General features: G+C 44.8%; 2 protein-coding genes across 2 annotated transcripts in view; both read right to left on the bottom strand.

Annotated features, from left to right (window-relative positions):
- The window catches only part of GRTP1 (growth hormone regulated TBC protein 1), a 31,247-nt gene extending 9,540 nt beyond the window's left edge, over positions 1–21,707 (bottom strand). Inside the window, exons 1-5 of the mRNA XM_032204641.1 lie at positions 21,670–21,707; positions 21,041–21,192; positions 15,336–15,494; positions 8,442–8,566; positions 5,366–5,462 (exon numbers count right to left, since the gene is read on the bottom strand). Of these exons, the coding sequence (XP_032060532.1) occupies positions 5,366–5,462; positions 8,442–8,566; positions 15,336–15,494; positions 21,041–21,192; positions 21,670–21,707 (571 nt within the window). The remainder of the gene's footprint in view (positions 1–5,365; positions 5,463–8,441; positions 8,567–15,335; positions 15,495–21,040; positions 21,193–21,669) is intronic.
- Positions 21,708–49,470: 27,763 nt separating this feature from the next.
- ADPRHL1 (ADP-ribosylhydrolase like 1) lies at positions 49,471–71,027 on the bottom strand. The gene is made up of 7 exons (XM_032207761.1): positions 70,814–71,027; positions 67,681–67,845; positions 60,949–61,074; positions 59,025–59,165; positions 54,564–54,691; positions 51,270–51,402; positions 49,471–49,628 (listed from the first exon to the last, which is right to left on the bottom strand). Exons 1-7 carry the CDS (start codon positions 71,025–71,027, stop codon positions 49,471–49,473), a joined length of 1,065 nt encoding a protein of 354 aa, XP_032063652.1.
- Between the last annotated feature and the right edge of the window lie 418 nt (positions 71,028–71,445).

The following is a 71,445-nucleotide window of genomic DNA, read 5'->3' as shown; positions in this document are numbered from 1 at the left end:
CCTGAGGCCATTCCCTCTGGTCCTGTCACTGCTTACCTGTGAGAAGAGGCCGACCCCAGCTCCCCACAGCTTCCCCTCAGGCAGCTGCAGGGAGCAATGAGGTCTCCCCTGAGCCGCCTCTTCTCCAGACTGAACAACCACAGCAACCTCATTGGCTCAATTCAGGAAGGAAACAAATATACGCTCACTTGCAACTACAAGCAAGCAGCCTGAATAGCAATACTTCATAGGCAGTAGAGCATTCTGTATTTCTCAAGTGACTCTTCCCTTGAAACCTGAAGTCTGTGTGATGGGACTTGAAAGAATGTCCTAACACTGAGCAAGGGGAAGACAAGGATGCACAAGAGTTGGGCGAGCAATTATGTTATTATTCAGTTCAAATATTCGTGTCTCTTCCTGTGCCTCGTCTCTTCTGCAAAAATACCTGCGAGTCTACGGCTGACACAACTGAGAACCACAGCCAGCTCAAAACAGGGATGTGTTAGATATTATTTATCTGAAGACGCAGACATGTGCCTGAACCAGCAGTTGCTAAGCTACACAGTGAAGCAATATCTTGCACTGCACCTTTTGTTCTTGCAGATAATGCCCACTGCAGTCTACCAGTTGTGTGACTCTTTCGTTATTCAAAAATCCTTATTTTAGTAACTGATACACAACCAGGCACTACGCCGAAAGTTTAAAGAAAAAAAACTCCCCAAAAAGTCACCTAAAACAATTCCAGGCTGAAGGAACATTGCTGGGCCTCCTTGAGGAAGACTTGTAGGCTAAATCTGATTTAAGATTTATGTTAACAACACTGGAGAAGAAGAGCAAGCTGGTATTTGTTACCAATACTAACCTGGAAGGTGTTGTCCCACGTCAACACACAGGGCACAATGGAGTAATGTAGTGAAAGGGTTGGATTACTTGGGGATGGAGGCAGAGAGATGTGATGATATTTAACAAAAACACCCAGAGAAGAGTGTGCAAACAGTTCGCCAAAAGGTGCTATAAATGCCTGTAAGCTGCAGGAAAACAGCTGTCAGCAACAAGAGGACAGTAGTACATACATGTACATCATTCCCAAAATCACAGCTCAAAACGACCCAGAAAAAAAGGCAGAGGAGATCCTACAGTTTTCTTCTCTCAAATAAAAAACTTCCAGCTGTGAAAAGAGAGAAATAATGCCACCGCACAAGGCACTAGCAATACTCCCACTAGAGGGGGGGGGGGAATATCATTTTGAGCATGTTACAAAAAAAATCTAACTGGAACAAGTGCATATTTTTAGGCTATGAAGGGAACAGAGACCAAACTGCAAGAGAAGAGTTTGACTGAAGCAGCTTAGTAATACAAACCCAGTGAAACAAGTGAAAATAATAAAAAAAAAATGTTCCGAGATATATATATACTGATATATATAATGCCTGCCATGCTAAAGTGAGTTCAAACCATCAAGTTTTTCCTCTCTTAAACTCACCATTTAATCATAAATGTAAAAAAAAAAAAAAAAAAAAAAGGCAAATATGCTCCTTAAATTACATACCAAAGTACCACAGTCATACGTTACCTCCTACCTGCTACTTTCTAAAGCAACCCCCCAGTATTTCCTCATATATTTCCTCACAAGAACAAAAAATGTTCTCAGCAAGAAGTAAAGCTATGAGCAGAACAGCAACAGCAGAGATACACCACGCAGAAATTGCAAAGCCACAATTCCTCTGAGCTTGAACTGAAGCCACACTGGTTCTTCTGGGCAACGCTGTCTGCTCCGGCTTGGCCTGTTTTGACTGACCCAGGAATAAAAGGATCTTGGTAGCACCCAAAACTTCAGTTAAACAAACAGCTGCATTCCCCCACAGTGTGTTTAAAGGAGATATGCCCCTAATCCCTCCAAACCCCCAGCTGAGCAGCTGACAGCCACACCAGGCATGGGGCTGGCCTTCAGCAGAAGCACAAATCCTTCTGGCTCCGCTCAGCTGCGCTGCCCAGCGCTGAGCTCAGCCAGATGCGGGGCGTACACACAGCCCTACACACCAGCAAACCCCTTTAACTTCTGCTGGCTCCTTCTTAGAGCTGCACCAACCCCATCTGGGTGTAGTGGGATGATTCAGACAGAAAAACTTCTACTTATGTGGTCCCATCACCAGCTGTCCCCTTCTGGCAGGGGGTGGAGGAGTCGCACCTCCATCGTACCCTGTGGCACATCCCGCTCCCTGGGATAAAGACCAGTAAGACTGGGGAGGAGAGCTGTGGATTGGGGGAGCCCTCTGTCACTTCCCCCAAAAGCTGCTCTAATCCTTTACCTGTCACACACTACGTTTTTCAATAGGTGGCACAATCTCTGGCTTATTTGGTTCACCTGCTGACCAAAAACCCTGCCAGTGTTGAGTGGAATTACACGTGTGCAGGCAGGGGCAAGGACGTTTTCACAGCAGCACCACAGAGAGCAGAGGGATTTCCACACTGTCCTAAATCGCCCCCAATTTAACTGCAGTGACACAGGAATACTTGGAAAATGAGGACGTGACCTGGAGGCATATCTATCGCAGCAAAAGAAGAAAAGGTGTAGATCATAATGCAAACAGATCAAGAAGAGAGCCACAGGAATAAAACTGACGGAAAAGGATTGGCTTAAACTGTTGGCACCCAGCGAAACTGACTGCTACTTTTCCCTCTGAAGACCTGGAGAGGATACAGCACTTCTCTGCTTTCCCAAGAAGTAATTGAAGGGCTTTAAACTGAAATGTGCTGTACCCTGCACTATTAACACCAGGGTGGTACTTATCTGAGACAGTTTCTTTATGCATATAGTCTGTCTCCTCTCTCTCACATATACATAATGGCTTTGAAACTATGCTGATTATTTTATCCATCATGCTCTGAATTTCATAAACGTACAATTCAAGCACGAGCTGAGAGGGCAGTGGGGATAAAAAGAAATATGTATGTAGAGAAATCATCACCGTTATGACAGAGAACTGTCATGTGATTTTTTTGGCAGAATAAAGAGAAAACTTGCTGCTGCTTTGAGACAACGAAGCCTTGCATTCCCCAGTGCAAATATTTTCCCTAGATAGAAGACTCACCCTACTAACTCAGGCTCTTGCTGAGGTAACCTGAGCTGGAAGGGGTACCTCAAACTCTCTTAAAGCTGATTTTGGAGGAGAAAGGGGCACAGGCAGGTTAGCAATTCTGATCCCCTTCACCACTGACAGCAGCAGAACTGCCAGTGGGCGTGTTTCTAACGTCAGTACCTCAGCTGGATGCCTCTGGACTGGACGTGCTGAACCCAGGCCAAAGTCTGTAGTAAGACTCTCATTACAGGGTAGTAAATGCCTATTTATAAACAGGGTAGTAAAAAATATTGCCATGGATATAAGTGAACGTACATCTCCTTTGTACACGGTGATTGCCTTTCACATTATCCATTTCTTCTCAACACCAACGCTACCAGCATAATATCAATGCAATGACTAAGAGGGCAAAATAAGAGCAACTTCTGTCATTTAGATATCAGCAATGCGTAGAAGGATATGAAGGGCTTCACAACAAAGTCATTGAAGTGAATTCCTTGCCAAAAGCAATGATAAATTTATGAATTTATCCTGAGCTGGAAGGGACCCACACGATGAACAAAAAAAAATCTGAATCTACTCCTTTGTCCCAAATAAAAACATGTAGGACTACCAAAAAGATTAGCAGCAGAAGGTGCCACACACCAGTTTGCAATCAAGTGTGCCTTTTACTGAGGGCCTTATCCCCCCAAAAGTGATGCCAATGGGAAGACATCCTCTGCTTTCAGCCAGTGACAGGTCCCATGGCAGCCTGCTGTCTCCTACCTGTTTGCACAGCTTATCGTTCTCAAGGCTGAACAAACCAGCAGACAGTTGGTTTCTTCAGGCTATTCTTGTAGCTTGAGAGTAAGCTTCAAGGCTGCAACTTCTCAAATATTTGCAGATTGACTCAACACGTCACAGTTGCCAGTTCCCACTCTTGCAAGCTGCAAACTCTGTCCAACCATGCTGCTTAACGTGCAAGGGAAAAACTCAGCTCCTACATGGTGTAATTCAATGCAAAAGGTAATTCTTACAGCTGGTCAAAAGCATGAAAAAACTCCCTCAGCTCTTTATCTTTCTTAGAGTCTTTCCCTTCTCTTCAAAAGGGAAGAAAAATGTTTTGTTTTTTTTTTTTTTTTAAATCTTAAACCAGACCAGGAAGAAACAGAAATACAAATATCAACCTTGATGCCTCCGACCAGCACTTAGCTGACGCTGTAACATTGGATTCAGCCTCCAGCCACTTGGGATAAGCATCTGCTCAAAAGCAGAACTGGGCCAACAGCGAATTTCACAGCCTCCTTATAGAAAAAGGAGTCTCTCCTGTTCTGAACGCGATACACACTGAGCCTGTAGCTGTAAGTCAGTCCCATGCACAACACTCTTGGGAATTCACGATGAAGCCATTCTTCCTCTAGAATTAAATCCCAAGAAAGAACGTTCCCAAATGTATTTCACAGGATTATAAATCACAGCTGTGCCTGATGCTTGCTTCTGGTTTTGATCTACTCCACATGTGGTGAGATTCAGTTGAACATGAGGCAAAATTCAGCGTGGAAGCTCCTGCTGCAAACCCAGGCAAGAAAAGTTAGGGAGCTACTGAGCTGACCAGATGTAAATGCTGTCTGCATTGTAGGGTGCACTGAATTTCCCTCGAGACTACCGACCAACCTGGCTAGATCACAATCACAAGAGCTTTGAAGGGAACTTCGCATACAGCCACAGGCAGGAATTTTGACATTTGCCTGCCCTGCTGCAACATCAGTACGTGGAAATGCCCAAGGTGTGCCTGCTCAGAGGATCCCCCCTAGCAGAAGCCCACTCCACCTTGCCAGCTGTCTCTGAAGAAAGCTCGTGCTGCCTCCTGCCAAGCCACTGGGAAGTGCTGCTGCAGGCTGAGTGCTCAGTCTGTGTGCATCTCCCACCTTTGCTCTGGGATTACTGCTTCATCTGTGCCTCAAATCACATTCCTGCAAACAGAAACACCAAATCCCAGACACCTTCTGAGCTCTGTTCCCCAGCTCCACACTGGCGTGGGAAGACACCTACCTAACAGGTACAAGTAGGGATAAGGAGTGAGAAATGAGACGGCAGATTAACATAAAAGCAAACCACTCCATCAGGACTGAGCTGTGACTACAGAACAGACAACTTTTGCCTGTGTGTGGTGTCTTTGTCCTGTGTTTCCAGGACCCTAAAAATTCTTCAGTCCATGCAAGCCCATTTTAACACCTGAAAACACTCTAAAAATGAACAAAAACACAAAGACAGAACAAAAGCCAAGCTCCAGCATACAAAACCAACTGTTTAAATTTTTACCATACCCGGCAATATTCTTCCAATAAGAGCATCTAGCAGCCAAAAGGACTCCTCTTCATTCTTTGTAATAAGAATCAGGTATCCAGCTATGAAATTCATGCCCTGAAAAAGGAAGAAGAATTTTAAGATGCGTACACTTACCTTAAGAGTTTCTAGTTCATTTATTTTGATTAAGAGCTAAATTACCACGGTATACAAAGTGAGCACATCAAGTACAGTCTAGTAATAAAGGCCACTGTTTGAGTAAGCTGTTAAACCTGCAAGAGGACAGCTGGTGAGAATTATTATCACAGCTCAAGGAGAGAAAATTAAAATAAAAAGCTTAGCAGTGTATAATTTACATTCAATTTTCCCTTTTTAAAGAATCCCAAAGCCCTGTCCCAGTGTTAACTGTTGACTGTTCTGACCAGAACCAAAACACAGCTGATCTGGACGTGCAATGCAAACGTAACACACCTGCAGGTGGACCATGCAGCTGCAGAAGGAGAGAGCCTGATCCAAACACTCCTTTGTAAAAAGCTGCAGCTTTTATGAGCTGTTGGTGCTTAGCCCATCAAATGACTGCAAATCATTTGTTTCCTCTAGTACCTCCGGTACTGCTCATGGTGGGCAATGACTCTGGCCACTGCAGCTCCTGCCTTTCAGCGTAAAAAGGAAGGGAAACAGCAGGAAGGAGGGAGGGGGAGCTACCAAAAAATTATGAAAGCTTAGTCAACCCATAACTGGCCTGTTCTGACTGCATTGAGAACACACAGGTTGTGAACTGGTATTCCCCATTTTATTGCCTCAGCCTGAGGCACTTTTTTTTTTTTTTTGTACCTGCCATAATATCACTAAGTTACAGCAGTATTACTGATTTACTGGCATAGTAGTTCACTTTCTTTGGATTCCTCATCTTGAAAACAAACAAAAAAACCATTTAAGTGTATCTTTTCTATTGTAAACAAGATGACAACTGCGATATCACAGCAAGCACACCAGCATGACAATTTACCAAAGGTGTCTCTGAAAGTTTTCCTAAGCTAACAGGAAATTATCTTTAAATATTTACAGGCTATGAAAGCTGGTGTTGGTTACACTGCCTTCTTCAGTTCCATCCCTTTATTTGGCCTTCTCCCTGTTCTCTCCCCTTCCACGCTTGACTTCTCCAGCATTGTCTCTTGGTCTCCTGAGTGCTGCCAGTTGTGGCTCTGAAGAGATGACGGCCACCAAGGAGGCCCTTCACAGCCTCTGGAAGCTACAAGATCCTATCTCGGCTGAAATCTCATTTCTTGCATTCAGCGGATTTCACTTGCCCATCCCACCATACAAGGCCTTGCAACACTCCCACAACAGGGAAATATTAGGACGTGGCACCTTCCCCAGGGCTTCATTTTCCAGCTTTGAGTCACGCAGCACTTGTTACTCAGACGGCTCGGACAGACCTTGCGTGGCCTTACACGGTGCTCGGCCTTCTAGCTAGGGAGGCAACGATTTGTTTTAAGGCCGACAGCTCAGGAACTGCATCTATCTATGGTGACAAGAGCCTGCTTGGCATTGAACACGGCACGCACAGGAAAATAGTCTTAAGCATAAATTCACAGGGCTCTCGATTTTAGGCAGTGCCATGGCCTTGTCACAGCATGACCATGCGAAGCCCAACACACTCCCAAATGGGGAGCTAACTGGCAGCAAATACTACAAATGTGGTAAATTGTGAAAATGCCCCCTGAAGAGCCTTCAGATGCCAAAAAGAACTCTGCAAAATACTAAAGTTCTCATTTTTTACTCGATTTTCTAGTGTTTACAGGGTCTCCGCTACAGTGCAGCACGCATCACAATATCTACCTGGACAAAATCTGCTGCTTCGCTAGTAGAAAACATCCTTTCCTGAAACATTCCCTGATTTACAACGTGCCTTGGAAAGCAGACGCTGCTGGCCTTTGGTTTATGGTCTAATTATTTTTAGCCAGAAAAAGTAACATTCATCCTGTGAGGACACCAGAGGCGAGGAGAAAGGAGAAAAACTAAACAAATCACTTTTTTTTTTTCTTAAGTTACCTGTCATCTCCAATGTTCATAATGCCATGTGCAAAGATTAGCACACTGATTAAACAATATACCAAAACTTTTCAACAACTGGACATCTATTTTGTTTAGAAGCCAGCATGGTTCAGAAGTGGTACGTTTCTACCTTGATAAAAGGGCCTGACCCTTGCAAAACAGACTATTCACAGTTCTATTCCTTCTCTTGTTCTCAAAACTTTAAACATCTTAATAAATATATAATACTGAGAACAACAAAATGGAAAAAACAGGCATCTTTTACTCCTGGTTCAAATAATCTCCATACTACAGCTAATTAGTATACACAAGAATAATTTGTTTTCATGACTTTGGTCTAGCTTTAAGCCTCTCTAAGTCTCCTCCTTAGTCTCCTACTCTCCAAACTTCAGTAAATATAATTCATAATCTTCAAAACTTTGGAAAAATTGTTTGTACTGTACCAACTTCCTCAACTAGCATGAGATACAGCTTAGCACTTGCATCTTTGGTGAAGAAAGGGAAGACTTTCTAAGTGAAATTCAAACAATTTTTCTTCCTACCTGCCTGTCTATACTTGGGGACAGCATCAAATAAATGCCACCATTTCCCTCTACCCATTTATCCCAAATCCTAGGTGATATATCACATGAGCACTGGTTTTCCTGTGTTTTGAAAAACATTCCAGTGAAAACAAAGACAACTGAGATCTCATCACGACTCCTACACACCAAGGACTATTCCAGGAAAGACGGCAGGAGGGAGGAAGAGGGAAAGACAAGCTCTCTTTCTCCTCTCCAAAGCATGAATCAAACCAAATGCAGTGAAGTAGCTACAAAAAGACCCTGGGGAAACTCACAAGGATACCTGAACATGCTTGAAGTGATTATTTTTTTTCTCTCCCAGGGCCATTTTAAGAACAGAAATTGTTTGTGGATCTGCTTCTGAAAGTGCACATTCAAATGGGCAAAACCAATTACCACTGGTGAAATGCAGCATTTAGAAACAGGGAAAAAAAAAAGAAAAAAAAAAAAAAAACACAACACAGTGACTACATACCTGACAATATCCTACTGCTTTATTGTGGTGCCCATACGCTACCAATACATTGTAGAGCGTGTGCTGCAGGCAGGGATCGGCCGTTTGGCGGAATTTTATGTTATCTGGAAATGTTCTATTCATGTCTAGACAAAAGGGAAAAAAAAGATCAAAATTAAGAGCTGTTCCCTCCTTGGTCTTCAAAGCAGACTTTTACAGCTTTCCTGAAGCACAACCGAAACCTTATTAGACTGTAGTTTTGGTGGATGAATTTCACCAAGAACCAGCTTTACCTCTATTTTGGCTAAAAGAGCATCTACACTTGAGGATAATCCATTCCTAGAAAGACTAATCCTATTAGGGTACAGAAAACGATTTCAAGCAGGACTAAAGAAATTCTCCTGCAGAATGGACTCAAGGCCTGACTGCAAAAGCTTAAACGAAAGCAAACCACTCATTTAGACAAAAAAAAAGAACTCATACCAAATTTATCTAGCAGAGTGGCATGAAATGACCTACACCTCTAGGAAAACATTCTCATAACAAATCCAATGGTCTTTCAGTTGACTTATCATTCAGGGGGCTTCAACCAAGCATTCCCAAACAACTAAAAAGAAATAGTCTCGTTCCTGTAACTGAGCACGTCTATGTGGATTCACAGTGTTTTTTTTTCCCTATGATGTGAATAGCAGGACTCACCTCTCTTTACAAAGGCCTAAACCATGCAGGTTTGAGCTAGTCACCCAAACACCCTTTGGTTGTTGGAAAAACAGGCAGAGTTAATTTTTAGCTTGCTTCACTCTATGAAGAGCGAAGCCAAGGTTACTAATCCACTTCCATGTCTGATTTTTAGAAGTCCAAGTCGGGGGAAAAAAAAATGATTTGAAAGTAACATTACTTTGAAGATTTTTGAACCTTGAGACATTAATAAAACAAGTTATTTTGGTTAGCTTTCTTTTAGTTCTTCCATACTGGAAGAAGCCTACTACAGTTCTGACACAAACTTGAGCTGTAAGCAACTCAAGGAAGAAAGTCGCACAAAATCGTGATTAGTTTCATGAAAATCACAAGCATTAAAAAGACTTTAATCACTCTTTCTTCCTTTTGAAGTCAATAAATCATTTACAGAAATGGGAGGGTTGGAAAATATTTCACCTCACCGCTCATGTGACTTAGAAGAAAAGCTGAAGGAAAAAGCTAATTTTTAAAAGGACTTGAGCAACAGCCAGGCAGTCACAGGATAACCAAGTGCTGTCTTTCCTCTTGGTAGGAAGAGCAACACTGTGTTTGCATAATCGGAATAATTTCTTGTTTATTGAAGCTTAGGCTGGGCTTTTCAAAAAAAAAAAAAAAAAAAAAAGATGAATGGTGACATTTCAGCTGTGGCTCTTCCCCCTAACCTGTGCAGAATCCACACCTCAGAGCTGACCTGCTCTCCGCTCACCTACTTCCCTCTGGACAGATGTTAGCAGCCAAAGGAACACAACCTTGAGCTACTCCAGTCTTGGGGAAAGAAAATCACCAGAATAAACTGAGCAAGGAAATCAAAGTTAATGCTTTTTACTGATAGATAAACCCCAAACCATGACAGTCTTGTTGTATGAAGACCTGCTGACGAGATTCAAGCTATGCACAGGAACATGGGTCCAGGAAAAAAGTCACAGAGAAATGACTAGCTACTTCTTTGCAGTACACTCCGATTAAATCCCAAAATGATATTATTTTTCTTTTCAGATGATCCTTCAATACTGGGAGGTGGCGGTGTTAAGCTGCTGTGAAACACTAAACCAACAGATTTCCTCTCCTGTTGATTCATCTCTGTGCAGCAAGCATGAGAAGAGCATTGGCTTGCTTCTTTCCTTCCCCAGGACTGCAGCATTTTCACCTCGCATTCAGCAAGACAAACATAGGCAGGAATCCACATTAGCCTCAGTTGAAGAGATATTTATTTTAACACACACAATTAGAACTGTAGATGCTATTTCTGGAGCAAAAAGATGTTTAGTGTTTTTGCATCACTCTAGAGCTTTTCACATTTAGGGTACTTCCAAAGCCAGGCATGCCTACAAGCCAGACTTCTTCAGCTTGCTACCCCACCCTTTCTGTACATATCTTTTTATCAATGTGCTTCCCACTCCCAGACACAATGCCCGGTAGATTACACAAGTATTTATTTATTTATTAACATGCTATACTCCAATTTGACCACACTTCTTCACTACTGCTAGTCTGTAACTTGCTTCTGTTCTGAATAGATTCCAGGCATTTTTATTTATTTATTTATTTATTTATTTTTAATTTTTTTGTCAAGTACAAGCATTCAAAAATTCCAGTGAAAACCTAATCTCATTATTCTGGAGGTCATCGATAACGATTTGGAAAAGTAAAATATGTAAAAGGTATTTTAAATTTGATATAATTGGTATTCAGGACTCAGCTTCAAGCTTTACTTTGTAGTAAATGTTTACTTTGTAACAATGCGAACTAGAAATTGTTCTAGTTCTCAGTAAAAAAATAATTTTTTTATTTTTAAAAGTTAAGTTGAAGTTTGCTATCAACTAAGACTAGAGAAATCAAGCCTGAATCACCCAGCTTCAAGTAACAGTTCAATAGCTTACAGCAATGAAGAAAGCAAACTGGGATAGGATTTTCTACAAAAGGAGATGAGAACAGTAATACCACTGCCTGGAATTGCAATTAAGCAGCATCCTGTGTCTTGGTTATTGCATAAACTCCAGTCCCTTTTATCTCCAAAAGGTGATACCAGAACTGGAGAGAAGGTAGGTAAAATATTCTGAGGAAGTATCACCACACACTTTCCTTCTCCAGTTCTTCCTTTAACTGTTTTGGCAGACAGACAAGGAAGCAAGGTAGCAGTTGGGCACCACCTGATTTAACTTTAACACAGAGCCCAAAGAGCTGACGCTGCTCTTCCCCATGGCTAAACGCCATGTAAAACTCATGAGAACGTTCCTAACCTCCACAAATAGGTCAACCCCCCTTCAGAGAAACTTATTCATGCTTTGAGCAGTGTAGAGTCGATTTTATAGCTGACTATCGTCTGAATTACAGCTCTGAAACTATTACGAAGGATCCCACAACCACTACCCGACCCACACAGCTAGGCCCTCAGGTCATGAGGTGCCATACAGGCCGTGGGGACTCTCAGATATCAGATATGTTTGTCACCAATACAGCTCCCCCTCATGAAATGCTGTCGTGGGTTTATGTGGCAAGGTTTTGGTAGCAGGGGGCCATAGGGGTGGCTTCTGTGAGAAGGATCTAGAAGCTGCCCCATGTTAGGTGAGGGCCCCGCTGCTGACTAGAGCTGAGCCAAAAAGTGATGTTGTTTGTGTCTCTCTGAGAGCAGATTTAAGACGGGAAAAAAGAAGTGGAAACATGGATATTAGCTGCACGTGTACACAGGAAGACTTGCACACACTACGTGCTTAACTAAAAATGGCCTGGTTGAAGAGGGACTTACTGCAAAGAAGCTACATTAACTTACACCCAGGCCTTTCAATAACCAGCAGGCGGGCTTTGCATCAGAGGACAGCCACATCTACTGGGCCAACACCACTTGTCCAACTGAACTTTACCACAACGGGGCATGAACAACAAAGCTCTGTAGAAACATATTCCCTTCTAAATGTGTACATAACCTAAACTATGAAAACTGGCATCAACATTTTGAGACCTGCATTCTTTAAGGTGTTATTTTTATGTTTAAAGAAGTCTTTTCTCTCCCACATTTCTCTTCAAAAATAAAACCCAAAAGTGTTCCAAAAGGAAGCTTCATAAAATCAGCAATAAAGCCCAACAGTTAAGAATCAACAAGATGAAGAGGAAGAATGGTCAAAGGATAGTTTAGATTTATTGTTATTACTTAGCAGATTTTTCTTTAAAATTAGACCATTTCTTTGTACAGTCCCCCTGCATTTTTTTATTTAGTTACACCCCACTGAAGACATTTCCATGTTGAAAATAAGTTCCAAATGGAAATGAAAATTGTTTAGAGCTTCTGGGCATGTAAAAGAAAAAGGTAACTGGCTCTTAAACGTTTTACAAGGGATTTTAAAGTCTTAAGTTGGCCTTGCCCTCCTGTCCCTCCCATCAAAAACAAACAAAAAAGCATGGTTACTATTCTCTTGTTTTTAAAGTATGGTGTAAAGTATTGTGTTGGGCTATTACTCTACGGTTGGGCTATATGACTAAATACAGCACAACTGTCTAAAAATGTTGGAAACTGCAGACCTGAGAAGAGAGCGGCAGCAAGATTCCACACCCTCATTTATTTTGCTGTTTAAAACAACTGCCGTGATGGGAAAACAACAGGCAGAAACGAACTCAGACAATTTACACTGAAACAGTCCTCAGCTAAAGCTTGTGATAAAATTTGTACAGTCAAAAGGGGCATTAAGTTCATTAACATAAGATTTCGTTCACCTTTAATTCTTTTCTCCTAACCCTCATATGTTCACATCATTGCTTCCTTTCTGAAGGGAAATCTAACACTGAAGTCTGAGGTCCTCTTCGCATTTTTTCCCCTATAACCCAATTTCCTTTCATCCCTTTGTCTCACTTGCTCCTTGTTAGTTTCCTCTTCTGCAGTTTACCTATCCATGCAGTCACTCTTCCAAAAGTTTAGTTCCTCAGTAATTCAGAAGTAGATCTTCAGCTTCTGACATTATTCTTCCTCCCCCGCAGAAATATTTTAATTCATTGTATAACCAGTGTGAAAAGCTTCCTGCTGTCACACTATGACCACTTGTGCTATGGTCTAGTTTCAGAAAAGAAATTGCTTGCATCTCCCGCTTGCAGCAACTATACATTTTGCTCTGAATTTTGCACTGAATACACTTTGCTCCTTCTCTAGGCCGCTACAGAAACTCATTTCCCTCCGTATAGATAAAGTTAGAGCTCTGCTGTGTCTATCCCTAGGCAGGATATGAGCCTGGAGATTTCTGTTTAGTCTTCATTTGCAGGAACATGAAAGTTTGTGTTTCAAAATGCCTTACTGAGGTGTGTAGTCCCAAAAGCCCACGGTGCTGCTGTGGAGGGGAAAATTGGAACTAAAACAAAAGGAGTTCTAATGATTACCCAATTCCAACTAAAATCAGTAAAATCCCAGCTTTAACTACCTGGCTTTTTTAAGATGAAAAAAAAAGACAACAGTAACTGCACCTGCCTTTCTAACATAACAGCCTCAGCATCATGCTTGTCCAAAGCACAGTCCTACCTCTCAACTCAGGAATCAGGTAATCCAGGCAGCAACAACTTCTCCGCAAAAACTCTGCTGCAACAGGTTGAAAAATTTGGGGACAAATACGAGTTACATCAACCTTTTACTCACTTGTCCCATCCCTGTCTCTTTCAGACACCTAGAGGGCCAGTGCAAGGTTGGGGTGGTTTAACACTTTGTCACTTATTTTTGGCCACTAGTCAACGTACAAATAAGCAACTGGACTAGTAGGGGAGTGGTATTCACCCTCCTCTTCTTCCCTTCTTTCAAGGACTTACATTTAGTGATTTCATGCATCAGGGGGTACATCCATACCGTTGTAACGGCCTGTACTGGGTCTGGCTGGGATGTGACCTTTCCCTGCAGCAGCCCATACAGGGCTGTGCTCTGCATTTGTATCTGGAACAGCAGTGTTATCACACCAGTGTTGTGTCTGCTGCTGAGCAGTGCTGGAACAGCATCGGGCCTCTCTCTAACCCTCCTAGGGGGTGGGCAAAAAAAACAAGAAAGAAACATCACCAGGGCAGCTGACCTAAACCAACCAAAGGGATATTCCATACCAGATGATGTCACACCCCGCAATAAAAGGTGGAAAAAGGAAGAGGAGGGGAGGGGTGGGCTCTCGTTGTGAAAAAATCTGTCCTCCCGAACACCAGCTACGTGCGTTGAGGCCCTGCTTCAAGGACGTAGTCAAGCATCGCTCATTTGTGGGAAGTAGAGGGTAATTTCTTTCCTCTGCATTTCCACACAGCCTTTACTTGTTTTGTTTTTTCCCTTTCCCCCTTTCTCTTTTTTTCCTTTAAATTGTTTAATTAATAATAACCTTTCCTTAATAATTATTTTTTTCCCTTTAATTAAATTATCCTTATCTCAACCCGTGAGTTGTTATTTCCTTTACTTCTTCCCCTCCTCTTCTAAGGAGGGGGAGTGAGAGAGCGGTTGTGGTGTTCAGCTGTCCAGCACGGTAAAACCACCAGTTCCTGAGTGGACATCCCCACCCCTCGGCTTGTTAAATTCTTTTTTGAACCGGTTCATGGTTTTGACCTCAGCAGCACCCTCCAGCAACAAGCACCACAATTCAGTGATACGCTCTTCTAAATCCACAGCACGGCAAAGTTCATCCAGTGTCCTTAGTTCTTGCTAGACAAAACGAATTGCTTCAGTTAACAACTGTTCCCCATTCACCCTCTCTACACCATTTATAATTCATTTAGGTCTGTCAGCAGCTTTTTTCCTTAGCAATCTTTCCTCGAGCTGAGATGCAAGCGTAATTCATCTGCCTTACGCAGACACTGCTCCACGTCTTCAACCATTCCTGCTGCTCTTCCAGGTCCTTTTGGGACTGAAATAAGGAGAAACAGATGCAAAGGCAGGTCTCACACTACAGAGTTAGAACTCATCATTCACCTAGGAGATGACATAACAACGCCTTCTAGTTTGTTCTCAGTTCCTTTCCAAAAAAATTTCTAATCTTCCTTAACGTTTTTGGCTACATGAAGAACCTGGAAAGATCTGTGCTGTTAAAGAGCTTATGGCTAATCTAATTTACATGCTAATTCAGCACTTAAACCACTACTACAGAAACCCAAGTTTTCCATGACATAACTTCACCTCTAACAATTTAAGGACATAGGACAGTTGATAAACACAGATTTTATTATCAGGACAATAACCTGTTTTGATTGCTTCGACCAGCTTGTCATTCTTCTCCCCTTCGAGCAGCCTGTGGTAGTATCCAGGGTTTTGCTCCATGTTGGCTTGGGCCCCGCTCACGATCATCCAGATCAACGCCCGGTGTTCATTGGGGATGCCTTTCCTGATATACCTCTTCACTGCAAAACAAGAAGCTTTTGTTTGTTGGTTTGCTCTGAAAACATTTCCAGATACATTTTTCTTCTGGAACAAGCAACAGAAAGCTGGTAAGTCACAGGACAACTCTCGACTAGAGATTATTACGCTTGCTCTCCTAGACCACCACATAGGATAAGCATTTTCTTCTCAGCTACCGTGTATTTTTGATTCTTGCCTAAATACTTGCCACTCAAACTCCCCACGCTGATCGCCAGACCCATGCTTTTCTCAGTCCTCTATTGCCTCAGTAGGATTTTGAATCCTTCCCAATTTCTGACTGGAGACAGGAACACCAAAAAGCTTCTCCTCGACCTTCCTCCTTTATCATTCAGACAAGCACCAACTTTTTTCTTTCCCTAACAGCCTCTGACACGTTACCACTGTTTGCTTGGTTATGCTCTAGCATAAATGGCTGCGTTAACCTAATGCTGGGATTTCAGCTTAGCACCTCACCACTGAAAGCATCGCAGACACAGAAGTACGAAACACGTGGCTACTGCCTAAACTCATTTAGAAGGGATGGAAATGTCAGAGAGCAGCAGACGGTTTGTCCCAGAATAACTGGGGAAATCTTTTCAGATCTAAAATAGCTGTTATCTCCTGCATCCTAGCCTTATTTTTTTATTTATTTATTTTTTTAAGCAGATGATTCAGTGTGAATAACTAGGATGCAAGATTGCAGGAAGGAGCATCAGGCTAATAACAGCCAAAGCAGCTTCCTCCTGGGAATGGAATGAAAGACATTAATAAGGGAACCAATGCTGCTCGTCGGTACATAATCCTGCATCAGCACTACCCCTTCTGACCCCAAAAGACAGCCAAACACTTGAGATCCTTCTGCTTTTTCCAGGGAGAAGAAAGTGACAAAGGAATCAGACATTTACTACTAAATGAATGACACTTCATTAAAGCTGCAGCTTCTCTTCTCCAAATTCAACTGGACTCGGATGAGAGTGGAGAATTCTTGGTTGTTGCACAAAATATCTATACATAACCTGGTTTTATCCAGTTCTGTAGGTCTGTAACTCAAGATAAACAGTGTCTGAATTAAAGGCAGTTGGCCTTAAAAACAGCAGAACGAAATGAGTTTACAGCAACTCAGCCAGCGACCTTCTACATGCCTCGCTTCCACCTCTTTTTAGCTGCCTATGCTTTAGGAGCCAAAACTGCCTTCCCAATGTCAACGGAGAGATCTGTGCATCTCTAATGGGCATTCCGCCCACCTAAAATCTGGCACTTTCTCTCAAAAAAACGTTCCTACCCTTCACATTTGCAATAAGCACCTGGCCTTCAGGGTACAGTTTTTATTTAGCGTTCCCATGAGGATTTATGCCATGGGTAACAGCCTCTCTTGTTCCAGCTGTAAAGTAACTTCAACCGCAACCTTATTCTAGACAGACTGGAGATAATTTACTCATTTCTGTTTGATAATCCCCACTTCAAAATCTTGTAAAAAAAGATGAACTCTGCTGCTCAATAAATCCTAGAGATGGGCACAGCAAGCGCAGGAACGCAGCTGAGGAAGCAGCCCCATTTCAGCCAGCGTGCAGAGACGTTCAGATGAGCCTGCAAATGCTCCTAGAAGAATACTTAGTGGGTAAAAATCACCGGATTATCATATTTTAACACACAAATTGGGATTTATTTTTTTTTCCTGGTACAACTATCAATCCTGAAAGCACAGCCAGCAACCACATCCAACAACAATACGCTCAGAGAAGTGGGGACAGGCCTTTGACATTGGCACAAGGGGAAAGCAGCCCTGCAGCACCCAGCACACTCATTATTCCTCAGTGTCATCATTCACATGACAATAGGCAGCCAGAGGCTCCTATCGCCCCGGGTGCTTCCACATTATCTTCAGGAAATAAAAAACCCACAACAACATCCCACACAGCAGAACATCCTCCCACTGTCGGGTTTAAGAAGCTTTCACAGATGAAGCCGGATTGTGCATGTGTCTTCGAGCACGCATCCGACTCCGACTGTACACCAGAGGCTTGATCTCAAAAGCAGCACTGCTCCAAACCACCAAGCCCTCAACAGTCTAAGTTTCGGAGTATGTGATAAAGGAATATCTGTACATCAAAGTTTTGCCTCCGTTCATAGATGAAACACGAAGCATCAGTCTTTAAGCAAGCTGTTTAACACAGAATATGAAAATTCTTAAGGTTTTTGCCTCAAGTTAAAATTGTGTTTACCTTTTCCCCTTCCCCTTAATGTTGTTTCACTCTACACCATGGGCAGACCAAGTTACGCAGGAAAACACCATTTAAAAACAAAAATCATCATGCTTAAAATTTTAGAAGAGTGTGGTTTTGAAAAACACCTGCACATAACAATTCCGATTAAATGCTGAGGAAAGTAACTGAGACCTTGGAAAAAACTCTACGGCAGAGCTGAGAACAGCATCCCAACAAGGAGCTGAAGGTTTTGTTTTATGCATACATCGAAGAAACAAAGCAGACCTGTGCTGTGAGCACTCAAGTTCCTGTCAAACGTACAAACTGACTTTCCAAGAAGCTCCTTCCTTCCTCCAACATCTGTTGAGGACCAGCTGTGCTCCTGCGACAACCACTTTCACCTTTCACTGGATTTTACCAGCCTCAAAGACCAGAGAGTGCCTTCTGCTGCCCGATTCTCTTACACAGCACACTTTTGGTCAGAGTTAAGCTCCTTTGGGTAATTATCTCGGAGGGTTTGTTGCCTGCCTGCGGTTGTCTTTTGGTCCCAATAAAGACAGCAGCCAAGTGGATGAAAGCAGTAATTCTACCTTTGTTACTGGGATCCTGTGAGAGAGAGAGGAGGCAAGCAACCGAGTGCCAACTGGAATTTCTCACGTGCAGAGGAGACAACAGTGGTAACGAGGGTAGAAAGGGAGACAGAACACCACAAAATAGCACAAAGGAAGAGACTGGAGAAGGAGCAAAAGGAACTACCAGCCAAAACTCCCATGCCCTGCCCTGCCGGAAGGCTCTGATCCAGAACAACAGGATACACCACTTAATTACCCTCGTTAAAACGTAGCCTAATTAGTTTTCTTTGCAGTAGGACAGAATTACATGTGTCCGTACCACACATGGGCATGAGGCTAACTTGAGCAGCACGTGAACACGCCACATTTCCTAACTGGAAAATTAGCACAGGTCATCACTTCTTCCTGGCCAGCAACGCTGAGCTCTTCTACCTGTGGGGAGAAATGGGTGTGGAGCCACAGAGGTGTCACATGTAAAGCGCCTCTCCCCCTGCTAGACACAGCAGGGTGCCTTTTAAAGCTTTTTTGAGCTCCTGAGCAAGGAAGCCAGGTGCTGGAGCCAGGGAAGCGGTGGAGTCCCCATCCCTGGAGGTCTTGAAAAGACGTTTAGATGTAGAGCTTGGGGATATGGTTTAGTGGAGGACTGGTTAGTGTTAGGTCAGAGGTTGGACTCAGTGGTCTTGGAGGTCTCTTCCAACCTAGGTGATTCTGGGATTCTGTGGAGAGCCTCACCAGGCAGCAAGCACCCCACAAATCAGACCTTCTGCTCCCCAAGGCCCTGCAGGGTCATCTTGTAGGATAAAACACACAACAAAGCCACTACTTAGGTAAATAATTCTGTGCTTCACAGAACTGACAGGCTTCGATCTAAATACATGGTATCAGAGGGGAAGCATTTCAATCAGTAGTTGTACAGGTTAATCTGCTGCTCTCCTCCGCTGAGGAATCAGCTGACGGTAATGAGGGCGGCTTAGTGTAACAACTTCAAATTTACACTCAGACTGCACTTCCTCAACGCTACTTAACTCCAGTCACTCTCCTTATAATTACACATTATAGATTACACATATGCATGAGAACACATATTTGAGTACCTTTAACAAAAACTATCATCAAAGATGATATGCCAACCTGCAAGGGCTTGCTACAGCCAAAGCTGTTGCCTGCACCCACTCAATGGATCTACTTTACCCCATTTTTCACAAACTGCAGCAGACTTTTTTAAAAATACAACACATTAGCCTGTTAGGGAAGATAAACACGACATTAATGGTTGTTATCATTACGTGGCTAGAAGGGCAGCACCATTATTGGTACTGAAGCTTAGTGGACAAGCTGAGAGAATTAGTCAAAGTTTCAGCTCTGAAATAAGACGAAAGGCACACACACTGCTGCATCACAGGAACGTTCTGCATCTGTGAGGCTGGAACAGGCTACACAAGAGCAGAGAGATGTGAGCAGCTCGTGCAAATTACTAAAGGTTTCACCTGTCACGGTTCACCCATTTTAAGAAAATAAGGGAATGAATTAAAACCCAAGATTATTTTTTCCACAACTAGAACCCTAAATTCTGCAGAAACTCAAAATCCTCTGAATACTGCAAATAACTCAGAATCCTCAAAATAACTCAGAATACTGCATAATTACTACTATATTAAAAATGTACACACTAAACAGTATCTTCTTTATCTCTGGAAGAAAAATAAGAGAGTATCAGTAGTTACTTTCTAGTTAGCAGCATATGACCTAGCAACTATAGCTCAAACCTACATTTTCTGGTGCTCCTCAGCCTCAAAACTGACATCCTTCCACTAAATACACTGTTCCACTGAAAATGGCTCACTTGTTATCATTCCATTCCTGGTGCCAAGGGAAAAAAAAACAAACAGCCAGAATTAGCACTCAAGGTCCACACCTGAAGCAGAGCTTTGAATATTCAGCTGCATTACAGCCAGCGCATGAACTTTTGGGTTGTTTTACTCACTTTTTCTTTAGTTACAGGGAACTCCAAAAGGTTTCCTAAAAGAAAGCAAGCTGAATAACATAATTGAGAGCAAAGGGAAAAAATGATGCCTATATGGAAAAATAACTAATCCAGAGGAAGGGAGGGGGGGTGACCTTCAGTCTGACAACACCCTGTCCCCTTCTGATTCTCTCCATGTACTTATTTCTCCCCATCATCTCTCTTATAAAATGAAACATTATTAGAGGTTTTCTTCCCTTCTGAATTGGCCATGAACTGTTCCATCAGCATGTTCTCCAATGCTGCGTTAGCTCCCGCATGAATTTTTGCTTTCTTTGCTCTGTAAGGCGCTAAGGTTTAGTTCTCTGTACACACCTTTCTAGCAGCGAGGTGAACATCGTTTTACAAAAGGAGGATAAAATGAACTAAAAAATTTCAGCAATCAATAAACTGACAAGGAGAGAGGCTAGAGCCCTAGCGTCCCGATCCCTGGGCTTCCAGACAGTGCCTCCTGCATCATCACACATCTTTTCAGAGAGTGCACAGAGCAATATAACAGCTGTACAGCAGCACCTGGAAGTGCCACGGGCCATAATCTCTGGGTAACAGATGTAATAAGATATTAGAGCGTATGCCAAAGAAGGATTACTCCTTTGTAAGCTTTAAATCAAATCAATGATCCCCCTAATAATATTTTTCATTTGAAGAGGAAAATAAAATTCAACATTCAAAAACCCGCATGAACTGAATATGATGTATACCGGTTCCAACATAATGCTCTTTTACTTTTAAGTAAACGTACAGCTCACCTTTTAAACTCTTCTGTATGCTGTTTTTCCCCTTTAGGAGCTTGGACCATTTTATCGCTCGCCTTGTGAGTACCACTAGGTACCTGGAAAAGAAAGCTTCGTAGGATGCGTAATCAAAGTCGTCTGGCCTTTCAAATCCATATGGATCAACCCTATAAAATAAACAAAAAGAAAGAAAAGAATTCTTGTACAACTGCTTCTACATACCTTCAAGTGAGGGGAAGAAAAAAAAAAAAAGTTAATTATGCTTTAAATAACTTCCAGCTGCTATTTCTAAACGCAGCTCTCCTCCCAGCAAACACTTACTTTACACAGGCTGCACAGCGTTTCCAAGCTGCTGAAGTAAATGAACTTACACACGCGCCGTTCAGGCAGTTTTACAGATTTCGCTCGCTTTAGAAACGAGGAATTTTTAGAGCAAAGGCTCTGCTGTGTGCAAAATCGACCCAAATTACGACCGCACGGAAGCCCGGGGTGCATTTCTCTCCATAACACAGCGCCAGCAGGGTGGGAAGAGCCCTCCAGGATCACCTGGTCCTGCCACCACCAGTGTCACCCCCCCGACCCATGTCCCCGAGCACCAGGTCCAACCTCTCCCTGCACACACCAGGGACGGAGTTTCAGCCTACCTGTACGCCCAGTCCCGGCCGCCCTCTGTCCCGGCCATCGGCCCCCTCCGGCAGGGAGCCCCGGCCGGGCTCTCCTCAGCCCGAGCAGCGCCGCCTCGGCCGCCCCATGCGGAGCTCCGCCGGCTGAGGGGCGGGGGCGGCCGCCCGGATCCGCCTCCCTCCCGTGCTGGGGGCCGGGCCCGTGACAAAACGGGGACTGCCGGGGGTCCCTATGGAGCTGGGGGACCCCCAGAGGGCGAGCGGGGCGCCCCGGAGCAGCCCCCGTCCTGCGGAGGCCGGAGGGGCCGCCGCCATTTCGGGGTCTCCCCCCGTGGCTGCTTGTGGGGGAAGGTCCCGGCATGAGCCCCCCTGCCCCTGTGCTTCGGCTCCTGCAGGCACTAGTCCTCATCAGGACTAGGTTCAGGGGGATATATACCTCATTAAAAGTCAGTCATTTTTTCCCCCAACTCCTCAGGCTGCCATACAGGCTTCCATTTAACTTTATTTCCCCAAATAACTCATTTATTTCCCCAAATAACTCATGGCACAACCAGTGCTTTGCTACATCGAAATACATTTAACTTCAGCTTCTGCTGACTTCGTTTCCACCTCAAACTAAATCTACAGCGGCCAATCGTCAAACACATGCAGAGTAATAACACCACAAATATTAATGCCCAGAAAGGCTTCCCTGTTTCCTGAGCCCGCCTCTAGCATTAGCATACTGCTCCTCGCCTTTCTGAGGCATGGAACAAACCCCAAAACTCACACAGACCCTGCACTGTCTGGCTGCTGGCAGCGTACCTCGTACTGTGCTACAGAACAGACGGGAGAGAGGGAAATTATATTCCTGCTTGTCCTTTTTTAATCAAGTTCTGACTTTGCACCAAGCAAGCGCTTGGAAACTTGCAGCTCCTGCCAGGGAAACATTATCTAGTCCAGCCAGCAAGTCATAGTTGCTGAAGACAACAGATGGGATTTCGGGAGGGAGATCAACAGTTGTTCCTTCCCAGTACACTCCTCAAGAAAGCTGCCTCCTCTGTGTGGGATCAGAAGCAGGCACCCACACAGTAACGTGGATGCAGTTGGGCTCCGACAACAGGGAAAAATTTCGGAGCTTCGCGTTTGTGTCAGCTGCCACCGAGCTGGGACTAGGAGGCAATGCTGTCCCACCAAAGGGAAAAGGGACCCTCACCTTCCTCCCCCAAATCCCCAAGCCGCAGCACTTAGTTGTACTTCGTCTGCAAAGTGCGGGTTGTGCTGTGCACGTTCCTTCTAAAGTGGTTCTGTCAAAAATCCCCCATGAACAACAGGTTACGTCTCCCATTAACTAAGGGCACACCTGCAGCACATCAAGGACAGCCTTTGTGTGTGCCACAGTGCGTTTTTAACATCAGCAAGCCTGAAATGTTTTACATAGTTCCTGTGCTGATGTTCCTTTGTGGTGTGCTCTGAGGTATGCTGGTTTCACAAAAGGGCTCTCATTAAACTTCAGGTAGCTCCTATTAAGAATCTTTCATCTCAGTATCATGAACCAGCCTCCTGTCTGGCAAGAGAATACCTTGGTTGTCCTTTATAGGGTGTCAGTGCTGCTCTCTCCTGGGCAGATCATATCACACTTTTCTTTTTTTTTAGAGGCATCCAAAGAAAGAAACGCATAAAGTCTCAAATCTGCAAACTGTGTGTGCTTGGTTTTTGTTTCACAGAGAAGGATACCAGTGACTTTTGATCCCTGCTTCAAGGGAGCTGCTGACAGGGGCAGTGACGGTTAAGGAAGGCAGTTTTGGGACATGCAGCCCAGAGAAACACCTTCCTGACTAGTGCCTGGCACAAGGGGAATTAACCTAATGTACCTCCCCCTGGCCCCTTTCATCCAGACCCTTATCCCTGAAATTTTTACATTATGGTGAACACGTTTGGTAGAAATTCTTGCCTCGCTGCTCGCCAGAGTAAGCCCTTAAAATAGGGACTTCCCTTTAAGGCTAGGCATTTAGGTCTGCTCGCTGCAGGGCAGATAAACACAGCCGAGTAGTATTTCATATGCTGCGGCATTCGCAGCTTCGCTTGCCTGCATTGCCCTTGCCCCACGTTTTAGCGAGGAACACTTCCATATCTGCGACCACCACATGTGAGAAACACCATTCCCAGCAAGGCCAGCAGGTCTGCTTTTCCAAATCCAGGTGAGAAGTTTAAAAAAAAAAAAAAGCCTAGCTATTCACAAAACAGTTAAAAGCCCCTGTTCAGAAATAGCACATGCAGACGCATTGGAGGGGACATGTGAGGTTTGCCAATGCTTTAGTCAGTCCTTAGGGAGGGTCTCATCCCTTGGACAGAGTGCTGAGGGGAGAGCATGAGTTCACCTTGAGAGATCACCTCTAGCACAGCAGGGAAACCCCATTTGGTAAAGAGCATTTAACAGAGTATTAATTAAGAGTACGGAAAGAGTAGTGATTCCTGCATAGCAAGTAGCTAGCAAGTTGTGGCTGAGGATTAAAGCAGAGTGTGAAGTATTTTATAATGATACTGTGCTGGACTGCATGAATCTCTTTAGCAGCTAAAGAGCGATGACCGAAATGGCTGATATCAATTCGTTGTGAGATGCTGTGAACTCAGTTAACAGAACAGACCTGTCCAGACTGTTTAAGGAAGTAACAAGATAAATAGGTAAAATTACCCCACAGCTAAGACTAACACACATCTCAGAGAACAGGATTTTTACAATACTTATGGATCTGAAAACAGGAATGTGGAATTAAAACACATTTCTGAAATACAATTTTAAATTGCTGCTGCTCAGAGAATATATCGCTCGTACAAGTTTGTGGCCATTAATGCTGGATTCCCTAATACCAAAGCTGGCAGGACATCCAAGAGCAATGCAATCTGCACGCACCAAAGAGTGCAATAGCTCTTGGCAAAGCGTCCAGAAAATGTTGCTACCTCTTTGCCATGAGCAAACACACACAGGCACAAAAAGATCATTCTTACTGGTAACTGGATGTTCCAGTATCCTAAGTAAGCGATGAAACTCACAGCATACATCCCCCTTGTCTGTGGGGCTTATCGTGTAGACCTTCATCTCTGTGTCTGTATTTAGTAAACCACTCCAAGCAAGCCTTGCTGGAGCTCTTCTCTGCACCCATTTAGCTTGAGCTACTTTCATATGACGGGAAAAAACTGCTGTTCCCTGCTTGGGAAAACGTTTTAGATTAGGCAAATTTGGCAATATAGAAACATCCACTAAGAAGTGAAGATATATGTATATATATATGTATATATATTAATCATTGGAGGAGTATCTTCTCGCCTAGGCACAACGTGCTGCAGGACCAGACAGCTCGTCCATCTGGCCAGGTTAAGGGATGCCACCAGCACATCCTGACGCCTTTGCTTCGTGTTACCACCACCTACCCACCCGGTTTAGTCAACCTCCAGCCTACGTACGGACCGAGTCTCTGGACGGGTAATGAAATGCTGAACTTGCTCCATATTTTCGTCCCAGCAAATTGCGTCATGCTTACATAACTGGTCTGTGGGCCTGATTAAACCTGCTCATGTGGAGTGTTCCAGCAGCAATCGCTGAACTTTAGAACAGGCTGTAGAGCAAGGACAGAAACATATATTTAAAAAAAATAATAATAATTTCCTCTCTTCCCTGAAGGCTTCACGGCTTCACACTGATGCAGGTTTCTGGCTGGCAGGACAAGCTACAAACCCACGTGTAGTCTTGAACACGCCAGTGTTTTGATTACTCTCAGTATGACTGTGGCCCCAGGAGTCAAAGCATACTGATATGAGCAGCTATAAAAAGGAGCTCTGAAGCTTGCTGCCTACCACCACAGCCGCCTGGAGAATCAACATTACCCGTGGAAAACTCTGCAGAAGGGTTTTTGCACTCAGCTGCCATCCTCCAGCTGCGTCAGACAAGAAGCCTCAAGGCTGTAAGTGACAGTGCTGGGAACAGCAGGGAAGAGAAATGATGTGGCAGTGCCCTCGATGTGCAAAACACTGCAAAAATATATGTCAGGGGTGATATGAAAACAATACTTGAACGTTAGGAAGCGTTTCTAAGACAGAGACTGGAATGTCCTTGTGAGAAGTGAGCAGCTCTGACAGAGCAGTGACCCTATGGAGTGGAAATGAATGAAAGAAATGAGAAGTTCATACTGGCTAATTGCTTGATGAATCTTGGGTCAGGCTGAAACTTCAGAAAATGTGTTTGTGATGCGACCTGACAAAGTATTTTCTAAATGCCTTTGTTTTGTTTTGTTTTTTCCTTATCTACTTGAATGGTCATAGGCAGTGTGCTGAAAGCCATTTAAATTCACACTGGTGCTGTTTAATTTCCTCTGGCTGCGTGAGTGCTGTGCTTCTAACTGAACCTTGAAATTCCTCAGGGAACAGTAACTCCCTCTAACTTCTCCCCACCCTCCCCTCCCCTTTTTTCCCCATCCCTATTGAGCTTGTGAAGATACCTAGCTGACTAGGGACGCACTTTTGGTCATATATCTGAATGTCCGCTCACTGCATACCCTGATTTTACATGCTGTCCTGGCTCTGACAAGTGAAAGCAAGCCTTCTGCTGGCCTTCTGCTGTGCTAGGACTTGTGCAAGGACTCATTACAATTGTCTCAAGCACTATCCTGTTCCACCAACAGCAGGCAGAGTTATCGTTACAGGCATTTAAATGCAATCATTTAATGTAAATGCATAGTGTAAACTGTGAAGAACATTGTCTATTTTCCTTGTCCCTTTTCTGTTAAGGGTTTCTCTAAAAATCACATATTAGGGGAAAAAATAATTCAGAAAAGGCTGACACAATTTGGTGTAAAAAGGAGAAGCCGTATAGCTGCCCATGCAATGGGAGATGTCCATTCCTTACATGGAATAAGGCGTCAGAAATACAGATTATCCTAAATTTCTGTAATTAAATAATATTTCAAAATGCAAATATGCAAGGACACTGAGTTTAGGTCAGATCAGCAAACTGCCTTTCTGCAAGTTCCCAAATTCGGAGTTTTGAACTCCGTGCGGTGCTCCGAGGGACGCTGCTGTCCATTGCAGCCTTCTGCATGCTTATTCTCTGTATGCTTTGCAGACTCATGGGCTCAAAGAAAACTCAGTAGTTTCATGAAAAAACAAGCTTGGGGGTGACAGCAGGAGTGGCTGAAGGTCCTTTCGACCGCAGGGTACAGCAATAACCATCTGTGCCGATAAGCCTCAGTATTTGCATGCAATCAAGGGATCGGCTGAAATAGCTCATGTTATTTTTAAATTCCTTTGGAAGGTAAGAAACTTTGATTGCAACAGCCAAGATCAAATTATGACTTCTCTCTGGCATACTTTGCAGGTCACAGATTAAATTAAACGGCTAATACTGGGGGAAATGCTCAATTCTCACTTGGTGTTAATTTGCGGATAAATGTCCCCTCGAGTTAACAGGAATAATTTCACTGATACGTCGTCAACATTTAAATGAATTAATTTAAATTTCATTTTAATATTTTGAGTTTTTCTGATACTGGCCTTTCCTATCACAAAGTAATCAAACTGAGAAGGGATGTGTAGCATCGAAAACGATCAGCAACTTTTTGGTATTTCCATGGTTTGCTGCGTAAGTAGTTATAAAAATGATACGTTCTCATCCAGATATTTGATTTTTTTCTCCATTGAAAGTCTAGCTCAATGTCCACAATGTTTCTTCAACTGATAAGTTTTATTTTATCTATGTGTGAACTTAGGAAAAGTGCACAACTTATTTTGCTGTTATTATCCAGTAAGCCATAGCAATCATTGTGTGGACAATGCTGCACATTTCTATTGTGTCCGCAACAAGCATCATCTTATATTTCTGCATTTTCATATTTCTCAGCAACATTTTTTTTCAGCAGTTTTATTCTCAGAAACTATGATAAGCTATGAAAGCGTTACCTTTATAATCATTCCCTTTTACATTTACATATCCCTCATACAATAGCTTTTTGCATTTCAATGGCAGCAAAAATGTCCTGCACAAAATTTGCTGAGAACTGCAGACTTCTGAGTATCTAGTGGTTCTTTATATATGTGTAAATGAAGCAACTTTCAGCAAAGACAGGTTGGATTCAGCCCCACAGAAGTCACAGGGGTGGAGAGGAAGGGGCTGAGTATTCATCATACCTCTATTGAGCATTTTCAGCTTTTAGTTGCAGCCTGACCCAGTCCCAGGGGCTCAAACGGCCGCAGTGGTGCAGGACCAGAAGGTGTGCAAGCCACTCAAGGAGAAGAGATGTCTGTCCTCCCGCACTAAAAACTCTCTTCTGGGCCTTCACCTCAGCTCAGAAGGTAATTTCTCTCTCTGGTTCCAGTGCCCAGCTCTGAAGACCACCAATCATTGCTGCAGCAGCTCAGAGCCCCCCAGGCTATGTGCTAAAGCAAGTCAGCTCTTACATGTGAAGGTACAGCCACAATTTTTCTTTGTATTTAAGTAGTCAGGGAAAGCAAACACAAGGGAGCTACAAGTAGAGACAAAGCTAATTCAGTCTGCCAACCAGTAGAGCAGATGGAGTAGACCAGTAATGCGGCTGGTGCATTAGGTATTGCTCTGCAGAATTAGGTTTTTGTTTGTTTCTTCTGTTCTTTTTCAATTTTTTTATTTTTTCCTGCACATCACAGGACCAAATACAGCTAACAGCAAGTTTTCAGGTCACACACCTATATGCAAGCTGAGAATCGATTGGTCAGATACCAGGAAGATGGACAACATCCTGAGAACTTCCTCATACCAACTGAATGCTTCAGAAAAGAAAAATAAGAGTTTCCACAAAGAAGGTGGTTTAGAGCCTTCTAAGGAGAATTCAGCCTCTCAAAGTACACCGCCAGTATTCCTCAGGGTGCCTGGGGCTTCCTCTGAATGGAAAAACACTGGTAGCTGTTCAGGTTGCAGTGGCTGCCTTTTAGAGTACCGATGTGTGGTTACTGCAAGCGGTGATTAGTATTCCCAGGGAATTGTCTCTTATGAAACGAATACCAGATTAGCAAGGTGCTGTATCTCCCACAGCAGTGACAGCGTCTCTGGCTGTACCATCTATATTCCCACTGGAGAAATCTGTCACTGATCCTTGCAGGCAAGCTTTTGTGGTGATTATAAACAACACTTTAAAAGCTCACAGTTGCTGTAAAGAGTCCTCATCAAGAGGACACTTGTAACGAGGCAAGAGACGGCCCTGATGTACCGTTTTCTAGGAAGAAATAACAATTAGGTAACACTTACATAAGCAGCAATGGCTGTTTTTAGCTTTCCAATGGTCTATTTTTCCTTTTGAGCACCCTTCAGCATCTTTTGTAAGTGCTTCTGCCTGTGCGTAATTGGCTTTGGAGACTTGTGCTTTGCTGACTCGCAGAGCTACCTTTGGATGCTCTGGTCCAGAGTGCATCCAGCACTTCTTGCTGGATGCCTTTGAAAACCAGGGGAGTAACACCAAATAACATTTGAGAAATTTGCAGCAGGTGATTGCAAAGAGCAAAACTGCGAGTGCTGAAATGTTGTTAAGATGCATGTTTTGCTGTTTATATTTGCGCACTTACCTTTAATTAAACTAAAAACCTGTGCTGGCCAAAGGCATCTGGGGTCCCCTCCCTGAACAGACACACTTGGAGGCAGTAATTGAGCTAATGGCCTGTGCTATTAAAGACAGGCAAAAATAGTTTAGAAGCAGAGAGGCAAAGTCCCTCTGTGATGAGTGTGAGAACTGAAGAGGCAGGACACCACAGGAAATGATCACATCGGGGTTTTGCATCTCTGAGGGGGATTGCTGGGGTGCCACCCTCCACCCAGGCCTCTCACCACATCGTGTAAGTGACAGCAGACCCTGGGTTTATTTTTGTAAGCTGTAAACCTGGGCGGCAGCTGAACAGTGGTGACAGGACTCCAAGACCCTGGTGCTCTTGGGCTCCGAGAACCCCATAACAGCATCCTCAACCTCAGCTGAGCCAGGAAGCCTTGTGCATTTTAGAAAGGTCAGAGGTAATGGCACAAAGAGCATTGCAACAGTGCGGCTGGGTTTGGTCAGGCAAAAATGCTTTTTAAAATTTATTTATTTATTTATTTATTTTCCAGCCAAAAATGCTGTGCATTCAAAAGAATTTCCCAGAGGTATTGCCTCTGCTACCTTAGCCCTTCTCCTCTACTCCCCACAGGACCCGCAGTCCACTGTGGGGTCAAAGACACCTAGAAATGAAGCGGAGCCTTGCAAAGAACCTTCTGAGCAGAAGTCAAGAAGCTTTTCTCGGAGTATTATCTCTCTGCACTTGTGCATTTCTCCTTTCCTGGTGCTGTAGGAAAACCCAGACCATCCACAGCGGGGTTGGTACCACACTGGAGAACAGGAGGGATGCAAAAAAACCCTTTCCCTCCCCTCCCCAGAATGTTACACTCACGTGGGCATTGAATTGTCACCAAGTTTGAGGTTTGCAGCCAGAATGCAGTATGTGTACTTATTTGGGTAGCTGATCAAAATAGCATATTGAAAATGTTTTTTGAATGTCTGCAAGTGTTTTTGGTTTCCTCTTTTTTCTTTTTTTTTTTTTTTTTTTTTTTTTTTCTTTTTCTTTTAAACCAAATAACAATGAAGCTTCAATACGGAAAGACTACTGTACTACTGAAAGTTTTGTTTGTGTTAGGGGTCCTCCCAGGAATTCATGAGCAGCTGCATGTTGGAAAGACATCCCTACACATGTGGCTCCTGGGAGGGCTCAGAAATCGGTTTTTGAAAAATAAATGGAAAAATTGACCCCTGGAGCAAGCTCTCTATGCTTCTTGGAAATATATGATTCACATCCCAGCCTCATTTTATAGCCCTTGGGCGGGACAGAAATACAAGGGGAAAAGGTAGGAAAGTAGAAAGGGCGAGAGGGAAGCCTGCAATGGGAAATGGGTGCGTCACAGGATGAGCTTAGGGTAAGCGGAGTTTCCATTTGGGCAGTCAGGGGCAGACATGTCTTTCTGTGTGTATTAAAAACATGCTTTCCGACTTCATATTTTTACTAGCTATTTGGTGAAGGAGTCCAGATGACATTACAGTACAGATGTGTGTTATGAAAACCAGATATAGAAACCATGACTTCCTCAAAGTATGTGGTGATTCAGTGGGGGCCAGACTCAACATTTTTGCCCTCCTAGGGGAATTTCATTCATGATGGCCCAGAGACCAACAACACTGCAAGCCACTCCTCAAATTTTAGTTGTGGACCGAGCGGGGTGAGCTTTGAGGTCAGTCAGCCAACACGGGTACCTCTTCATGGTGGTGTATTGATAAAGGCCATAGGGGGAACAAGAAAATTAAATGACAGTATGATCATTGCATTCCCTTACTTCACTATCCTATCCTATCCTATCCTATCCGATCCTATCCTACCCTATGCTATCCTATCCTATATCCATGCCCAGCAAACAGTTGTTCATGCAGACAAAATTAAGCACTATGGGAGAGGCCCTAGGGAGGCTGAGGAGTTAAATCTTCCTTGCCACCTTCGCACGGTATCTGTGTATCAGATTCCCTTAAGGATGCTGGGCTTTTCCCCACCTTGTCAGCGAGCAGCCAGGCTCCAAATGGAAAACTCGCCATCTGCAGGCCAACGGGACCACTCGCAAGGACCTGGGAACAAAACAACCCTACAAGCTCAGGGGGATTTCGTTTTAGGATTTCCTCTTTTCTGCTCCGGCTAGCAAAATGATGCTGCCCTTTGGGCGATAGCCCAAGGAAGTTTAGAGGGTCTGCCTCTGGAGCTTGACCTGACCTCATAAAAACGCAAGAATAGAGCTGATGATCTTCTACAGAAGACTTCACCTATCGTTGCTCACAGTCTCCCCATGCATGGTCGATGTCTGGGCTGTAGGGTTCCTGCCCCTCGAGTTTCCCAGCCCAGGCCGTAGCACCCTCTCCCTGCACCTAGAAATCAGCAGCGGTTTCCCCACAAAACATATTTTTGGTGAGAACATACTGTGTCTTAACCATTTTATTTTATTTTTTTTTTTTCCATGGAAACACGTTTTCTTTTGGAAAGACACCAAAACACAGTGTTTTGGGAAGCCTGAGCTTTCTTTGTCAGGCTGGAGGAACGTTGCTAGAATGTGTTTTTCTACTTGAAATAAAGAGAAAAGTTGCTGTGTTTCTGTGCCTGCTTTACTGTAGCGATCAGGACCACAAGTAAAAGGTCGAGACCAGAATAAAATGCTTCAGTTTTATATTTTTTTTTCCTTGCACCCCTTAAAAACAAGAGGCCGGGGCGAGGCAGCCTCAGTTTCACCCCGTTTTGAGTAGAAGCTATCCCACAGCCGCTGACAGGAAAACATATAAATACTGCAGAGGAAAGAGAGGATCTGCAGGCCTGCCTTCACCACCCTTGTAAACCGTGCCCTGAATGCCATCATGCAGCACGCTAATGAGAAACAGCCGGGCCTTAGCATGCCTCCTGCCCCTAAATCACCACACATTTGGCTCAGCTGGGCCTAGTGCCTGTGAGCAGGGCCCGGCCCTGTTTATGGCTTCTTCAGGCCCTTAGGATCAGTTTGGTGTGGCCTTGTCCCACCTCTAGCTTCAGCCATGGGGTGACACCAAGAGCAGCCACCAGGCACGGTGCAGCCCAGAGAGATGCCAAAGCTTTGGGTGGCTGCTCCTGGTTGACTTAATTCGCTCTTACAATCCTTCATCGGTCACAGGGCACACAAAGAAGGATGTTAACAACACTCGTAGTGATCTCACTGCTTCAGAAGCGAAGCCGAAGCTGGTTTTCAGCCCTGAGGAAGTGGAAGCAGGTCTTGATGTAGTTTGGGCTGTGGGACTTTAAAACAGCTGATTTATTTATTTATTTATTTTGCTTTAAGCCTGGATTTCTAAAGAAGAAAGCAAAAAGAAAGACCCAGGGAGGTTGTGGAGTCTCCTTCTCTGGAGATATTCAAGGCCCATCTGGACGCCTACCTGGGCCACCTGCTCTAGGGAATCTGCTTTGGCAGGGGGGTTGGACCCGATGATCTCTCGAGGTCCCTTCCAACCCCTACTCTTCTGTGAGGATTGGATTTCGTGTTTCTGTTTGCCTAGAGCTGGACACTGATGGCATGCACTAGAAAGCAGTGGCCACTTATTTTAAAAAGATACCTGCAAAAATCAGTGAGCCGATCTGCTGCTTCCAGATGAATCCCGAGAAAAACCCTCTGAAGAAGAAGGAAAAATAGACAAGAAGGAAATAATGAATGTAACTTTCCCTCCGAGTTTTCTCCTAGCCTGGCAGTTTCAGGTGGGATCTTGGCCCCCAGCAGGCAGGTGGCACATCCACACACTCACACACGTTGCAGGCTGCCATGGCCCAAGGAACTTATGCCTAAAGTACCCAAACACAGGCACAGCAGAGGATGCAGTGTGTCCTGCTCTCTTCAAAGCCATGGCATTTACACAAGCAACGCTCTGCACTTTATAGCTGCTCGCAGCTGCCCCACAAAGCTCAGCCTGTGCCAGCTCTCTCGGGTGAAAGGAGAGCGGTTTGCATACCAATGAGGCACGCACAGGCTCCCTCCTTGATAATGACAGGACGCCAACGAGCTCGTTAGTTGGCACGTTTTTATTGTCTTCATCTTCCTGACACACGAGACTTGGTGGTACAAATAAGTAACCCAGATACAAAGGGAAACAGTTGTATTAAGAAATCTGCATGGCACGACAAGGGTACAAGCTTTCTTGTTACATGATGAGTCGTTTCTTGTTACTACTTTCTTGTTACTCACTCATTTGAGTGAGTTAATAAAGAAGATGTCTTTGGGGGATTTCTGGTCTTCTGCGATAATTTCCTTCAGTCTGAAGGTATTTAGAGCTGAGACATGTTTGCTGGGACCCTGTTTGGATGCTTGGCTCAGCACAGCCTGCACTGTTCCCATTCTTTAGGGGAATGAAAGATCTCAGTAACTGGGGCTAGCAATCCAGAGCTGTATTCAGACAGTCCTCTGCATTTGTACAAGTCCCAAGGGACACAATTATTTAACACTGGTGATGTAGCTCAACTAGACGTGGCTGTTCCTTGGTAAGGATGCACTGGCTCTGCAGCATCCAAGAGTTTTATTTCTCTGAAACTTTTCAGAAGCCCTGGGGAGCACAGCGATGGGAAGCATCTCAGCCATGTAAAAACTTTCTCAGTGCCCTGCAAGGGCCAAAGGGACTGGCGCTGCATCTGCTGTGGGGCAGGTCAGGAAGTTGTGTGGTCTGTGGGTTGTGGTCACAGTTCCTCGCAGTCAAAGCAATTTGTACTGGCTGCATTCACCGGTTCCTGCACACCAAGCCTTTTGTTCACAGCCTTTTTTTTTGTTAGTACAGGGCAAGTAGGTGCATATGAAGCTCCTGTATATTTCAGATACCTGGCTCAAGATTTTAGAAGGGGCTTTGGCTGCCTCACATAAGACATGTTATGGAAGAAGCGTGATTTTAAGAGAGCAAGTGCTGAGCTCTTCCAAAAACTCAGATCCCTTGATAAGGTGTTGGACACCCAAAGTCACTTGCCACTCTTGAAAACACCGTCCCTAACAGCTAACTGGGGGGTTTTTGAGGATAACCATTTCCGTGCATTATGAGTTATTATGGCTTAACCTTCTCAGCAGTATGCTTTTGCGACTGTATTGCACACACCCCGGAAAGCCTGCCATAGTGCTGGCTTGCCGAGTGAGAATCACACCATGCCACCAAGTTGTTCTTGCACCTGCAGCTCGGCACAATACAAGCAATGAACAGGGACAAGTCAAGGGCAGTGACAGAAGATGTGAAACGATTCCCAAAACTGCCTCAGGTCTTTCAGGTTGTAAGAGGTTAAATACAGAACTAATGACTCTTTTGCTATTTGGTATAAAAATAAAAAGAAAAAAAATCACTTGGTAGGCAGGAAAGCAGATGCCCAGCAAGATTATTTTTTTCCATATTGACATGTTGAAAGTTCTCATCAAAAACCGAAAAATGCTTCATTCTCTAAAAAGAGATGCTCGTGGAAATTAAAAACTGAAATAAAACTTAGCGGACATTACACATTTTGGAAAACACATAGGGAGTGAAGTAGTGAAAATTGGTTCTGCTAAGAGCCGGTTACACTTCTGTGCTTATTTCTAAGGTAACAGGAATCTCCCTTAGCAAAATGCTAAGTGGAAATGCTATGAGGATTCGCAGTTATTATTTGTAAGGCTTCTCTGTTCACACACAGAAAAGCTCCTTTTGGATGGTGCGCGGTCCTTACCGGAATGGGAATAAGAGGAGAACTTGTTCTCTACATTTCCCTGCTGTTTCCACCACAGGGTGGTTTTTACTCCGTGCTCATCAGTGCTTGCTCGTAACGTGCTGTGCAAATCCAACCATTAGGTGGAGCTTTTCTACAGCCGAGAGATGTGATCTGTGGCAGCTCCGCCTGGGAAGGATGCTGCACCGCAGGACCGAGTAATGCCCGTGGGCTGTTACCGGCTGGCCGCAGGTGGGCAGGAGAAAAGCTAAACTGGGGGGTGTGATAATATGAAATCCTTGATATTATTTTTAGTATTTCTATTGCTATCACCACTGCCATCCAAAAAAGTACAATGGGGAAAACCTGAGATAAGTCCTGCGGCTTTAGGTCGTAGCCTCTCATTTTTTGTCATGCACGACGTTTTAAAGACTGCCTAAGATGAAATTGTACAAAATGGTGATAAATCGCTAAGTTATTTCATAGGTCAGAGCCTGAAGTGCACAGTAATCAGACTTTTGTTGCCTTTGAACAACGTGGAATGAAACAGCACTACTGGGACAAATGTTTCTTCCCTCTTCGGATGTCTGGAGAAAATGAATGACACGTTTCCTAATTTTGAGGTGGCTGGGTTGTGCCTCGTGCCTCAGCACTAGTCTGAGTTCTTTGACTGGATTATTCTCCTCAGGGCTTGGGCTCTTTCTGCTGAGAATCGTGATTTATTTTTTTTTTAATGCTCTTTTTCAGTTGAAAAAGGCAAGAGAGGTGGAGGGAGAGTGAGGTGCATCCAGAGGGCTGTCCAAATGACAGGCATGGGGCATCAACCACCTCACTAGGAAGCCTGTTCCAGGGTTTGACCACCCTCACGGTAGAGGATTTTTTCCTAATGCCCAGCCTGAACCTCCCTGGCAGAGCTTTGAGCCATTTCCACAAACCCTGACATCGGTGACCAGGGAGCAGAGACCAGCACCTCCCTCTGCATTTCCCCTCCTCAGGACTTGCAGAGAGCAATGGGGTCATGCCTCAGCCTCCCCTTCTCCAGACTGGACAGCCCAGATGTCCTCAACTTCTCCTCATAGGAGACTTGTTTGATCGACTGCATCTATAACAAAGCCAGGGCTTTAAGGAATCACAACAAAAACTGACAAAAATAGTAATAATAGTGATATCCTGCTACATTTAGTGAGGGCTATGGATCTGGTGCCTTTAGAGGCCTTGAGAGATGCTGGCTGCCACTGTATTTTAGTGAAGCAGAGGCAACAACAATGTCCGGTACTGGGTCAGACACAGTGAAATGGCAGCCTGGGAGGGCTCCCTTGCTGCCTTTCCTGGGGGGAAGGAGGCTGGGAAAAGCTCTGAGGGACTGCAGCCAGGAACGGGAAATGAAGTGTTTAATGTCTGTTGTGTATGTGGCCTGGGCAAGGATCTCACTGTGGTTTGTGCCTGGTGATTTGCACAGTTTGTGCCACAGCTGATGTAGATGTACATCCTCCTCCCCATGCTCCTGCTCTTTCTTAAATACTCACTTCTGGAGTCTCTGCTTATCAGCAGTGCTGAATTCCCCATCATTGTGGTCAGGAGCGGCTTGTTTTGAGCTGCTAACTGCACGGCACTCCAGATAGTTGCCTGTGCTCTTCTGGTGATTGCTGCTGTGATTTGCATGGCCTCGCTCCCTCCTCTCTTGAGGAATTGATTGTGCTAACTCCTGACGCTCAGGGATGTGCATTACACCCAAAGACACATTCGGTGCAAGTCTCCTTCATCCCTGAAGTGCACTTCAGGGAGGAACCCTCAATAGTCTCGAATGGATGATTTACCTCTTACCATCAGAGATGAAGGCACGCTGTGATCTAACAGTTAACCCTCAGGAGATGACTCTGCCCAAACAGAGGGTGTTGCACCTTCTTCTCCTCGTGCTGTATCCATCAAGAAAACCAGGCATTGCAGTTGTGAAATGGAAGAGCCAGGCCCCCCCTGGTACCCACTGATTCACTCTCCTGGGGGGCCCCTGCTGCACACGTGGGTAATTTTCTGCTAGACAGAACCCTTTAATTCGTCACAAGGCAGTGATCTTTCAGATGTGAATAAGAGGGGGAGAAAAAAAAGCCTTTAAGTTTCTTTTGAAAGATTAGAAAAAGAATAATAAAAGCGGCTTCTCCTCTGCCAGCAAGATCTGCCTGCTGTTTTAAAAGGCCAGCTAGCAGAGGATTTACTATTCAAGTCTGATGCAAACGCTTTATGTTGTAAGGGCTTTTCTCCAATGGGAAATGAAATCATGGACAATAAAAAGTAAATTACAGCTTAGGTTTAGTACAAAGTGGCCTTTATGGTTGCCAGCCCATAAAAGCTGCAAGGGTGACATACACCTCCATGCAGAAGGGCAGCGTTGTACAACCGATAAATTCCCTTCAGCGTCTTTTTTTTTGAGGACACAGCATGGTATACAAATGCACTCCTCATTTTGTGAGCCTGCAGATGCCAGGAAGCCTAACTCGTGGCATGTGGTGGACAAGAAACCAAAGCCCGAACCTCTTCAGCAGCCAGGGGGTGACGCTGCGTGCATGTCCCCTCTTCCTCCCGGCAGCGTCCCTGACCGGGCCAGCCCAGTTGTCACGTATATGACTTGTGTGCGTTATTCTGGCAAAGGGATTTGATCCCAACGTGCTGCCAGCTCGCTCTCATCCTCTCTCCTTGCAGGCCACGGGTCGGGGCGGCCTGCCAGCGGGCTGGAGCAGTGGCCAGGCCGCACACTGCGGGAGGAGGACATCCAAAACACTTGAGGGGAGCCACGGCCATGAGGAGCAGGACCACGATTGTCCTCTCTTCACTGGGCAGCTCTGAAGCTCAGTGACACTGAAAAGATTGGGCTTTTATTTTATTTTATTTATTTTATTTATTTATTTGTTTGTTTGTTTGTTTTTGAGTGGCCCCACCTTTGGTGTCACAGAGCCAAGACCTGCATGGGGGTGGCTGTGGAAAAAATGAATCGACTCTTTAGGCCGTGCCTTTAAATACCTGAATTCATCATTTATAGCACTAAGCTGAAGGGGTGCACGGGAGATTTTGGCTGTAACACCTCTCTGCCTCTCTGCTGTTCACTGAGGGCAGAGGAGCCGGTGGAGCAGCCCCGTCCTCATTTCTCCAAAAAATTTGTCCCCTGCATGCTTTATGCAGAAACCACTTTTGTGGTACACACAGAAAGCCACGGCCCATCAGCAGCATTCAGCAGTGCTGGCTGCCTCGTGTTGCTCCTTTTCACATCAGGCTGTAAAATCAGCACTTCCTACGACTTTCAGTGCTAGCTGCAGTGCCTGGCTGTGCCCCCACGCCCGAGGACCCAGGCTGAGACAGAAACCCCAAGAAGAGCTGAGCTCCCCTGGCAAGGTTTTCAGTCTCTCCTGCTGACATGATCCCCCAGAGAAGTCCTCAGAGCCTTTCAGCACTGAGCTGTTCCACGCTCACTTGTTGCACATTCGCCTGCGATCATTGAGAATAACTTGAAACGGCGTGTCCCTCCCAACAATAACTCATGCAGTATGCGGCCAAAGTACCCATAGCTTCACAGGAGGTTAAATCACTATTTTTCCAATATTAATAAGGCTGAACATTTGCATTCACGGTAAGAGCTTTTGTAACACCAACGTCCTTTGAGGATTTTTCTGCGGATAAATGAAGCGTGCCCTTCCTTCCCTCGCTCCTTCTGCTAGCAGTGCCACTCAATGCAGCCATAGACCAACAGTTCCCATTAACTGGTGAAAAGGCAGAGCCTGGAACGAGCGCTTTTTGACATAATTAAAGCTGACACTGCCTACCATCGTTCCTGGAAAATGTGCGAGCAGAGTTTCATTAGAATAAGTAAATACAAATAGAGTTCACCCTGAACAGTCGTCTTTGTTACAAACAACACCCATTAGTTAGCAAGGGGAGTCTGGAGCAGGACTGAATTCACACTGATCTCAAAGCCCTTCTCATATTTAATTTATAAACTGATGATTAATTCAGTGATTAGCTAATTCACTTGCAGTGATTAATTTAATTCATGTCTTCGGGCTAATGTTAAGAAAGGAAAAAGCCCAGCTCGGATAGATGCACATCAATGTCCTTGTGATTAAAAAATGATAATGTAATGCCCTGGAGAGTAAAGAAAAAAAAAGAAAGATTGAGTGACTCGGTGGCACGATCAGTTGTAAGTTCTTACTTAAGCTGTAGCAGTATTTTTTAGCTGTGATGTTTAAACGTGTCAGTTACCCTAATGATCAGTGGCTTAAAAGATGAATCTAAGGGCCTTTCACCGTAGCTTTCCACTGTGTACTTGGAGAATGGTGCTGTTTTGGAGCAGTCCTCCAGCTCTGCTGTTCTGTCGCTTGTTACAGCAGCTGCCTGCCAGCTAGCCTCCCTTTCAGCAATGTCTTTGTCATGCTTCACCAAATTATTTGATGAGAGTGCTTGGTACTTCTTAAATCCAGGCCGTTTTCTTCTATTTTCAGTGGGACTTCCATCATATTTCGATGTATCAGGCAATGGGGATGACTGGGGGGACCTCTCTGTATTAGACAAACAGGTCTCTTTTGGGGCAGTGTCTTTTGGGGCAGTTTCTTTTGGGTCAGTGTCTTTTGGGGCAGTGTCTTTTGTGGTAGTGTTGCTTTTACGTTTTATGCCATCACGTGGCAATGGAGTTTGAGAGCTCTTGAGGTCCCCCGCAGACCCTTCTTTTCCTGAATCATCATTGTCCTTCTTCCCTTTCTTATCTGAAGACTGTAGCTGGTATTCCTCTGTTCTCAGGGCCCCACTCCTCTTTTCTGGACTACCAGCTTTATACTTCGTTTTTTCATCAGACGGTGGTGCCGATTGCTTCTTTTTGGCTGTGACGTTCTTTTCTTCAGGCTTCACCTGCAGATTTGAAGATGGGGACTGGCACATCCCAGAACCTAGATCTTTGCTTTTATCTTTTACATCACTTGCATCAGGCTTTTTAAAACTTTCAGTTGCAGTTTCTCGTTTTCCCAATCCTGGACTATTTTTCCCAGGCTTTGCTGATTTACTCGAAAGGGGTAACTGATGGTTCCCAGCACACTGGTGTTTATCATCCTCTTTTACAGCCTTTGTTTCAGGTGGCCTGATGTCCTCTGCTGATGGTGTCTTTTGCTTTCTCTTCCCTGAAGTAGTTTTTTCTTGGGATTTCATCCCTTTGTTTAAAGAGGATGACTGGGGCTCCTCAGAAGTTGGATCTTCATCTTTTTCTTTTACAGCATTAGTACCGGGCTTCTTAAAACCTGTAGCAGCTGATGTTTGTTGCTTTTGATCTGGAGCATCCTTTTCTTGAGGCTTAGCTGGTATTTCTGAAGATACCGATCGGTACTTCTTGAGATTTGGAAATTTGTTCTTCTCTTTTGCAGTATTTGCACCAGGCGTTGTAAAATCCTCAGACCTTGTTTGCTGTTTTTCTCCTCCTGGAGTTTCTTTCTCATGCTTTGCTGCTTTACTCGACCGTGGTAACCGGTACTTTCCTGGGTGCTGGTGCTCATTGTCCCCTTTTACAGCCTTTGTTTTGGGTGACGGGATGTCCTCTGCTGCTGGCGTCTTCTGCTTCCTCTCTGCTGAAGGACTTCTTTCTTGAGGCTTCTCCAGTTTGTCTGAAGAAGGTGACTGGGGCTTCTCAGAGGTATGTTTAGTCTTTTTTTCAGCTGACTTATTTTCAGGCTTTACAAAGTCAGCAGGTGCTGTTTGTTGCTGAGGGGAGGATTTCTTGTCTTGCTTCGCCAGAGGACTTGATGATGGTATTTGATTTTTAGGATCACATGAAGTATTCCTCTCCCCTTCATGACTCTTTTTGTGCTGCACCGGCTCATTTTTCAAGCCATGAAAAGTATTCTCCTCATCAGTGGGGTTATTGTCATTGCTTGCTGTATTTCTTGGCGGCGCTGAGTAATTCTTGAAGCTCAACTTCTTGTTTCTTTTCCCTGCGGTGTCATTTGCACGTTTCAGTGGTTCATTTGACGGGGACAGTTGGTGTTTCTCATTATTGCAGCAGATGTTTCCATCGACTGTCATATCACGCTCATGTTTAACCATATCTCTTGCAGGTGTTGGGCACTTCAAGCCCTGCCCAGTGTTTTTCACCCCTTGAATGTCAGCATCACGTTTTGACGAAGGTAGCCGAGGTGCCTGAGCACTATGAGCACTCCTCTCATTTGAAGAGTTGTTATCATGATCCATCGTATCGCTTGGTGTTGATACTTGTTCCTCCTGAAATTTATGTAAGACACTTCTCTCTTCTCCCTCCTCTGTCTCCATGCTCTCATTGCCGTGCTTCATGGCATCATCTGAAGGCAGAGGCTTATGTTTTTTATATTTGGAGACGTTATCAGTACCTTTTGCATGCTTCTTTTGGCCTGACACCAATTCAGCTGATGAAGGAAACAGGTTCTCTTCCTGCATCAAGGTATCATCTGGAGTTTGTGTTTGGTTCCTCTCCAAGAGCAACAGGGGCTTTCTTGCTAGCACAGCTTTTTTGTCATGTTTTCCTGTTTTCTTTGTCGAAAGTGAACCATAATTATCAAAGCTCTGGAGTGTAATTGTCTCTTCAGCTGTAGCGTCTTCATTTTCTGTTTCATGATTTGGGGACAGCAGTTGCTTCTTAAAATCACATTCATTTTTCTTCTCTGCTGCAGTATTGTTCTCCTGCATCGTCAGCTCATCTGAAGCGGGCAGTGGATGCTTCTCACAGCCGCGACTGCCACGCTCATCTTCCACACCACCAGCTCCTGCTCTTACCAGCTCAGTCGGTGGAGGGGCTGGGGGATTTCCAAGAGTGTGGTGGATTCTTTGTCCTGCAACCCCACTCGCTGGTCTTGTTTCAAGGTTCGCTGAGGATGACAGCCCTGTTTCAGAGTCAGGCCATGGCATCTCGTCTGCAGTGGTCTCTTCACGGTGAAGGAAATACTTGGACAGCTTGTGACAGGTCTCCAGGTCCGTCAAGGTACTCCTGCCCAGGCCTCGACTGTCTCCATCACTCGTCATTTCACTAGATGAAGGTAACTGCCCCTTCCCCAAATCCTCTTCTGCGAAGTGCAGTCTGTGTTTCACAAACTCATCTGGCAAAGGGCCTCGTTTCTTTTCCCAGTCAGAAGAGGGGTGCTCTTCTGCAGCACCAGGCTCCTGCTCCCAGCTCTCCTTTGAGGAGAACATAGGTTTGGTCTGATTCACATCGGGATTTGACGTTTCAGCACCGGAATTAACAAACTCATTTTGTGGGCCAGGCATCTGAGGTGGCTGTGGCTGCCTGATTTTGGGTTCATTTTGCATTTTGCACTGGGGTGCTTCATTCTCCTGTTCCTTTTTAGCTGGGACATCAGTGTAATTTTTGCCAGAAGTAGAGTGCATTTTGTCTTCACTGTGATATTTCTCTCCTTCTTTGGCTTCCTCAGAACATCTGCCTCTTAACCCTGGTGCCTGTTTTTGAGCTACTGGTGGCCTTTTACCAGCAGCTGGTGTTAGAAGAGTCAGCTGTCGGTCCTGCGTCGCAGGCTCAGCTTCAAAAGATGCTTGAACTCTAGGAGAGAGAAACGGCAGGGTGTTTTCCAGGGCTTTCTGCTCGGGGATACATTTTTGCTCGGCAAAAAAAAGATCCTTCTCTGGCTGTGTGAGCTCTGGGTCAGCTTCCTCAGAACAAGATACGTACATTACTATTTCAGGAATCTCATCTGCTTTAGTGTCCTGAGGACTTGGTTCAGGGGATCCTTCAGCTTTGCTAGAGTAAGGTGGGTTAGAAGGTGGACCATCGCCCTTAGCATGTTGGGCAGCATTGGTAGCCCCTGGTGGTGAAGATGTACCAGGCCCAGCTGATAAATTATTCCTGTTGGAGTCCAGGCTATGCCCAGATGCAGGAGGAATGCAATCTGCAAGTGCTTTATTTTTACAGATGGCACAAGAGCCATCTAGATTAGGATTAAAGTCAGCTCCTTGCTTTGTGGAATCTACTTTCATCTCAGCACTGTCCTTTGCATCAGGCATCTCCTGGGGTGCCATCAGTATCTCCTCTTTGCCCTCCCTGTGCTGGGCTGCGTGTGCTGCTGTTTTCTTCTCACCAGGCTTTCTCTCAGAGTCCCCCTTTTCCTTCAGCAGTGTGTTGCGATCCAGAGGCTGTTTCGCGGCGTTATTTTTCGACCAGCTCCAAGGATGGTTAATTTCGGTCGCCATGCTGAGTCTGGGCACTGGGACCATGGAGCACACCAAATATTGGGACTCGGGGCTCTTTATGTCTGTGGCTGCCAGCGCTGCCGTGCGCAGCACTCTGACCTCGGGCTTACGAATAGCTTTTCTGCTGGGGAAGCTTTTAGTCTTCTTCTCGCCTTTGCGCAAGAGCGACGCTTTCACCTCCGCGGCCGAACAGAGGGAGCTCTGCTCAAACTGCTCCTTCAGCTTGGAGAGGACCGAACTCCTGTTGACAATTTTTGGCAAGCCACTGCTTGGCCCCTTCTTCTTCCAGCTGGGAGACTTCTCCTTGGCTTCTTTCTCTTCGGCAGCCAGAAATTTCTTCAAGATGTCCTTCACTGTGTTTCTCCCACCCTGGCCACTCCACCTGGCCCTCTCGCTGGGCGCTGTCTCTTCACCTTCTTCTGCTGCTGTCCCATCTCCTCTTCTCTCCTTGCCTCTGTCTAGCTTGCTTCCAGCCCTGTTCGCCCACAGCCTCTCCTTGATGACCAGCCTGCCCACTTCTCTTCTTTTCTTGATGTAAGGCTCGCGATTGTTGTTTAGAAACCGGGACCGCAGGAGCTGAAATCGGGTAGGGTACTGCCCCCTGCTTGTGTCTGGAGGCGGTAGTTTAAAACTCACCTGGTTCTCTTTACCTTCCGCCCATTTGGTCCTCTTGCTGTTGAGCTGCGGGTCGCAGGCTGCCAGCTCGGTGACGTACAGCAGCAGGCTGCTGAGGACAGCAAAGGCGCCTTGCTCTGTGGCCATCCTATTGAGCTTCTTCTTCAGCACCAAAGGGTCTACCAGCATCTGATCTCCACAGGAGTTTGTGCGTTTGGTGCTGCGCAAGAGAAAACACGCATGTTCTTTTCAAGGCATCAACACTGCTGCTACCTCCTTACTTTGCTCTAGTGGCATGCTACTGTGCATAAAATGGAAAAAAATACTTTGACTTTAGAGTTTTCGAGAGAGTTGGCGTTAGTGGCCTGTTAAAAAGCATGCAAGGTGCTTTACAAGCTTCGTGAGGCACCGTGTAGCAGAGCCCGCAGGCTTTACACAGCTCCCGTGGCACTGCCGGCTGTTCCTTCTGTGCTTTGTGGTAAGTGGAAGCTTTCAGGGGAGCAACAACACTAATTGGGGTGGCCACATCTCCTCCGTGCCACTCCTCACTCTGATTTGGTGTTACCGTGTCCTAACGCAAGGGCAACATCAAAGCTATTTTCCTCTCCTGCTAGGTAAAGGTAAATACGATGAGAACACTACCTGACAAACCAACAACCGTGGCGATGTCACTTGGCTGCAAGACCCTTAAATCTGGGGCAAGAAGGCTGCTGTGTTGGATCTACCCTTGAGATACTGAAGAATCAGGCCCTGGGACAGCTGAGGATTTCGGCAATGCTTTAATTGGTGTGGATCAGTTACTAAATAAAATAGTGAACTCAGCACAAGAGCTGGAGTGAGAAGTCAATAACAATAGATGGGGCTGGAAGGAAAAAAAAAAAATCACAAGAGGTGTCAGCTTTCTAACACCACAAAAGTCTGGAAGGTTACTTCACCGTGCAGAGAAATAGCTTCACGCACAGAACGCAGCCTGCATACCAGGAGGGTATTAATTTTTATGAGCAGAAGCCGAATAAGAAATTCTTCAAATTAAACCCACGTGTAGAAAATGAAGAGAAGCTGCAGAAGGCTCATCCTTTGGGGGAGTGGCAGGCTTGGAAGGCAGGGGAAGGCCCAGCTGTGCCCCAGCAGCTGTTCCCCCCCGGCCTCGGAAAGAAGCTGGAGCTGCTCCCCCCAGGTTTATTGCAGGGGCTGGTTGGAAAGCGAGGGGCTGCTCCTCGCCCGCTCGGGTGCTGGCATTTGGGTTCCACTTGGCTGCGTTTCAAGCGCACGCACATGTCGAAAATCACATCCCCCAGCAGTGGGATGAAGTTGCCATCTTGAATGGAAGAAAGTCTATTTATATATTAGCTTTGTAGCTAATTTTAGAGCCCAATAAAAGAAGAAAAAAAAAAAAAAAAAAAAAAGCGTGACAACTGGCACAGGGCTAATGTAACAAACAATACTGTGTTGGTTTTGGTTGGGAATCAGCACTTTTCAACACGGCACAGGTGCTCTCTGCCATGTAACATCCACCCTTCCTGTTACTGCACGCACCACAGCTGAGGGAGCCAGGATTGTGAGGGGAAGAAGATCAGGTCCTCTGCATTATAATTATGAAAATTATGACTTATGAGCTAAAAAGTCCAAATTCGTTAAAATATATTGCTAGTGAGCTCTGTTCAGGCTTTTCCTTCGACTCTGTGTTGGTAACATAGAAATTAGCTTGTTCTTATAGGGTGCCTTCTGAAATGTGGGACTAGTGCATTGCCCTAAGTACCACGACGTGTTGCATGGGGTGAGTGTTTGACCTGCATTCACCAGCAAGGCACAGAAGATGAGCAAAGGGGTACGGCACCTATTTAGAGCATCTGCAGCTCTTCCGAGGTGATTTCACCTACAAACCAGCATCACAACCACATAAATCTCAAAACCATTCTGTGCAGGGGCTGTGGCACAAGGAAAATATGCTGAGACCACCATAAAAAATGTGGGGCAATGATGATGTTGTCTCGGTGTTTGGAGAACAGTGTGCTCCCCCCTCTGGGAAGGAGGGCAAAGACCAAGGGTTTCTCAGGTACATTAATTCGGGAGTGTGACCACCGTTTTCAATGGGCCAAGACATCATCCCTAATATTTCTTCACCGCCTTTTCCTGATTTGCATCCTACTGTTCTTGAACAGTGTGACCCATCAATGAAATATATTCACCTCTATATGAGCTGATTATCACCTACACATAATCAGCTCTAGTCCCACCTATGGCTGGGAGGAGCCGGGCAGGTACCCGCTGTGAGCAGGGGGAAACCCCAAACCAGCAGCGACCTCTCTGGAGAAGTCACTTCACGTCGTTCTTAGTGCCCGTGATGCTGCTCTGATGTGCTGCCCGCTTCTGGCAGCGCTGCTGTACAGATGTGTTTTTTGGTGTCCAGAGGACAGATCTCTTGATCCTCCACAGGAGGCAAGGCCGTCTTCAAAAGTTTCCTGCCTCCTTCTCCCTCGAATAATTAAGATGCGTAAGACAGGCAGTTTACTTATTTATTTATAGGTTCTTTGGAGACACTTATCACGCCAGTATCTGAGTGGCAACAGCCTGATATGCTAAGGGGCTGCACTGCAACCCTATCCCAGAGCCCGTCCTGTCCCAGGAAAACCTCTGCAGCAGGCGCTGCCCTTGTGGTGGATGGAGCCAGCACTCTCCTCCAGCCCTGCCAGCACCCAAGTGCACCAACACACCTTTTGCTTCTCACTGGGGGCTCCGGGAGCTGAAGTGGTGGTGGCATCTCACAGTGCTTGCTAAAAACATGCAACTGAGGGAGTTTCGGACACTAAGGAGTGGGCATTTTTAGTGGTTTTGATGAAATGACGGCCAACATGCTGCTCGCCTCAACAAGTGCAGAGGTAGTGTTTTGTAAATCCAGCCCTCGTGAGCCACCTTCTAAATTACACTCTCTTACTTGTCTCTGAAGCTAAACTTGGTCCTCACCAGTCTGGACAGAAGATGAAGTGAGGAGGAAATGGTTATGAGTGTGTTTCATCCTTTTGTGATTCTTTTTTTTTTTTTAAGGAAATGTCAAAGTACTGGAGAAGATCCTACCTGACGCAGGATATGTTCCTCTCTCTTCTCTATTGCTGAATTTATTACAGGTATGCTAGAGTCACCATAAACTAGAAGGATTTTTTTTTGGGAAATCTTGGTATTCTCTTAAATCAAACGCTACTGACACAAATGGTCCTCTTTGTTTAACGTATCTCCAAAGCAAATAAGAAAGCACCTTGCAAAGCTGCGAAGAGAAAACATGCTAAAACCACAGTGTTTGAAGTAGCCCATAGGACAGAAACCCTTTTCATATGGATATTGTCATGCAGGCTTCTATTCATAACAACACGGATCACCTGCTCCTCCTTCTGCCACATAACATCCCAGTGACAATCCCAGCAATTGCTTACATGGAAAAAGGAGTAGGAAAGTACTTATGTATTTTTAGCTATCTTTTTAAAACACGCTTCAGCAGCTGGAGAAAGATAGGAGAAACCAACACCATGTAGTCAATCACTCTCTGTGGAGATTAGAAAGTGCGGCACAGACCTCAGTTTTTGAGCTTCTGAATTAAAACATGAGGTTAAACACCAGGGACCAATTCCATGCTTAATTCTTCTGTGTCATTTCACTAAGGGTTCGAGATCTGTGCCCATGTTGCTGGTATATCAGAATCTCCTCCACCCAGTGCTACTGTTTACTTTAGATGCAGATGTATGCAGCTTTTGATTGAATCATAGTCGACTGGTTTTCTTAAGACAGAAAGAGAAAGAGAAAAATAGGAAGAGGAGGAGGAGGAGGAGGGGGAGGAGGAGGGGGAGGAGGAGAAGAAGAAGAAGAAGAAGAAGAAGAAGAAGGAGAAGAGAAGAAGAAGAAGAAGAAGAAGGAGAAAGAGAAGAGAAGAGAAGAGAAGAGAAGAGAAGAGAAGAGAAGAGAAGAGAAGAGAAGAGAAGAGAAGAGAAGAGAAGAGAAGAGAAGAGAAGAGAAGAGAAGAGAAGAGAAGAGAAGAGAAGAGAAGAGAAGAGAAGAGAAGAGAAGAGAAAGAAAAAAGGAAAGGAAAGGAAAGGAAAGGAAAGGAAAGGAAAGGAAAGGAAAGGAAAGGAAAGGAAAGGAAAGGAAAGGAAAGGAAAGGAAAGGAAAGGAAAGGAAAGGAAAGGAAAGGAAAGGAAAGGAAAGGAAAGGAAAGGAAAGGAAAGGAAAGGAAAGGAAAGGAAAGGAAAGGAAAGGAAAGGAAAGGAAAGGAAAGGAAAGGAAAGGAAAGGAAAGGAAAGGAAAGGAAAGGAAAGGAAAAAGAGAAGAGAAGAGAAGAGAAGAGAAGAGAAGAGAAGAGAAGAGAAGAGAAGAGAAGAGAAGAGAAGAGAAGAGAAGAGAAGAGAAGAGAAGAGAAGAGAAGAGAAGAGAAGAGAAGAGAAGAGAAGAGAAGAGAAGAGAAGAGAAGAGAAGAGAAGAGAAGAGAAGAGAAGAGAAGAGAGGAGAAGAGAGGAGAAGAGAGGAGAAGAGAGGAGAAGAGAGGAGAAGAGAGGAGAAGAGAGGAGAAGAGAGGAGAAGAGAGGAGAAGAGAGGAGAAGAGAGGAGAAGAGAGGAGAAGAGAGGAGAAGAGAGGAGAAGAGAGGAGAAGAGAGGAGAAGAGAGGAGAAGAGAGGAGAAGAGAGGAGAAGAGAAGAGAAGAGAAGAGAAGAGAAGAGAAGAGAAGAGAAGAGAAGAGAAGAGAAGAGAAGAGAAGAGAAGAGAAGAGAAGAGAAGAAAAGAAAAGAAAAGAAAAGAAAAGAAAAGAAAAGAAAAGAAAAGAAAAGAAAAGAAAAGAAAAGAAAAGAAAAGAAAAGAAAAGAAAAGAAAAGAAAAGAAAAGCAGTTGTAACTGTTTTCTTTCCAGGGTTTCTGGTTCCCAGACTTGTGAAATGTATCACAGCCGTACTGTTGACCTATTACAACTGCTTGAAGACCTCAGCCAAAAATTCTGATACTGATACAGCAACATATAATCTGTTCAGTCTAAAAATAAATAATGATGCTTAGGAAATAGTGTAAGCACTAATTTATTTACAAATATTTCAGCCAGTTGTATTTTTAAAAAAGTTTGTTCTGAAGACCGAAGAACAACAGAAGTGTAAATCAGAAAAGTTTGGACACGCTGATGCTTTGCTGAGCCTTGGGGGTATTTTTAGTGTTGGCTTTTCCTTTTCTGGAAGCTTGTAATGTAACAATACCTTGCACCACAGCGCTGATGCGGGGATCAGCGGTTCATTAAAGGATAATCCGTGAGATATTAGGTTTACAAGTGTCACAGACACATTAGATTTGAGAACAAGGCAGAACAGCAGTGGTGAAAGGATTGTCAAATATACAGAGAATATCCCCATAAGGGGGCACTGCCATTAGTTTTGCAGGAAAGCATTAGTTCTGGAAATTAATTTTGTACGTGTAATTACTGGTCACAGCTGTTTAGAAGGTGGTATTATAGCAAGTTAGACTGAAAACAACCAAAAGAGGTTTTATTTATTTTTTTCCATTTGAGATTATCTCACGGGTTTAAGTAGCAATCATTATACTCAGAAATCCCTACATCTGTAAAAAAAAAAAAAAAAAAAGAAGAAGAACACCATAAAAACCTAGTTGCTCTTGAATTATTCAGCTACCTGCACTTGCACACAGTCTACATACAGCCTTTCAGACTAACTCTCAGCTAATTCCTCCACCGTTAAAGCCAGTCAGTTATCTACAGGGTTTGATATGGTCTTTAGAGAAAGAGAAAATGGCAGAAACCGCTTTACTTTTCCTGCGTGGACAGCCGGTAAAGGTTCTCGCCCAAGTACTCTAGCCTCTCCCTTTGCTCAAGGTCCTGGTACAAGCCCTTGGGAACCTTGCTCAGGCCGTACACCAGCCCGTACAGGCAGCCCGCGATAGATCCAGTCGCTGCGCTTTCTCCTGCGGGTTCAAGCACAGATGCAAAGTTCTCTTAGGGTCGCCTTCAAGTACAAAACCACAGCCCGCACTGCGCAGGGGAGGAAGGGTGAAGCCACTGATGGAGCGTGGGAAGGACATAATGGCCATGCTGGGGCAGCCCCAGAGGTTTGCACGACCCCGTGTCTTGTCCCGTGCCTAGGGAGGAGAGTAACACCAAGGCCAGCACACAGCAGTGCCTCTGCGGTGTGTGCTCCTGAGCTGGAGTGGTCTTGCTGTCTCCTGGCCTTCATCAAACCTTTTCCCGTGGGTCTGTCAAGTGCCTGATCACTTTCTGAGTGTAGGGAACTGTTAGCATTTACAGCATCCTTTCTCACTGTTTGAAAGGAGCATCTCCCTTGGTCTGTTTCCAAGCTTTCACCCGCTCTTCGTATCTGATACCCTGTAGCTCTTGTAGTGGAAGAGACAGCACAGGATTGATCACCCTGCTTACTTTTCCTGTGATGTTTCCTTACATTGAGGGCTAACGTTAGCGGAGGATAAGCAACTGGGAGATGCATGATAGATGTGCTGTGGCTCACTCTTCATCTAACACAATTTCAATCACCTTGTCAGTGTGAGGAAAGGCAAGGACATGTCTGGTCAAATGAGAGACCGAGTGGCCAGAGGCAGAGGCAGGGGCACGGCCAGCAGAGTGGACAAGATCACTGCTGACAGCACAGGCTCATTACTAATTTGGCTTGGGGAAAACCCACTGCAACCCAATAGCTCTTGCAAGCAGCTAGCCATTGCCAGGAACACAGGAACCCCTGCTACATGGCAAATACCCTGGTTTGGAGGCTGTGTCTCCCATCCTAACACCACAGCACGGCGCTGTGTGTGATTTAAAACATCTAACCCCATGGTAAGTAGCAGCGATGCTCGTTGTGGTCCTTGTATGTTCTTGCTGGCAGCCTCTGCAGTGAGGGGCCACCACCTCCCACCACCATGCTGCAGGTGTTTGCAGTGCTGGGATCATCTTCCACAGCTGCCCTGGCCCAGGGTGCATGGTTGCCAGTGAGAGAGTTATCTCGTGCAAAATTATGGAAATATCGTGTGCCTCTAAGATTTATCTGGCAGACACTCAATTGGGCACTGTATTATCTTTCTCCTCTACTTGGCTTCACTATACGCAGTTAAAAGGTGGCTTTGCCAAAGGGGCGAGTGTTTTGGTGTAGAAAGATGCCAACCCTTTACTAAGTTATACCGGACTTACTTCTCATGCACCTCTGGCACAAGCATGGGACTCAGATGAAGTAACATTTGACAAGGACCATAAATAGCTTGCACGGCAGCTGCTGCTCAGGGAATGTGATTGATGGCCCAGAGAGGGTGCGGAGTCTCCCTTCTGGGAGATCTTCAAAAGCCGCCTGGCCGTGGGCCTGGGCAGCCTGCGCTGGGTGTCCCTGCTGGAGCAGGGCTTGGAGCAGGTGATCTCCAGAGGGCCCTGACAGCCTCAGCCACACTGTGACTCTGCGAGGGTGTAAAACCGGGAGCCACAGAAATCATCTCAAGAGCAGCAATAATGTCAAGAGCCGCCATTCACTGGCAGGCCTCCTTCCCACCTCCTGCGAGCACCCCGTGGCGGGACGGGGCAGGGGATGGGAGCCGCGGCCGCGCCCTCACCTCCGTGGAACATGGAGCGGTTGCAGAGCTCCGTCCAGTCCCCGCCGCACCCCAGCAGGGCGTCGTAGGCGATCATGGGGGCGTCGTGGCCCCGTCTCCCGCCCCGGCCCTCGGAGCTCCACCTCCGGTAGGTCTGAGGGAAAGATGGAGGCGTTAAGGTGGGACAGCAGGAAGGGGGATATGTGCCTCATAGCCCCGTCCCTGTGCCCTGGGAGTCACAAGAAGGCATTTGGTACTCATGGGCTTCGAGCTTTTCTGCTCTGGGACTGTTTCACATGGAGAAGACCCATGGGTTCTAATTTCACACCCTAGAAGTCCCTATTCTTTCAAAAATTGGGGCTGGAAAAGACTTACTTACATTATCATTCTTTCTGCCCCTGGGAAATGTTCTCTGCTTCCCTCGTCACACGTTTGCAAAAGTTTTACTTAGCCAAGTTTTATGTGGGCATCCAAAAAGGCTTGATTCGGTAATTTCTTTAGGGACTCAACTTTCAGGCTGTGTTAACTCAGGTCACTTTCTCTGACTTTTTCTTGCCAAGCCCATTCTTTCCCCTTCCATTGAACAACCTTGCAAATTTAAGAAACACTTCTTTCCCAGGAGAAGAAAGAAGGAAAAAACTACCAAACCAAACCAAACCAAACCAAACCAAACCAAACCAAACCAAACCAAACCAAACCCAACCCAACCCAACCCAACCCAACCCAACCCAACCCAGCAAGCTTTGCAAAACACAGCTGGGTTTCCTCTAGACAAAGTACTTCCAGAACTCACTTCTACCTGCCCAAAATCCCCAAGTGAGCTCAAGACTCTGATAAATCTACCATTAAAAATAACTTAATTTAAAGGAAATTGGCAGCTTTAGTTCCTGGGGCTTAAGGTGCGTTATGGTAAGTCATTTGCAGCTGCTTAGCTGGCCTGTGGTTTCTGCACTGTACGTGAAGATTTGCACTTCTATCTACTCACTTCAACCTCAACCAGTACATACTTTGTTGTGGTTTATCTGCATTTACATCACACAGGGCAAAGATGGATTACCTTCAGTCTGTTGCCTTTTTTTTCTTTTTTTCTTTGCAAACTAAAGAGAGTATTTATTCACTCTGTCCTCTAGCACAAGCAAAATGTAAAGCCTTATTTCTGCAGTTTTCACTCTGGTGGAGCAGCACTGACGCAGGTGCAACGCTACCAGAGGCGAGCACAACCCGTGGAAGCGCTATTCTGGGTGAGCACGCCGGCGTCTCACGTTTCGCTCCATTTAGCCCTCACGATTGCTGATGTTTCTGCACGCATCTGACGTGACCTCACTTTGCTGGGAATTCTTTAGTGGAGGAAGAGTGCTCCTTGGGATCGATCTGCACCGAGGCAGCATTTCTCAAGCTTTTCAGAAGTGCAGCCTCGCATTGTAGCTGGCAACAGCCCGGCTTCCCTCAGCAAGGGCGAGTGAAGACCACAGGGTGGATGGATATGGGTGTGACTATGCTGCCAAGCCCTAGAGGTAACGCACACATCCCCTGCAGTCAGTAATTACAGCTGCCTCTGCCTTCCTGCATGACCTGCAGCTGACTAGCACTCCCCTTTCTACCATTTTACCTTCTCTGGTGCTGGTTTAAACAACCCCATCTTAAGGGGACACACTCCCTCTCACATTTTGTTTGTCATGCAATGTGTCCAGCGCTGGGAAAGCCAGCAGGGCGAGGGTGTGTTTGCAGAAGCAAGGCAGAACCTGAGTGCAGTGCAATTTCTGCCTATTTGCTCAGTACCTAACACATACAGAACACGTATTGTTGAAAAATGATTTCTCCTACTATGATCTGATTGCCCACCTTGTGTTTATACATTAAAGAAGGTGCAATCTGTTTTTCTTCCCCCACGTTTCCAGTTATCTCCAAGTTTAACCTGTATACCTCTGGTCTAGCAGGAAGCTGCCCAAAACAACCTGCTGGTGAGAAGGGGTGACAGATATTTGTGGTTTATCAATTGCCTGCAGAAAGGCAATTGGACACAAAACGGTTTGGAGGGAGTGCAAAGGCAAACAGTCCTGGGAAACAGACAGGCAGGATGGTTGCCTTCTCTGTGATTATTCTTTCCATGGCTATAAACATGCTCAATTTGTAAGCAAAATGAGAGACTTCTGCCAGGCTGTGGTCTTTGCATAGCAGTGGAGTTCAAGCAACATTTTCCTTTCTTGTGCATCAAAATAAATAGTTTAGCAGATCAAGCTAGTTGGGTTAGGTAATACAAAGATAATTTTTGTTTCTGCAGTATGAATTAAATCAGTTTTCCCTTGAAAATGACTGTGGGGAGATTCTGTTCAATTCAATTTCTCATAATGCTCTTCTAAGACTCCAGTAGAAATGGAAGAAACAACAAACTAGTAACAAGTTCATGGCACAGAAGTGATAAAATAAAGCTGGAAGGAGATCTAGTCTTTATATTTAAAGCATTTTTTTTTTAATTATCCAGAGTTAATCTATCTTCCATTGGCACCTTTCTCTGCATAGATGAACACCTAAAAATATACAAAGTGGCTTCTCAGAATAGAGCTGTGCTTTAATAGTCTGGAAAAGGGGATTGATTTATGGGAAAAGGTGACAAGAACCACATACTTTTTGCTTAGCTGCTAAGTGGAGAAACATGAGAGGTGCCAGCACGTATCAGAAAGCTGTAAACACCAGCGAAGAAGGGCATTATTTCCCATGAGTTAAGAAGTTTTAACCAGAAGTCATAAGTCAAAAGAAAGATCACATATGCTATAAAATAGTATCCCATGAGATGTGGTGAAACACCATCTCTTGAGACACCTAAAACTAGTTGGGACGCTGCCTGTGTTTGCAGATCACTGCTTAGGAGGGCTGTCTTCTGTTCAAAGGATCACAGCTACACCCAGCTCCTAAGAGATTTCTGTGGGACTTGGGCCACAGCTTTGCTAGGCTCTCATGAGATCCTCCAGCTGGATGTTTGCCTTTTCCAACCTCAAATTGCCCTGGCTGATGGGAGTTTATTTACGAGTTTTGTACTTGCGCTTAGTATCACCACGTTTGACATTAGGACTTCCTCTCCCACTGCAGGAACCTTTAGCACCTCAGGACTGATTGCAGCTGCTTTTTTTTACAACACTTAACCTGCACCATGGATTGGAGTTTTTTGTTCTTCCCTAAAAATTTAGGAAAAAAGAAAACACAAAGACTTTCTCTCTGCTCTGGCACTGGATTAAGTAGTAAAATATTGGTGTGTCCCTTTGAAAATACCTCTCTCCGTTCAGAGCCTCTCTGAGCACTTTCTTAAGTTGCAGTTACCTTTTCTCTCTCCTCTGCATCATAGTTGTCCGGAAAGACAGGTTTGTTCTGGTTTTCCTCATTGATTTCTCTCTCCTCCAAGTAAAACTGCCACTTGGCTTCAAAGTAAAACCAATGTTCCTGATATTCTGAATGCAAAAGAAATTAATGATGCAGTATTTCATCTCAGCAACATTTGCAGTTCTACTTAAATAGCTTTTAAAGAAAATGAACATATTGACTCATCTGTAAAACTGGGTATTTTCCAGTAACATACATTAAACAGGCATATGTACTAAGTATGCATTTTAATATGTAGTGGGATGTCTAACTGGGAAAAGAAGATGTGAAAGAGATGAAAGTATTTTCAGAATCTTGTGCTATTTTTATGATATAGTAAAATTAGATTAAGATATATCAAGATAAGATTTGGAGAACTTACCGAGGAACGCTATGAAAAAAGACAAGAGTCAACAAAAAAAGAGAGAAAAAATCAAATCTATACCATTAAAAAAATTCCTTTACTATGCCTAAAGAATGTTTAAGAATGCTTACATGTCCTAAATACAAATTACCTCCTACCTCAGTTACCAGTTTTTATTCACTTAATTTCTCTAGTATTTCTGTTCATTACTGTGATCTTTCAGTAAAGGGCTGATAGAAAGACCAAAATTTCCAGTTTTTGTATATTATAATACTTATTGAACATAGTAAAAGAGATAAATAACACACATATCTACTATTTGTGCCCATAGAAATAAGCTTTTTTTTTTTTTTTAATAACCACAGGTCTTTCTCCTCTTTTATGTCACTTTGAGAAGAGTATCACTAATAATGTTTAAATTTGTGCATGCAAATAATCTTGTTAAACTCATCTTGTTTTTAAACCAACGCTCAACCCTTTATAAAGGCTTGAAAAGTTGCAGAAATCACATTGAATACATACACACACCTCTGCAGAATTTATGCCTGAATGAAACCCTGTCTGGAAAGCAGACGGGGGTCAGGAATTAGAAATCAGTGAGATGGACGAGACCACTAAGTATGCCATGGCAAAGCAGTGAGTCAGTATGTACTTGTGTACATGTACTTGTGTACAGTTTAAAATATAATTAAATCTTGCTGCTTTTCCCCTGGTTCTGTCCTTTCTGGTCACTCAGTTCTGTGCTGCAAGTGACTGAGGAATGTGCACGCAACCAAACCATTTTTCTGAAGGATGAAGAAAGACTGAGAGATCTGGGGTTGCTTAGCCTGAAGAAGAGAAGGCTGCAGGGAGACCTTATTGTAGCATTTCAGTATTTTAAGGGGGCCTATAAGAAAGACGGAGAGAGATCTTATACAAGGGCATTTAGTGATAGGACAAAGGGTAATGGTTTTACACTAAATTTAAATTCTTTACTCTGAGGGTGGTGAGGCCCTGGCACAGGCTGCCCAGAGAAGCTGTGGCTGCCCCATCCCTGGAGGTGCTCAAGGCCAGGCTGGATGGGGTTTTGGGCAGCCTGCTCTGGTGGGAGGTGTCCCTGCCCATGGCAGGGGGGTTGAACTGGGTGATCTTTAAGGTCCTTCCAGCCCAAACTACACTGTGATTCTGTAGTGTTGCTTCTTTTCCTATAAGGCCATAAAGGTGTCTCTCTTTGCTGATTAAGATCTTTAAAGCAGTTCAGTGCCATGTAAACTCAGCCCGGCTAACTTGCATCACCTTATACCTTCACAAAATTGTGCCTCCCCAGCCCCACGCTGGGACTAATCTCCAGCTGCATGGCCCTGATGACTGGGAAGCTAGTTCGCAGAACTCTAAAGAGGGGGCTGTTTAGAAAAACAGAGTGACAATGTGCTAACAGCCATCAGGCCATGGAGAGTATTTTAAAAAGAAAAATATAAAATCATAGAATATCCTGAGTTGGAAGGGACCCACAAAGATCATGGAGCCCAACTCCTGGCTTCACACAGGACCACCCAAAAATCAGACCGTGTATCTGAGAGCATTGTCCAAATGCTCCTTGAACTCCGTCAGGCTTGGTGCTGTGACCCCTGCCCTGGGCAGCCTGTCCCAGTGCCCGAGCACCCTCTGGGTGCAGCACCTTTCCCTAACCCCCAGCCTGACCCTGCCCTGTCCCAGCTCCATGCCGTCCCCTCGGGTCCTGTTGCTGTCCCCAGAGAGCAGAGCTCAGCGCCTGCCCCTCCGCTCCCCTCGTGAGGGAGCTGCAGGCCGCCATGAGGCCTCCCCTCAGCCTGCTCTGCTCGGGGCTGAGCACACCAAGGCACCTCAGCTGCTCCTCATGTGTCTTACCCTCCAGACCCTTCATAGTTCTCCTTTGGACGCTCTTGAATGGTTTTATGTCCCTCTTATACTGTGGCGCCCAGTCCTGCACACAGTACTTGAGGTGAGGCCTCACCAGCACAGAGCAGAGCAGGCTAATCACCTCCTTTGACCAGCTAGCAGTGCCGTGCCTGATGCACCCATGGGTACAGGTCGCCCTTTTGGCTGCCAGGGCACACTGCAGGCTCATGTTCAACTTGCTGTTGACCGAAGTCCCCAGATCCCTTTTGTGGAGCTGTTCTCCAGTCTCTCATCCCCTAATCAGTACATATATCCAGGGTTGCCTTGCCCAGGTGCAGAATCCAGCACTTGCTCATGGTGATTGTCCAGCCCTCTAATTTGTCAAGATCTCTCTGCAGTGCCCTTGTACTCCTGAGGGATTCCTCCCAGTTTCGTTTCATCCTCATACCTTCAAGTCCTGCATCAAAGTCATTTATGAAAACATTAAAAAGAACTGGCCCTAAAGTGGAGCCTTGTGGAAGGAACCCCATAGTGACTGGGGTATTCACTATCCAGTGAAGAAACACTGTATTGGTTGAAGAAAACTACCAAAAAGCACCCCATCAGCTAGTTCCAAAACTGCTTTTAAAATTGAAGATGACCCAACAGGTTGCTTTGTATTTTAAAACAGGCATTTTCCACTTTCCTCTTTTCAACATGACCAGAAAACAAGTGACTGTTCTCTGTATAGCACCTTGATAAGCAGGGGTGCGTGACTGTTGCAATGCACAGGCTCAGTAATGAAGGGGAAAAGCATATGCAGGAGATGTTGGTTGTGTGGACTACCTGCGACATGGTATGAAACCCTAGATCCAGCCCTTCTGAGGCCCCATCCCTCACATCCAGCCTGAGACTACAGTCACATTGAGATCCATGGGATATCTGGCAAGTAAATGCAGCTGAATAGCAGGGAGGGGTGCTGAATCAAGCCCTCTGTGACTGAACATGGTGTTTGTTATCCAAGGGAGATAAAGAAGCCAAGAAAGAGTTTCCTAATCAGGAGGACTCTGTTTGGCAGGACTTCTTTGCAGTGCATCTCACCAGCCAAGGAGCTTAACTTTAATGCAGAAGACTTCTCTTGCTACCAAAATAGGACTAAGCTCAACAATACGGGCATTACCCGGACAGCGTGCCTCAGGAGTCCAGCACACATACCTCCATGCAGAGGGGTCCTGCTCTGGTGGAGTGACAGGGACCTGCTGTAAAGTCGTTCAAAGAGGAGCTCACTCACACTAATCCTGCACCTGCTCCTCATAGGTCTCATCTAAAAAAAAATCTTAGTGTGCAGTGAGACGTGGTTGAAAATGCATTTTCTTTCAGGAAGGTTCCCTGCTTCTTTCAGGTTTTAAAGAGGCAGCTTTCCTTCCCAGGTAAATATTCATTTCTGGGTGCTTTTCACTATAGATTTCCACAGAATTCAGTTTGCTCAACAGATATCCCTTGAGATTAACAGGAAAACTTTCCTCAATATTGTAATGTAACTATACTCATCTGTCCACAGCAGGTCTCACTGTTACAAATGCATCACTCCCAGGCAAGAGGGAACTAAAACACCTCTGTCCTGAAGATTGCACCCATTAGTGAAGTAGCAATATCAAGTTGAACAGTTGCGGTCCACTCAGTTGCTTTAAAAAAGGATACAACAGGTTGTATCTTAAATATTTGTTCAGAATATCAACAAATCAAATCTGCATCTGTGGTCAAAGGCTGACTCTTTGTCAAGAGGCATCTACAGGTGAACTTTTCCTGGCAAAATGAGGAAAGTAGTGGATTTTTTAATGGAAGATATTGGGCCATGCTAATTGATGGAAGGAATGAATAATTCATATCTCAGCAGTCAGTTTGCTTAATAACCTACTAACAGTTCTTCCTTCCCCACCACCCCGTAGCAATCTTTGAAGATTTCTTAAAGATCAAGCTGTGCAGTATGGAATTATAATTTGTATTTTTTGCCACCAATATTTCTGACACTTAACAGATAGTACGAGAAGAAGACACCACCTGCAAAGAGCTTACAGTCTAACAAGACAATGAGGAGGACAGCCTGTGGAGTCATGAGCTGGGGGAAAATGGCAAAAATGGGGAGAGTTAGCAGTGATGTTTCTTTAGCCTTTTCTAGCTGAACATGCTTTTAAGAAAATAACTCTTGGTTCAGACATTACCTGCCATGTGGCGAATGGTCTTCTTGCAATATTCCTCGGCCATTGGCACGACTTTCATCATCTCTCTTCCCCACTGCACCAGGGGCTTCCCTTGTATTGCATAAGCCACAAAGAGAGCTGTACATAGGGACCCTAGAAAGCCTGGAATTAATATATAAATATGATTACCACCTTGTGAACTGTGCTTGTGACATTCTTGTCGTGTCCCTAGTAAAATCATTAGTAGGATGCCTCATGACTGTTGGGTAGATTAACAAACACACATATCCTACCCCTGTCTGCCTTACCAGCTGGCTCTTGGCACGTTAAGATTCTTGGCTAATACATGGTGTCCAGTGGTTTACAACTTATTTTGTATAGAAGGGTGCTTCTGTTCTCACTGGTGTAACATGACAGAAACTGAGGTAGGGGTCAAAAATAAACATAATCCACTAATGTGATACTGAAAGACTTCTAATTGAGGTCACATGGAATAACTGAGTAGCACAAAATGATTCAGTTGCAAGTTATATCACCTTGCTTATGGTGGATTCATCCAGCTCAGTGGCTGTGGTTGTTGGATATAACACTATTTCTGGTGCATTTTCCTCTAGGGGGACAAATCTGTTCCATCTAGTTGGATCCATTTTCTTTGGTCTGTACTTGTCTTGAAGAAGCAGTTGTCTAAGATGTTGTCTGCATACCTAGCTAGGTCTTCCTCTTTGGATACAAATATATTTGAAATGAACACTCAACTCTTCGATCATGTCAGAAACAGAGAAGCGTGTTTCTCATGCTTGTTGTTATCCTGGCATTTTGTCAAATGCAACAAAATCAACCCAGAGCAACATGCAAAAGAAAGCTAAGAAAAGAACTCTATCATTGAAATAAGCCCCAGGTGAGCAGAACATTGTCATGTGTGCTTCTCTGGATGCTTCTCTGGATGCCACTTGTCTCTTTTCCAAGCAGAAAACTCTTTCTAGACTTAATTTTTCCTCTTATGGAAGGCATTTAATGACTTTGATACTCTTGATGCCATTTCCTGGCCCTAGCAAATGAGGTGGGATACCCAGAAATACAAGCAGGCTTGCTGCTGCTAACACACCATGGATTTTGTATATTGGTTCAACAGTATTTTCTGCTTTGCTCTAAATATTTTTCCTCTAATTTTGTGCCATCCTGTTGGATGTTCTGACTACATCAGGGCACTGAGCATGTTGAACATGTCACCCTTCATTATGGTTTTATTTAATGCTGTCTAAAGCAAACAGAATGAATACATGCTTACATAGCATAAAACTATCAGGATGACAGACTTGAATATTCAGAACAACATTAAATGTAATTACTTTTGTTTTGTTTGGATAATAAATCATATTGTGTCCTAAAATGTGTGGAGTTAGAATTTTTTGGCTTTCTACCTTTGCCTGTGGTGATTGGATGTGACAAGACCTGTCAACAGAAAAATATTATTATCCCCTGAACCATAAACTCGCATGATAACGGTGAGTCATGTGGTTGTACATGAATCCTAAAAGTTGATCAGAGCATGCGACATGAATATGCTTTGGATGAGACAGGTTGTGTTTAGTTATTGGGATTTTAGGAAGGAATACTCCTATGCTGTGGTTGCTGTTTGTATAATATACAATCACATACATAAGCTTGTATGTAGGACTTGGAGTTGGACTCAAGGAGTTGGACTTGATGATCCTTATGAGTCCCTTCCAGCTCGGGATATTCTACATGTATGATTCTACGATTCTATGATTGTATAAGTGGTATATACATACATATATTATCCAAGCAAATTCAAATGAAAGCCTTGGAGCCTGAAAAGCAGAAGTTGCTTAACCAAGTGGATTTACAGGAGCTGTGTTAGTCCTCATGGAAGTGAAAAGCAACCATAGGCACTTCACAGAAATTATATGTCCGTGGACATTACCTGTAGGGTGGTTATGAGTCATTCGTCCACACTCAATGCTCACTTCAATAAGTGCCTCGAGCCTTTCTGGCTTCCAGTATCTCATCCCTAAGCACATGGCTTTTGTAGATGCTCCAAATCCAGACCCTGTAATAAGACAACAATGGTAAGCATTTAAAAGTAGATGGATGATACGTAAATATGCTGATAAAATCTGAAGCAAGTACATTTTATTATTTCAACACTTGTGTAGGAGCTCTCTAAGAAGTGGGAAAACAGCATGCAAAGCAAGATACATGTTTTGAAAGTTTCATTCAAGGAATTTTGCCTACACACAATCATTCTGATTTTACAAATTTATTCCAATACTACTACATTTTACCAGTATATTCCAGTATTCTCAAGTTCTGTGAAGAGCATAGCAGGTACCAAAGAGCAGCATGCTAGCCTGTTACCAGTACATTTTTTATTCAGACTCTCAAGTCATCTTTATTCATCCTCAACTGACACCTCTTTTTTTCTTGTTCCAGATGCCAGGGCTGGAAGCAGCAGTCTGTAAAACAGGTACACTTTTACTATGCCCTTGTTTTAGTAGTCTTCCTGATGAAAGCACATTACTAAAACCCTTTCTATGGGTATCACGGCTGATCTTACAGTTTTGTTGCATGTTTCATCCTAGAGAGCCCCACAGGTAGTTCACAAAAGTTTCTATTAATTACAAAAATAATGTGTCTGAAAAAGAAATTGAAAAGTCCAAAGAAAAATCCTCCAAAGTTAGAAGACAGAACTGAGGTTTCCTGTTCAACCTGAAGTCTGTGCTTTTGCACACACTCATTATCATCATCAGCCTGCACTTGTTGGAAATTTCTGCCTCATGCAGTACAGACATTATTTATTGAGTAGATAATTCAGTATTTCTTTAAATCGTCAGCACAGAGGGCATGATTCCAGGCGTTCGTATTTTAAACACCTCATTGAATGAAGAGTTGAATTTACTAACGAGTTGCTCTGCAGTACTTATCACAGTAATATCAGGATCCCACAGAAGTTTTAATGAGCTTATCTTCTCTAGGCACGCGTGAGGTGATTATCTCCTCTTCACAGCTGGTAAGCCAATGCCCAAAAAAAGCATATACTCATTGCAGGGACTCATTCTGAGATGGATAGGGTTCGATTTTTCAAAGTACTTAGGATTTTTTCAGCACTGCCTTTGCTCAGTCACACTTCCCAGTGACCTTGGGTAGAGCTGAGAGCAATCAGTGTTTCTCTGCTTGGCCCCTGGAAGATAAGGGGGAATATTTATGCCACCTAATTTTAGCATCTGTGGAACTTATATTAGGAGCACACTCTTCCTGTCTTTCCCAGACAGGCAGCAGAGAGAAAGATTGCCTCTGCTAGCCAGTATGATGGCAGAGGAGGAGGAATTCACAGGCCAGAGTGAAGCAGCAGATGCCAAGGAGCCAGGGACACCTTGCTTTGGACACCTACCTCCAGAGGTGCCCCCAGCTGCTCCCCAGGCTCTGCTTGCTGTGGCTGTGGAGCTCCAGGGGCTCTCCTAGAGCACTGTGATCCCTTTAGTTTCATCCCAAGTGACTCCACCTTGGGTGCTCCATGATCAAAGTGTGATAGTGGGGGTTGCGGAAAGATCTGATGCAAAAGTACTTGCCTGATACAAACTGAAATGTTAACACAAGCCACCCGTTGGCATCTCCAAATGAAATACAGACTAACTAGTATCTCAATTACTCTCTAGAGAGGGCTTGGTTTCTTCCCAGAGAAGATCTATCCTGAGTGGACACCCTGGGTATGTGATCTAACTAGGTTAGATGAAGAAATTTCTTCCCATCCTCCTGAGAGTTCAATATGAAAATTTTTGTGTGCGGTGACTCTGACACCTCTTTAACTTTAGTTTAGCCACCAAGTACAGTCTAAAAAGGTCAAACATCAAATAAATATGACATGAAAGGACTTTCTCAAACACTGCTGTATTCTCTGCAGTCTCAGAACTTTCTCATCCCTTATGAGCCATCCTGATTATAACGAAAGAGACTGAAAGAGACCCTCTCCAGCACATTTTCAGCCCCTGCTCCTGGTGGACACCTGTGCTGCAAATGGTGTTCTTTCCCTTGAGGGTGGAGAGGCATTGGAGAGAGATCTTGACAAATTAGGGTGCTGGACAACCACTAAAATATGACATTTAGCAAGAGTGAATGTTGGATTCTGCACCTGGGCAAGGCAACCCTGGATATATGTACTGATTAGGGGATGAGAGACTGGAGAACAGCTCCACAAAAGGGATCTGGGGACTGGTCAACGGCAAGATGAACATGAGCCTGCAGTGTGCCCTGGCAGCCAAAAGGGCGACCTGTACCCATGGGTGCATCAGGCACGGCACTGCTAGCTGGTCAAAGGAGGTGATTAGCCTGCTCTGCTCTGTGCTGGTGAGGCCTCACCTCAAGTACTGTGTGCAGGACTGGGCGCCACAGTATAAGAGGGACATAAAACCATTCAAGAGTGTCCAAAGGAGGACAACTAAGATAGTGAAGGGTCTGGAGGGGAAGATGTATAAGCAGCAGCTGAGGTCCCTTGGTGTGTTCAGCCCCGAGCAGAGCAGGCTGAGGGGAGGCCTCATGGCGGCCTGCAGCTCCCTCACGAGGGGAGCGGAGGGGCAGGCGCTGAGCTCTGCTCTCTGGGGACAGCGACAGGACCCGAGGGAACGGCATGGAGCTGGGACAGGGGAGGGTCAGGCTGGGGGTTAGGGAAAGGTGCTGCACCCAGAGGGTGCTCGGGCACTGGGACAGGCTGCCCAGGGCAGTGGGCACAGCACCGAGCCTGAGGGAGTTCAAGAAGCCTTTGGGCAAAGCTCTCAGACACGTGGTCTGAATTTTGGGTGGTCCTGTGTGGAGCCAGGAGTCAGACTCGATGATCCTTGTGGGTCCCTTCCAACACTAGATATTCTATAATTCTTGTCTGAAAAGTGTCTTATCCACTACTCAGTTCCAGTTCCTCCAAGGGACATAATCCATGCTGGTTATCTAAAAGGTACAGGTGTTGTGCTACACCAGAGCTAATAATTAAAGAAAATTGCTGTGTATTCAAAGAGAAGGATGCACTACAGACTGGGGGTCTGAAGGTGGTTGCCTTTGCAACTTCATTGTGTTCCTCTGTGTTTAAAAGCTATACTGAAACCTTTTGCAGAATTAAACAAGCAAACTTGTCAACCAAAAAATCCATCACATGGAGTAACATTAAGCCTAGGAAGGGTTTCCTGTGATTAGTAGCTATTAAGTCCAGTGTGTCGATTCCATGCAAATCAATGAAGCAAGGGACAGCAAGATTAGTGCCTGCCAGGGGTGAGATATACCTGTGAGAATATAAGGATTGTCCTCTGCAGTCAGACCATAGGTCAACATAACTCTGACAGTGGCCAATGGAGAGGATATTTAAGAAGGAGTAAAAGAAAAGTATAAAGACAGTGCCCCTTTGTACTAAGTATAGTGTTGACAATTTCCTTCCCTGATCCAGCAGGTAGCTGTTTCTTCATCTTTCTGCTTAGTAACGCTGGAAGGATTTTCCTTGGGTGAATTTGTGCAGCTATTTTTTGAACCCACAGCAATTGTATCATCTGCACGTTCCCATATAAATGAGTTGTGCAGCTTAATTAGGTGCTGCATGAAGTCCTTCCTTTTACTTGCTTTGAACTCATGACTCGGTTTCATCTGAGGTACTTAGTTCCTGTACTGGAGCAGACATGAGTTTTCTCTACCTGTATTAATGTTCTCCAACCTATGATTTTGCAGATCTACTTTAGGCATCAGTGGCTAAGGAAGCTGTTTTTGACTGACCCAGTTATCCTTCCTCGTGTCCTTTCTAGTTCTCTTACATCCCTTTGTGGGGAGGGAGGGACCAGATTACATATAGTAATCAAGAAACAGGAACTATGTATTTATATAGTGGTGCCAGTGCGTTTTGTGCTCTGTTGTCTGTTTCCTTCCCAGTCATTTCTAACAATATATTGCCTTTTTGGCTCTTATTGAGCTCTGAAGTGATGTTCTTGTAGAACTATTATAGCTCCATGATCCCTTTCCTCAACAGTAATAGTTAGCTCAGCAACTGCAACCATGTATATAAAATTAGGATATTATTTTTTTTCCCATGCATATGACTTTTCATTTATCTACATTGCATTTGGTTCTGCTATTATATCACAGTTACTCATGGCTGTGAGGATCTTCTACAGCTCTGTACTTTACTATTTTTGACAGCAGACTTTGCTGACCAACTATGTACTTGTTTTTTCCAGATAGTTTGTGGACATGTTGACCATGAACCAACACAGATGTCTCCTTCTCTCTGGAGAAGACAGACTGCAATCTCCCGCTCTTTGTTTACTGTCTTTTAACCAGTTATCTATGCTCACGAGAGCCTTTCCATCATTCTGTAGCAACTTACTGCCTTGTCACTTGGTGACTTGGTCATCTTGGTGAGGGACCTTGTCAAATGTCCTTTGGAAATTCAAACAGACTGTCTTTACAGTGTATCCTTTATTCCCCAGTTTCTTGGCTATTTCATGAACTTTCTCACAAATTTCTGAGGTGTGACTTCTCTCTACAAAAGCTGTGATATGTTTCTATGAAAACACAATATAATCTTCATTCACGCACTATGTTATTTTCTATTATTATGGAATTCCTCTGTGTTGTTTTTTTTTGTTTGTTTGTTTTTCACTCTACATAATAATACAGATCAGCTTAATGCCTACTAAGCTCTGAAGAGGATGCCCCTTTTGTGACTACAGGCTATTCTGCATGAAAACTTAGAGCCTGACTCCTTTTAATTCGTGTCCCTCTGTAGCTTATCTTTCTCTTCATTTTTGCTCCCCAACATCCTGCATTTAACTTGCACTTTTTCCTCATAATCCCATACCACCATCAAAAGATACTGTTCATAAGCACCACTAGGAAGCCCAGCAGCTGGCTCCAGTAGCTGCACATAAAGTGCTGCTTGGATGACGCAGCCTCAGCCTGAAATACATTCAATACAGGAAGCTGGCTTTTAACTGGACTTTTGCAGTTAAAAAGGCACATTTCTGGCCTTACCCAGACTTCTGTTTCTGCTTTCAACCATCAGTGATTCTCTTCTGAACAATTCAAGTTTTTAGCAGTGAAACAAAGTATTGATTGTGTCAATGAACCTGAGAGCAGGTGGAAAAGAAACACATGGGGCAATTTAACATAAGAGCTCAATGTGCTGAATATACCCACATAAATTTGAAAAGAGGAGCTTCAGATAAGCACATGAATTTTTGCTAGAAGTGAGATAGTTTAGAATGATCATAATAAAGCAGCATGTGGCTTCCAGCCCGTCCAAAATACCACCTCACTGTTAGGCATTGATTTTTTAATTTTTTTTTTCCTCAAGAGGAAGTTCATGGAAAGTTATTTAAAAAGTTAATTGTGTCCATAGCAGTGTCAGGCCCCATAGTAAGCTGAGCATCTCCAACCCAGGTAACCGATACTTTTGTTCTCAGGGTAAAAAAAAGCTACTTAAGATGTTCAGGGTGGCATTTTTCGGACCAGATGTAGATGGTGCATTTTAGCTGCCAGGTCTGAAGAAATTAATTTCAGACACTTCTAGCCCAGAGTATCCCAGGAACAAATCTTCAGCCGTGGAAAGCTGGGGAGGAGGAAGGCTAAAAGAGATGTGGCTCCAGACACAACAGGTTGGGGAGCAGCCATGCTCCACTCCTGGTGGTGCTGAGAGCTGCTGAGGGCCAGCAGCAGCTCCCACGATTATTTTGACTGAATTTTACTCATGGTCAGTCAGAAAACACATAATGACTGCCAACGGGGCCCTCTCTCAGATCTGCCCGGTGAATGGCGAGGTGGGCAGGGTACACGCCGAGAGGATCCTTCCCCTCCCAGCAGCTGTTGTAGGGGCGGGGGCTGAGTGGGTGATGCTTTTTGTGTCGAACAAAGCTGACTGCAGAGACCCAGAAATAGCCGTGGCGTGGTGCCACCGTGTTTTTGTCACGGCGTTGCATCAACGTGCCATGCTGCTGAGTGGTGCGGGCACATACCACAGCGATACCACACCACGCTGACATGGTGCAGCGTCTACATTATGTGAGCTGCCACGGTCCCGTGGCTGCCTAGGTCTGCCTCCCTTGATGCTATGGCATCTCTGCAGCCTTTCAAGGTTAATTGCACTGCTTAGGTGTAGCTGCATGCGTGTTATCTAGCTGGAAGTAGAAATTCCAGTTATCATGAAATGAAATAATCACAAAGAGAGAGGAAGGGTCATGGGGAGGGAGACAGGGGTAGGACTGTTAGGGGTGGTCAGCAAAACAGCTATCGTTCCTAGCATTGCATCCTCCTGGAGAAAAGTAATGTAAGACCGAAAAGATCCTCAACTACAAACATTTCAATGAAAAAATAAAAGGCAGAAAATATTTCTTAAAATAACCATTAAACTCAAGGCCAGAGACCGGGACCCCACGGCACGGAGCCAAGAACAGAGTCTCTTTAAATAGATGTTAAACAGGGAAGGGCTCGTTTACGAGAGGACATCGTGCCCTGGAGCAGGAATGCCTGGCAGACCTCTTGCCATCCATCCCCAGGCACACATGGAAACATTTCAGGGGGCGCAGCCCTTGATGCCGGGGGGAGAAAGACAACAATTTCCCCGTTGCCCCAAATCTTGAGAGTTTGCGCTGTTGAGGCCAGCATCTCTGAGCAGGAGGTGGTACCCTACCCTTTTCGTTGAAGGGCGTGTGCCAGGCCAGCAGGTAGTTGTCTGGTTTCAGTTCCCTGCAGCCCTCGATGGTCGCGGGGTCTGGCCGCCTCCCCGACAGCTTGTCGACCGCGTCCACGTAGCGCCTCACCAGCTCGCGGTACAGGTCCTCCAGGCACCAGTAGTCTGGGCACAACGGGAAAAAAATACTGTCACACAAAGGCAAAAGAGCGAGAGAGTGCTGAAAACAAACACAAAAAGCTCATCGTGGTTTCAATAAATGCTCCTATTCCCACTTCCAGCACTCCGGGTCACATTTCTGGTGCCACACTATGCCACCCATGAGAGGGGACTGGAGAGAAACATCCTTGTCTCTCCGGTTTTTACATTTTGCTCCTTTTCTCTTCATTTTTAATTCTTTTAATTGAAAATACAGAGGTGTTCTGCTCCTCAACAGGAGCTCTACCTCACCTCAGGGTGTGCAGCGCTCGCTGAGGTGTCTCACCCCTGGGGACGTGCTGCCTTGGTGGCTCCGCCTGCACCTCTGCGCTCATTTGCAGGCGTGAATCCACATTAAAAACAAAGCTCTCCTCATTTTATATAACACCACAAATTATTTTGATGAGATATGCATAATAAAACACAGGTCTTATCTGTAAGTTTTTCACGTGTTGGGCTTTTCAGGTGTTGGGCCTGAAGAGTCCTGCCCCTGGTTCTCACTGAGGAGAAGCCCCCGCTGCCTTCTCCTACAGCTCTGCACGCAGCAGGAGCCAAGGAGGCTGTCACAGTTTGACCATCTATATGTTTCCAGTGTACTCGAAGAAACCCCTCCTAACACTTGGGTTGCCTACAGATCGAATGACACGGTAAGGGAAGTTCTAAAAATACCTTCAAGCGTTTTGTCAAAGATTGATGATTTCTCAAAATCCACAGAAGAGGAGGTTTAATTTAAGGCTACGTTTGGAGACCCATAGCCAGAGCCACTCTAAAGTGCCATCTGTGCAGACAGATGAAGAGAAAAATGCCAAGTAAAACCCAGATTCCCCTCCTTTCACAAGAAAAATGCCCTATCGGTTACAGTGGCCGTCCCGCTTACAGTCCTGGAGGAACGGGATACTTTCAAGCTGCCGACTCTTTCCAGATTTAGGAATCAGGTGTCAGTTTATCCGGATGCGAGCCAAGAGCAGGATTTGCCACTCGGCAGCACCCACAGAAGCTGTCCCCAAAACCAGGGTGCCTTGGTCCAGCACCGCCGGCTGCCTGAGCCCACACGGGTCCCTCATGTGGGGCCAGGCTGTTGCTTGAGCCATCAGCCAAGTGGGGCAGGCTCCTTTAGACATGAGTGCTCATTTCTTAAAATCTGTGTTTAATCAGAGAGGAAAAGGCTTTCCTTGTGGCGGGGGCAGGTCCCCTGCTTTTGGTGGTGCTCGTTTTGTTCCTCCCCCATGGGACAAATGACTCCTGCAGGTAGATATTTCACTTGTCCTTTGCTCTCGGATCAAACTTTCCATCAGCGCACAGGGTGGTTTTGGGGCCAGTGCCAGCTGGCTTCAGCCTCACGGAGCCACCTTCGCCTCTGTGAGCATCACTCTGTTGGCTTTGGGGCTCCTGTGGGTGGGTCCTGCCTCCCTTTTGGGAAGCGGAGGAAAGGACGTGGTTTCCCACACTCACGAGCATTGCTCTGCAATGAAGGTTTCTCACTAAAATTTCCCTCTCCTTCTTGTAGCTTTATCACCAGCCCACAACAGCATCGTTTTTAAAGCCTGTCTGATCAGGACAAAGAAATGAGAGCACGGGATCAGCACAGCTGATGTGAATTATAGAGACCTTATTTTTTTTCCTTAAAGAAGGGCAGCGCTCCTGTTTAAGATTTATTACTGTACGGATAGCCCGACTGACTTGACTACCCGTAAGTTATGGTTTTGGAGAGTTCAATAAGCAGGAAACACATGATACGAATTTAATCATAGCCTATATTCAGAAAGATGTTAGTCATCTTTTTGCCTTCATAGGCTGACATCTTGCCCTTATCTTTAGTGTATTAGCTACCCCTTAAACCATTGGCTAGCTCATAGCCAAGCATGAAGCGCCCGACACACTCTTCAACTGATCTCCACACACTAAATTTAGAGCACATCAGGGGCAGGCAGAGATAAAGCAGCGAAACAGAGGCAGAAGTGAAATTTCATTGACTTTAACACTACCTAGTGACATCGCATTGCTTTTGTTAGCTATCCGGTGCTGCTTGTGTTAGGAGAAGTCAGGAATATTTCTGGAGATTAAAAAATTTGATTCATTTTGAGGAGATGAAAAAATAGTTGATGTCTTCTGATGTAGTTTTGATGATGGTCTCAGCTTTAGCTCAGTGGGTAGAGCGCTGATACAAATATCGTGGCATCTTAAAAAAGTCTGTCACTACCTTAGGAAAACACAAATGTTCTCTCTCAAACTGTTGTGATTTTAGAAGACATATATTAATAATTTTCTCTATTCTGTTATACTTTATTATAAACCCCTTATTTTAGAATATTTTTCAGGTTAAAGATGCAGAGCTTTCCCTGCAAAGCAGCTTGCTCCTTTTCTGGCTTTGCAGGCACAACGCTGTGCCTTCAGGGCAGCAGAGAGGAAATAGCTCTGAAGATTTTTAGCCTGGATGAAATACTGAGGGGACTCCACTCCAGCCTGAAGCAGTGAGCACAAGGACATTAAAAGTGCACTGGGAAAAGCTCTGAGCTTTTATAGAAGAATTTGTAAGACTGTATCTTCTAGAATATCTTTTATAGAAGAATTTCAGAGAGGTTTATTCCTGGTGGCTATACCATTCCCTGACACATGCAGTGTACACATGAGCTATGCAATATTTTTGCTGTTATGCTGGACATGCAGTATTTTAAGTCTTTAAGCTTTAACCAACTTTATAAACCTAGACAGGAGAGCCCGTCCACACTTAAGAAATCAAAGCTCCTCTTTGTGTGGTGGCCACAAGATTATGCTCATGGAGGAGACGAGCTAATGCACCTTATCATTCACACCAGCAGCATTTCTGACACATTTTCTCCCGACCTCCACAGCACTCAGGCTTGTTTTAAGGAAAGCAGCGGCTCTAGAGCTTTGCTCCTTGCCAGACTGCAGCTGTGAGTCCCGTGTTACCTACCTGTGATGACAGCCTCTGCTGTAGCCATGTGCATGAGAGTGTTGTCACTTACTGGCCATTTGTCTGGAGAGAGCACCAGGTTCTCGAGCCCTCCGATTTCCTTCAGCTCCTGCTGGATTTTTGCACCTAGAGCATTGTCTTGTCGGGAGAAATTTCGGTAACCAAGAGCATCCCCTACCCCGGCCAGTACAAGCGCAGCCTTGAATTTATCCATCCCCGGGACGCTTTTCGCTTCCCTTTTGCCCGAAGCCGCCACCGAATCTGGATCTTCCTTTGTTCCTCTGCCTTCGGCTCAGCTCCCCCGACACTTTATATCAGCCATTGTGTCACCCCGGGAGCTCTCTCTATAAGGCAAGAGCTTCCTTTTCTGGCTCTGCAGATGCCATCTCTTGTCTGGGGCCCAATGGAGAGGAAATATTTCATAAGCCAGGGGTTTTGCAGGGGCTTTGTTCAATGAAACCGCGAGAGCGCGCCCACAAAGCCAAGCGCAAAAACATCGTTTCTGCAGCCCAGCACAAAGCAAGCCAGGAAATACTTAGCCCTACCCCGTGTAAGTAACTCTACACCCAGAAAAACAGATGGCTTCACAAGGGTGTTTATTTATTTAATAACTTGCAAATTAATACGTTTTC

Source organism: Aythya fuligula, chromosome 1 (genome assembly GCF_009819795.1).
Source record: "Aythya fuligula isolate bAytFul2 chromosome 1, bAytFul2.pri, whole genome shotgun sequence".
Lineage (NCBI taxonomy): Eukaryota > Metazoa > Chordata > Aves > Anseriformes > Anatidae > Aythya > Aythya fuligula.
This window is presented reverse-complemented; position numbering and strand designations above follow the sequence as displayed.

Excerpts from the sequence above, each read along its gene's own strand:
- ADPRHL1 (XM_032207761.1), bottom strand. The coding sequence starts at position 71,027 with ATGGATAAATTCAAGGCTGCGCTTGTACTGGCCGGGGTAGGGGATGCT. Across the intron at positions 59,166-60,948 it reads GACTCATAACCACCCTACAG|GCTTTCTAGGGTCCCTATGT; the intron begins GTAATGTCCACG and ends TATTAATTCCAG. Across the intron at positions 49,629-51,269 it reads CCGCTCCATGTTCCACGGAG|GAGAAAGCGCAGCGACTGGA; the intron begins GTGAGGGCGCGG and ends TTGAACCCGCAG.